Source organism: Amblyomma maculatum, chromosome 2 (assembly GCF_055883805.1).
Source record: "Amblyomma maculatum isolate TAMU_Amacu chromosome 2, ASM5588380v1, whole genome shotgun sequence".
In the NCBI taxonomy this organism is placed as follows: Eukaryota; Metazoa; Arthropoda; class Arachnida; order Ixodida; family Ixodidae; genus Amblyomma; species Amblyomma maculatum.
Window position 1 is genome coordinate 171476739 of NC_139345.1, and position 72089 is coordinate 171548827.

General features: G+C 44.9%; 2 protein-coding genes across 2 annotated transcripts; one reads left to right on the top strand and one right to left on the bottom strand.

Moving 5' to 3' along the window:
• The first annotated feature begins 4410 nt into the window (after positions 1 to 4410).
• On the top strand, positions 4411 to 42688 carry LOC146200436 (uncharacterized). The gene is made up of 6 exons (XM_084592365.1): positions 4411 to 4456; positions 6925 to 7091; positions 15896 to 16062; positions 17364 to 17446; positions 34217 to 34300; positions 42552 to 42688. Exons 1-6 carry the CDS (start codon positions 4435 to 4437, stop codon positions 42686 to 42688), a joined length of 660 nt encoding a protein of 219 aa, XP_084448491.1. The 5' UTR covers positions 4411 to 4434.
• LOC146200437 (uncharacterized) lies at positions 23631 to 27685 on the bottom strand. The gene is made up of 2 exons (XM_084595896.1): positions 27573 to 27685; positions 23631 to 24324 (listed from the first exon to the last, which is right to left on the bottom strand). Exons 1-2 carry the CDS (start codon positions 27683 to 27685, stop codon positions 23631 to 23633), a joined length of 807 nt encoding a protein of 268 aa, XP_084452022.1.
• Positions 42689 to 72089: the final 29401 nt, after the last annotated feature.

Below are 72089 nucleotides of genomic sequence, written 5' to 3' on the forward strand. Positions count from 1 at the left end.
GCTTGTGTTGTTGCATGTTTGTAGTCGCTTTTCTCAGTTGCACAAAATGGGAAAGCAGTGGTTTCATAGAAAAAAAAATATTTTTCGTGTTTAAATCTTGAATTGCGAAGAAAAATACTGTATCACACACTTTATAAAATGCATCATATTACAGAGAGCAAGAAGGAAGAAGGTATGGTAAAGCACGTGGCAGAGTATCAGAAACAAAAATTGTGCATACCCGCTGCGCCTTGTTCCTCTAAAACATCACCCATAAGATCAACACAAAAGGAGTTGTCAACGGCTGGACATAAGTAGGGAGAAAAAAATTCAAGTACAGACCGTGCAGAATTCCTATACAACATCAGCCTTGAGCAATAGTCTATTCGGCAATTTAAGCACACCACATTGAATAAATAATAGTATCACAATAGTAAGCGTATGCTCATGATCGCAATCAAAACTTCAGCTGGCCGTGTGACAAAGGTTACAAGGAGCCTAGCTGCCAGTCGTACGCGCCTAATAGATGTTGATATCAAACGTGCACGCTACGAACGGGCAGCAGCATTTTTCAGACCCAGAAAAGTATGTTTTAGCCAAGACAAGGAATACGGTATGAAAAAATGGGTCATATGAATCGGCAAAAGATCATGCATTGTCTATATAGGTGAGGTAAACACAATTCACGAAACGATAACAAATGCGCAATAAACTGTTCTTGTCGTGCCAAATAAAAGTTTTTGTTACAATAACACTGTGCAATTGAATAATTATGGGTTTTAAACCATATGTGTTCGATTGACTTTTAGAAAATTACGCATCGAAAGAAATATACTTTTCTTCAGAAAACGACGATTCAAAAACAAACACTGGTTGCATGGTAAAAAGTGCCTCATGGATGATATTCCATGTCAAATGTGCAAAGGGCGCTAAACCAGCTAACAAAATACTTTTTAAAAATGTTCTTGCCCCAAGAAACATCAAAATGAATTCTCCAGGCAAAAGGAAACAAGTTACTGGCAAAACGAGGAGACGCTTTGAAAAGCGCGGTGAGGGCCCGTATCATGGAGCACATGACCGGCAGAGCACCAGCCTTTTTATGAAACAGAGATGCTTAGATAGAACCCGGTGTATGTATGGTAAACTATCTACCTTTCATGTGAAGTGGAAGCGCACATCGCTACGCCGCCTCACGGAGAGTCAGAGCTGTTTTGCTCGGCTACGAAACGGCTCGAGTGTCCACTCTTTACCTAAGTATTTTCCTCTATGACCTAGTCGGATAGCTGATGTGCTGATCCGGAGGCGATTTTGATAGCTGTCCAGGTTCCAACACCAGCGTACGCTGAACGCAAGAGTTTTGCAAGAATGTATTTAGTTACATCTGAACATTAAGTTGAGCCGCCAAAAAAGGACTTTACCTTATTGCCTCCACGTGGTTTCTAAAACAGGAAGAATTTATATTAATAAACCACACTAAAACAAGAAGCATTTATATTAATAAACCACACTCACCTTATTTTGGTTTTAAAACCGAATACAGCAATGAGGTGTGTGTATATAGCACTCGCTCCAAGATTACCCCGGAAGGAGACTGCAGCCAAGAAATTAGGAGACGCCTGCTTCTGGGAAAGACAGCCATGGCTAGCCTTGACCGCCTAGTAAAGAACAGAGACATTAGACTGTCAACCTTGATCCATATAATTCGTGCTATGGTCTTTCCAGCTGTGATTTATGGATGCGAGAGTTGCACTGTGAAAAAGGGTGACCGCCGAAGAATTGACGCGTTTGAATTGTGATGCTGGTGGAGACTGCTGAGAGTTCCTTGGACGGCCAGAAGATCAAATCAGTCGATATTGTCAACCATAAACCCTGACTGCTCATTGAAGGGTCAAATTATAAAATTAAAGCTCAGCTATTTTGATCATCTGATGAGAAGAGAGGAGTTGCTGGAGAAAGATTTGAAGTTGGGAAAGGTTGAGGGTCATCGGAGAAGGGGTAGGCAGTGAACGCGATGGTTAGCTGGCATCCTCGAGGCGCTGCAGATGACGTTATGTGATGCTGGAAGATAGTGAAAGACCGGAAAGCATGGACTGATCTGGTCCATAAGGTCACGAAGAGTCGGACACGACTGAATGACTGAACTTATCTGAAAAAAAGGGCTGGAGGGAGCGTGGGAATGGGCCCGGATGCAGCACTAACATAATTTCGTGGATGTTCTAACACCAAAAACACCACTCTCCACCTCCCCTGCTTCACTTGTCCGTGCAGGTAAAAGGCCTCCTCTGCCTATGAATTTCGTCTGTGTTACTCTCTTGCGCGGGCTGAGAGATTGATTCTATTGCACATTGCATAGTGCTGCTTTTTTTTTCTAAATGGCATCTGTTAAAAATGTGGTATACTTGCAGTACACTGAATCTCAGGCTCCTTGAGCCCTACTAAAGCTGCAATGAGTGCTAAGGCGGCTTTCTGACGCTGCGAAATTAGAACATTTGTGATAACATGTTGAAGCGCGCATACGCTAGTCGCGTTTTCATATCAAGCCTTGACGGCATCTCTAGTTTTGTACATGATTTGTCAAGTTTAGCGTTCGGGGCTTTTGCTTATGTTGAAATAACACTGCCAAAATGGCAGCGCGCTTTCTAGCAGGCCATCTCCCTTTGCAGTAAACTCGTCGCTGTTTATGAGTTTTTGAGCATGTTGATTGGTCAGAATCAGGGCAATATGGCGGTCGCTTGATTTATCACGCCTACAGTAGCATCTATGAGTGTTAAATTATTTTTATTATTTTCTTTTTGGTAAGAAGAAAAGCGGTCTGTTCAAAACTGGTTTGAGTCAGAGAAACCAGATGATGGCGACACTACAGTTGAAGCTGCCACGGTGGCTTTGCAAGCGCGTGGTGTTTCAAAATTATTGACGTAACCAGCAGCATAACGTCCTTGAAAACGGTGTTGTAGAATTGTTAGTGTCTTTTCAAGGTTGCTTGCATAGACGGCGTCTGTTTGTACTTTTGAGGTCATATCTGCATCAGGAGCAAGAAGACGGGGTGGATACGATACGGCGCGGACGAGCACGTTTTTCACTCTCGTAATTGGCGAATAGGGCTCCCAGCTTCCTTCCTGGTGCATGAAAGTGACGCGATACAGTGAGCGAGAGGTAGGCGAGGAAAAATGGTTTCGGCCTGACAGTTGCTTTCTTACGTGAACTGTTGATCTCTTCACCTAGTACAATAATTTTAATTTTTGCATAATAAGTACAAGTTTTCTGATACGCCGTTCAAAATTTCGGAAATTCTGCTCTGCTGTTCGGTCTTGGTAGTAAATAATAATATAGTTAACAATTTCATAATAACTGCAGAATCGTGTCTGGAACAACCTGCGGATAATTTTTATTATCAGGATTACTTTTTCTAGATGGAGATGGAAAATCTATACGGGTGACTCTGAGTGAGAAGATGCTTACTAAAAAAGATTTGCACATGATAAGACTTCCATTTAGCAATCATCATACCCAAACATCATTCCTCTGAATTCTTGTAGTTTTCTGTGATTTCTGTCAAAAACGCACCCATTTCGTTATTTATGGTAGCATCAAATACTCGCTAAGAGCACAGGACAAATCTTAAAAGCAACATTTTGCTTTGAAATCAGATATTAGACAACTACCATCAAAATGTTAATTACAGCACCTTGAAATATTCCACAGGTGCTTCAAAGTTAAAGTAATTCCCAGCAGTGCTGTACTTGTACAACTACGAGGCATCAGGGTTTTGCCGAATATGCGCAGATACTCAATCAAGCACACTGCGTTTCTCTCAGCTCCTGAAGGAAAACGTTGTAACGTCTTTGCGCATGCTTAGTTTCCACTATCACTGAGTATTCGGCTGGGGGCTTCCTATTGTAGAAAACGAAAGCTAGGTTACGTGTTCCTGGATGGTTTTGTGCATAAGAAAAGAAAGATACATGTCGCAATGGGTCAGGAGGCTTGTAAACTAATGCTTGCGCGTTGCGTGTTCTTTAATTGTGAGTCTTTACTTACACACGCCTTTCTTTATACGCACTTGCCAGTCCTTGTATCAAGCGAAGGGTTCTATTGGCAGAAAAAAAGGCGAATAGCTGTACATCAGAAAGACAACAAGCAGACTCGGAGGCATACATAAGCGCGGAGCTTGACAGAAGCTTGCTGCCCCATCGATTGTCAGCGCGGTGACGCTAGTCTGAAAGGTGGTAGATATGCGCGCTTAGCGACGAAGGTTTGACTTTGAGGAATGAACAGACATTGACAAAGAGTCACAAGCGTCTGCCATGTTTTCCGCCTCAGACATGCCATCCTGACGCGGTCGAGGATGCATTGAAGCAAAGTTGTTTCGCAATGATGGCTAATCCACCTATGACGCCGTTGTGGGTACACACAACGACGCTCTTGCAATGGCTCAGTCCTGACTCTGAACGAGGAATCATGGTCACGCCGTCAAAGTCATGTGAGTACAATTTCGAACTTTCAAACTTTTCTGCTCTTAGGTCCAGTGCCGTAAGCCCCAAACAGCGGATTTCTATAGCTGCCCTGTTTTGGTTGACACATAACATCGGCTTTAGGTTTGATAATGTTTTTGGAAATTTAGTGGTCTCCGCTAATGCATTCGTTGCTAAGCCTTCGAGTACCTAGCCGGAAATTGAGAGTGCGAGAAATATGTTCCTACCTATATGAAATCATGGTACTGTAATTCCAGTCACGTGCGCAAAGTTCCAAATGCTTATCAATGTTGTCGAACTTGTGTTTGAGATACTCCTTTTCTTAAATTTTAATGTCTTCCCCTTAAACTCATCTGATAAGCAATAGAGTAGCAATATTTAAAATGAAATGGAAAGTGTGCGAAATATGACCCTACAAAGTTGAAATCATGGTCACACCCTACCTGTGATATGTTTAAAATATCGAACGTTATGCAGGGCTACCGTTACCTGCATTACGTACAAGGGGGTTTTTTCACAGCTCTTATCAAATTTATAAGTGAGGAGTCCCTTTGAAATTCAGTTTCTTCCGCCTAAAAGCGTTTCTTGTTAATCCTCACAGTAGTAATACCTAGCCTGAAATTGGAAATGTGATGAATATGATCTTACCTTGCAGAATTCATGGTAATCCCGTCCCAATAATGTGTGCAAAATCACGAACATTCCGCACTGCATTTTTTTTCTCAGGCTCAACACTGACAGTCTCATACAACAGATTTCTTTAACTGCAGTCTGTGGTGGATTTGTAGATACACCGTATCAATTATAGATTTGTGAACTTCCCCCAACAATTAGCGGCTTCACCTTGAAAGCATCCGTTGTTAAGTCATTAAGTAAAAGTACCTAACGCGGAACAGACAATGTGAGACATATGAGCTTAGCTCCCAGCTGGGTGTGGGCTTCCTTTTTATTTTTTTTTGCTGCGCTTGTACAACAAAACTTCAAGCGCGTACAGCAAAATTCCAAGCAACACCACTTTCAATAAAACGTAAATAGCCTTTTTTTTTCCCTAGCGTTCGCAGCCAGACAAGTGGATTGCAGTGATCGATAAGCTATTGTTCCTCTAAAAGGAGTGTACCCTTTAAGACATGCAAAAGAGGACGCAGCAATGTTATATATGGACGACAATAAAGAAAAAAAAGCTGTGATCGGACCCTATCGATAAACAGATCTCGCAATAAGCCGCATATGCGCAGTCTTCGAGACTTATGTCGCAAGTAATCTGTCGCCAGTGACTTCGACCTACTAACTATGTCAGCTCTGAGACTCTGTTTGCATTGCACTTTCATTTCCTGAAAATTAGCGCCAACATTGAACCTTAGGTATCCCTCCATTCATTATATGCTATTAAGTGCACTACACTCTGGCCTGGATATATCGAACTAGACAAAAATCGCTAAATAGTTCAACATAATAATAATTCGATATGCAAAGTATGACAAGATTTGAGCTCTTCTGTAACATTGAAGCGTCGATGTGGTGTACATAAGCTAGCGACACGCTTCCTGTAGCAATGTTCTGTACGCCAGCGCACTGGCAGCTAGCCGCTCGTCTCGGGAGTGACGACCCTGTGGCGCAAGTACGCGCTCCCGCGCAACGAGCGTCACCTCGCGGCAGTCGCAAAAAGAGCAAAAATCTCTTAGGGCCGCGTCATGAACGCGAATATTTGGTAGGGTCAGATCTGTGCATAAAAGCTAGCGGTGCTCGCACCTAGTGACGCGTTGCGCATGAGCGGGGTTCGGGATCACATCAAACTTCTGCGCATAGTGCTTTGGGAAACACTACCGCCAACTATCAGAGGGGCAATTTCACTATTGGCATATTATAAACGCTATAATAACTTAGCTTGAATAGGGTACAGTTACATCCATCTCCTTCAGCAGTGAAGCAGGCCACGTGACAACCGCCACAAGCCTTAGGTTTGCTAGGTTGGCCTAACCGCACGACACCTGCTCTACAGAGCTCTGGCTTTCTCGCATGACAGCAGTATCGCGCTGGGAAAAAAAAACCGCGCCAAACTGAAGGCCACTTTCAATCGGACTCGACGTTCAACTCATCAGCTGAATGGCATTATAGAGTTAGGAGGCGCCCAAGGTTGCGCAGTCGACCCTGCTCAGCGCGCAAAAAAAAATAAAATTATAGGAACGCAATCAGGAGAGGCGCACCTTGCCATACGTGGCGCTACACGCAATTCTATATATCGAAAGTTCCGCTGAGCGGGAGCCGGATCAACGTTAGCAAGGCTCCTGTATGTTTGCATGGGATTTTTGAGACGATATTAATCGCGCAAAGTATCCGTGATCCTGTACTGCTGTCGTCCAGCTTGTGTTTAGATCAATAATTGTGTGCTATCTGCCAGTACAATGAGACCACCAGAAAGTAGCGACCGGAAAAAGGCTTTAACTTGCTTGTTTTTATTTCTGTTTCCTTTATGCAGCTCGATGCACCACTCGCTGCCTACAGAAGAGAAATATGGTACCCACAATCAATGTTCAGCTTCCTCTGTTTTTCATGCTGATCGTCATCACCTGCTGGCCCTCTACGGCGGGCAACAAGCTGCCTGAGTTAAAACCCTACCTGTGGGAACATCAACACTCCTTTAAGGTATAGCCGTTATATAGCAAGCGTCTTCACGCCTCAAGCATGCTCTGTGCATTTCCGCGACAAAATAGGATCATTGTGCCGTGTGTAGCCTTCAAGAGCACTAATAATATCCATTGGTATCTACACACAGGCACTATCACTTCGTCAACAGTGCTAACCTCTTTTGTCAGAAAAGGCAGTATGCTGCTGTGGTTAAGGTGAGTGCACAAAAAAAAAAACGCGTCTTCGATGATGCTCACTGTTAAAACTCTTGGAGAGTGCGAATACTCGAGAAAAAAATTGTTACTCTTAAAAACTGCAATTTGTGAAAATGACGTAAATTATATACCTATTTTTGACGCCAAACAAGAAACGGGTAAAGAGATACATGGAAGGAACGGAACCCGCTCCAAACCATGCCATATACAAAAGTTCTCTAGAGCCAAGTAAGACGTTCTTACTCAAGACGTCAATGGCTGCGTTGCCAATTACATAATAAGACAAGTATACTTTATATATATGGATGCCCAAAGTCCTAGCACATAATAATATGTGTCATGAGCGCATCCTGCAAGGGCGCCGCTGAAATATTCTCCTCGGCAGGTTAGGAATATTGCGAAGGGGCCTGCTTCGGGGGACGGGGCGCATTCCGGCGTTATCACGTGTCTTCCGTGTGCGCTGCCGCCTTGTCACAGCCACTGGCCTCAGGTTAGCAGGAGATATTTACATGTACTGATTTGCAGTGAACCATATTTTCAGCGTTGAAGAGGCAAAGGCTACAGATAGGTGGCGCTATACAAGGAGGGCTGTGCCTTCTCGCTGGAGCATGACGGGCGTAAATGCTAAAAGCAACGAGGAGTAGGATGTGACAGTTGATTTTAGGTATTGGTTTCATGGACTTTATAAAGATGAACGTATCTTGTCGATGATGCGAAGCCCACACAAGTTATGTACCCTCGAAGCTCACGTCGGTCGTATAGACCATCTACCGCATGCCCACATGGCGCGCTACTGATGTCAGTTGAACGTCATGTCAGTAGATTACCGAGCCAGTGGAGAATTTGATCTTTGTTTGTAGTTACTCAAAAGATTTCACGGCACAGGCGGATGCTTGACAAAATTATATTCGGTGCCACCACCATAACACTGTCATTATTTAGGCTTCAGCCGGCTCAAGATTTGGGCTGGATGAGCAGGATCGACTTTTAATCCCTATTTCGGGAAGCAGCAGCGAAAGCACCAGAAGGTTTTATTTGCAAACTCGGAAAAGACAAATGAGATTTACTTGATGTCTGAGAGAATCACTGCGCAACACTTTGCGAAGCAGCTGGAGCTTGATTTCATTTAGTTACCACTATATCAATAAGATCCTATGTCACACAACTCACTTTAATATGGTTCCTTAAGCTCAAGATGTAAACGTTTTGATTTCCTAGCTGTTTCACAACCGGCAGTATTGTAGGAAGAATGTTTTTGGAGAATTTCCCATAGTTTTTGGTCGAGGAAAGACTACCAACTGCTCCTAGTGGTTGATTTTCACCTGACATTTGTCAGCGATTTGCTTTTTCAGGGCATTTGCCTACGTAGTCGAAATGCTATCTTAAGACTACAAGCTTTGTTTTTATGCAATTACGCAAAGGTTAGATGGCATTTTCGAAGCACTACAGCTGAATTTGTGATATTCGAAAGGTAGTGGGAAACCGGACAACTTGCCGTGCTGTTCATACTTAACCAGCCAAAAGACGAGACACAGAATTAAAGAGGGGCCGTACTGTAGTTTATAGGGTCACAGAGTCAGACATGACTGATCGAGTGAACTGAACACTTTTGAGGGTCTATAAATCCTGAAATAGTTACCCTCTGTGTTATGGTAAACGTCCCGTATCATGCACTTAGCTTTCGTTTAGACGGTAGCGGAACGCAAGCGCATTCCTGTTTAAACAATTCAGTGCATGTTGAGGAAACTCGAATAGACCGAAAATATTCCAGATCTGCCTAGTGCACTATCCTTCGCAGCCTGGATGACATTACGGGATGTGTAAAACTATAGCCTCCTTTATACTCTGTGCCTGTCAACGAGCGCCGCGCGAACAATACAGCAGCGCCTTCGGGTAGAGTTGCGCGGCGCTGCCGCTCTCGTCGCTGAGGGCGCCACTGGCGTAGGTGTCGAGGCGCACGGGTACGAACGTCGGTGCGAGGGCGGGGGTGCTGTTATTCGCTCGCGGAAAAACTGCCCCCTTATCATGAACCATGCATATTCAGCATATTTACTTGTAAAGCAGACGTTTTCTATGCATAACAAGTGATCATACTTGCACTGACTCCAATGCTATGACATTTTATGTGAGGCAGTATCAAGAAATTGCGAATGGCTCGAAAACCTGCATGACTGCTCCGCTAGCGCCAAAGGTAATAAAAAATTTACAATGCTAGTCTACGCTGCGGTAAAACAAAATTTAAGAAGAAAGGCAGCAGCATTTATCGGCACATTTCACAACAGCAGTTGCGCTACAAGAGTACCAGAAGTGGCGTGATGAATACTTGCCAAAGTAGGGACAAATTTTCACGGTGACTGCTGTCACTGATAGGGTACTTCAGAAGCCAGCTTGATTTACAGATGATAGGAACAACTGCATCGCAGTAAGCCATTGAGGTGAGATCTGCAAGGAGAACAATTTCGGTACCAGCTGTTACTTTCAATGATTCAGTGCGTCGTACAAACGTTTTGTTGTTTTTTTTTAACTTGAAGACCAAGGAAGACAAATATACGCGTTGTATCTTTCTGTTTTGCTCACTTTAAATTAATCGTCACAATAGGCAAAGCTTGTGTTTTTATTTTATCACAGAAGTACGCAGTTAGCGAAACAAAAAATACTGCGCTGGAGCACTGGTAATATACCACACAGACGAGCTAACCAGGGAGGAAGTTAGCACCGCAGTCCAGAAAATACACGTGCACATTTAATATTATTATTACCTTATTGACGCGTAATAAACACATTTTCTGGTGCGGTCATTATTTTTCACGGGCCTCAATGCGGTTGAGTACGAGTTTTGCAGTTTCCGATGCTAGAAGGGACACAGTGATTTAGTTGACAAGGGAAACTAATACAGGCTTTGCACAATTCGGTTTAACTCAATTCAAAGTAATCATGTTCACAATAAGTAAAGCTTGTGTTTCTATTTTATCACAAAATTTTGTAATTAGCGTATAGTGCAAAAACAAAATTGCGCAGGAGCACTACGCAGACGAGCTAAGCAGGAAAGCAATTAGCATTTCAGTCCAGCACATTGAATAATAATATTACCTTATTGACGCGTAATAAACACATTTTCTGGTGCTGTCAATATTTTTCAAAGGCTTCAATGCGGTTGAGTACGAGTTTTACGGTTTCCGATGCTAAAGAGGGACGCATTGATTTAATTGACAAGGGAAACTAATACAGCTAGGCTTTGCACGATTTGGTTTAACTCAATTTAAAGTAGTCATCTTCACAATAGGTAAGGCTTGTGTTTCGATTTTATCACAAAATTTCGTAATTAGCGTATACTGCAAAAAAAAATTGCGCACGAGCACTACGCAGACGAGCTAAGCAGGGAAGCAATTAGCATTTCAGACCAGAAAGCACACGTGCACCTCTAACATTACTATTGCAGTATTGATGCGTAATAAACACAGTTTTTGCTGCGGTCATTATTTTTCACAAGCCTCAAAGCAGCTGAACACTACGCGGCGATCGACGGAAGGATAAAGCAAAGCTGGCACTTACCAGTTGTTGCACTGCTGTATTCCTGCAGCACACGAATGCAGAGAAAAGTAGTAGCATGACCTCGCACACTGCAAAACTGTCCAAGAAACAACGAGAGAGCTACAGGGCGACAGCACATGGCTATCTGGAACACTTTGCAACACGGCGCACACGGCACATACCCGACACTCGCCTGGCGAGGGTGACCCTACGTCGCTGTCGCCATCTCTCGGCAGCCAGCGGCGTAAATTCTCAACGGAGGAGCGGGGACGACGGCCGCGGAGCGCGGAGTTGCCAGGCGCAGAGAGTATAAAGGAGGCTATTGTAAAACATCCCTTATTGCTCTCTCCGACTACAAAGTCGAAACAATTACGGCTGTCAGAAAGAGCAGTCCAATTACTTGGTCCTGAGACTAGTTTATGTCTATGCAATCAGAAGTGTGAATTTTTGTATTTCACTTGATTTAATTTTTCGCTTCAAGAGCAGCGTCCGGCACCTTTGCAATAATCTTTTGAAGCTGTTCAATGATGTTTGTGCAAGCAAAGTCAGAATGGCACCTAAATAGCCTAAAGGTTTATCGGCCTTTCAATAGAGCCCGCACAAAGAGGCCTACGGTGCAACATGACGCGATCAATACCATACCCACTTCGAGTTATGGATCAATTCACACTTTGTTTACCATCTTATCTGCTGACCGTCCTGGTTGGCTCGTTGGTAGAGCGACTGTCCAGGAAAGGCTCTGGTCCGGAGTTGGCTCCACGGACCACGAAGAATTTTTCTTTAACTACGATGCTCTTGAGAAAACTGTGTAGCTTTCATTTGTAGCCGTATGACTGCGTTTGCGTGGATGTGAATGAGTAATTACCCTTGTATTAGGAATCTACTTCACCCAGAGAGATTCCCGTAAATATTAGAACGTTATACTACAAAGTTCAGTGGGGGAAGCCCTGCCAAGTCAGCGCCATATAATGCTAGGCCCTGTGTTTATGTTATGAGTCCTGTGCGCATGCGCTGCTAAAACAAAGAGGTGCCCGCCCGTTGACTGTCGGTCTCGTTCCCGCTCGGTTCTTGCGCTTCACGCCGACAAGGCCGCGCGGAATGTTGTAAGAGCGGCCGGAAAAGCTACGCATTTTTCAAAAATTGAGAGGCTGCACGATAATGATGTGCAACTGCATGATATCGGGAAATCGAGCGTTTCAAAAGTAAGTACAATTATAACGGCTAATCGTGCGTTTCAAAACACGCACCAGGTGAAGAGTGCCAAGTTGGCTGATCTGAACAGGCGTAAAATGCGTCGTCTCTCGCAGCTAAATACGTAGACACTGGACACAGTGCTTTCTTTCCTTCCGCAATCATTAAACTCGTGAAGCACCGCGCCATGGCAACGCTCTGGCCACCATTATAGCCATGGTGCACGAAATCAATGAGCGTGTATCCAGCTGTTTTTCCCGCGCATGCTCACGGGACGTATCACTCAAACCTAGAACCACAAGTTAAATGGCGCTGACTTGCTCTATAGAGTAGAGCTCCGGAATGTGCTCCAGAATGGAGCAGAGTTGCGCGATTATTTCACCCTTGCCGCTCGTCAAACTTTCAAATGGAGGCGGCGTAGCAAAGTTCACAAAAATGGCGCTGCTGCTTCGCATGAGCAGATTTTCCTGACACACAGCGTGACTTCACTTTGGATGGATGGATGGATGGATGGATGGATGGATGGATGGATGGATGGATGGATGGATGGATGGATGGATGGATGGATGGATGGATGGATGGATGGATGGATGGATGGATGGATGGATGGATGGACGGACGGACGGACGGACGGACGGACGGATGGATCGATGGATGGATGGATGGATGGATGGATGGATGGATGGATGGATGGATGGATGGATGGATGGATGGATGGATGGATGGATGGATGGATGGATGGATGGATGGATGGAATATAGGAGCGTCCCCTTTGAAACGGGGTGGTAGCAGTAGCTATCATGCTCATTTTTCTCCCTAAATCTTAATTATTGATTTAGAATGGTTAACTAAGCCATCATTCTATTTATTAAATTTTGTTCCTACATTACTAACATTATGTCACTTCTCTGCTTTTAAGCCACCAATCTTCCAGTTGATTTTTGCTAGTTTCCACCGCCGATTTATTCACCCGGCCACTGTTATCTCTAAACCCCAGAGCTTCAAGAACAGTGATTGCGCCTGCACCAACTTCCGGATGGATACCATTGCATTCGAGTATAATATGATAAATTGTTTAACTGGAGTTTCCACATACAGCACATGCGTCATCTCCATTGTTAAATTTCTTTTTGTAGCTGCGTGTTCTAAGGCACCCTGATCTAGCTTCAAAAAGTAGGGCACTGCCTCTTGAGTTATCAAAGAAATATTCCTTCCTGATCTGCATTTTCCACTTTCGGTATAATTCCACACTCTGTTTCTTTTCCATCACATTTATCCATTTTTTACCTTCTGTGTTTTTCACCTGTTGCTTAATGCTCTTTATTTCTCCGTCCTTGTTACTAGCATACTTACTAGTTAGTTTCCTAGTTCTTTTCCTCCATTGTGAGCCAACGCTTTTTAGGTACAGGTGTTTAAATACTTTAGCTGCCCATCTGTTACTGTCCAATTTCCTCAGGCGTTCCTCATATATTTTACTCTGAGCTTCCCGTACTTCGAAAGATGCCCAGCCCATATTTCCCTGTACCGCCTCATTTATAGTTTTGCCGTGGGCACCTAGTGCTTATCGTCCAACCGATCTCTGATTTGTTTCGAATGTCGACTGTACCTCTGATTTTAGGCACAAAACCGCATTTCCGAAAGTAAGTCCGGGCACCATAATTCATTTCCAAATTCCCCTCAAAACCTCATACCTATTGTATCCCCACGAAATGCCTTATGCTTCATTATCCCGGCATTCCTTCGCCCTTTGGCCTTAAGTGATTGCTCATGCTTTCCAATGTATCCCAATCCTTCGTTTACCCATTCCCCCAGGTATTTATATTCTGCTACTCTAGGTATTTCAAGGCCTTGTATTTTAAGACCCTGATCAGTTGAGCCACAGGGCACATGACGCCCTCTCCACGTGACCTCTGGTACTGGCGCTGTTACCCGTCATTGTTGTCGAGCGGTGCATGGTTGTGATTGCGGTACACGCTATGTAAACTCATAATTTGTCATTGCTTGTGTTCTGAAATAGTTACCGGAGTACCGAATACAACTGACCACGCTCGATATTTAGTGGAGGCGATCACGGTGCCGAAATGCAAAAACCGACCACTTGAACCATGACTGGAGTAAATTTGCAGGCTTCTACGAGCCGAAGTTTCGGCGCATTGTTTTTTTTATTTAAAGGCTACATTGCTACACTAGCGGCTGTTCGTTTAAACAAGAAAAGCGCGTTGTTTCCCTCTTAATTTGCAAGCTATGGGGAAACATGCAAAACACTTAACACTAGGCAGCCGTATCATGGCTCCTGGCTTAATAGCGTATCATGGCTTAATAGCCAAAGGTATAAGCGATACGGTGCACACACTGACACCCTGGTATACGCGTTTCGCGCGGGAGTTCAACCGTAAATAGTGCCCCGTGGGCGTCTCGATGAAACAAATAATACGTTTACGAGGTTTGTAAAAGAGAGGCAAGTATGTGTATGTGTTAAATACTGTTATTAAGAAGAGCACTGTCAGAAATTCCCATTCCCCTCCGCTCGCCCAACCGCACTGAGTGGATCCTTCCATTATTCCTCCACTGTGCGGTCATCACAATGCCCTGGGCTAAGCTCGAATGTTTTGTTGATGCATGTCACTGAGCCCCCCCTTTACAGCAGTCGACACGAAAGAACACAGGGCTTACCTCAGCGGCTGTGACTGTATTGGGAGCAGATGACCGCTTAGGTGACTACATCAAAGTACATGGTTAGGGATTTATATAAAACTTGTGTTTCAAACAGGTCAGGCATTGCTGCCGAAACTAGATTTAATGCTTTGTTGATTTAAGAAGCCCATACGTTGATGCCAAACACATGAGCTGGATGCAACCAGCGTTAAAACACCGCACATAAGATGGCGAAATTCATATTAAGCCTCGACTGCTGTCCAAAACCTCCGAGCAATGTCAAACTATCAAGATACTTTTTGTCTCGGTAGTCGTCTTCTGGCGCGGAATTTTATAAGATATGCCAACGCTCTCAAGTGCTGTCCCAGTGAAATGAAAGATTACCGAACAGCCTTTAATTGGTGTGCGAGCACTTCCGTATTACGCCTTGAATCGATACATGTATCAGATTGTCACTCTGGATCCTGGAAGGCCGCCCAGTGATGCTGCTGCGATGCCGATTTTGTGAAGTGGATGACTACTGGAAAGCGGGTCAAATCCAATACAATTGTTTTCAGACATAGTACCGTTTCACCAATACAATTGAATGGCTAAATGTGCTATCGTCCTCCAAGGACTCATTTGGCCCGACGCATCCATTTTGGAAAATAAAAAGACAAGAGCCTGTATTTAGGCCCTATGAAGGGTACGCAATGTACTTAAGCATCCAATCCGTAAAAGCCAAATTCTATCTATAGGCTTGGCAGCCTACTTATGGCTTCACAAAGTGTGTGCAATGCGGTAGTGAAGCTGAGGCCGACCTTTTCTTTATTCACAACATTTCGACGGTCGCTTTGAGGCAGCAAATGAAGCACAGCTTAATTTGATGCCATTTGGAGAGAAATCCTCTATTGACCTCCTGCGATCTTTTTTGTTTTCTTTTTCTTTGCATATAGTCTCATGTGAGGCTTCATACACCTTACATGGTGTCATCATTACAACCTGCCACAACCATATTCAGTTTGCCTTCAACAAGGCGGTGACAATCTCACTAGCTAGGTAGAGAGCCGCATGGGCCATTTAGCTCTCGCTGTCCGCCGTCCAAATTGTGTTCCAAACATTTATCGTGGCTATTATTACAATTAGATCAACGTTCACACTTTCTGAGACGATGAAGAACCCGAGTATGCTTTCATTTCCTCTGTTGTCATTACGTACTCTTGCTAAAAAGCGTCTCTTCTTCCACCACAGGCTCTATTGCAACCTCGCTACTTTGTGATGTTGCAACGATCCTTTAAGCACGACCCTGGATTCCTTTGGGACGGACGCTGTATCTACGGCCGCATGTTCGAGTTTTATCCCGAAGAAAAATGCTCTATGGGCTTCGTTCTTGCCTGGAGCCCTTCGTCGAACATATTGTAAGTCCCCCTTAATTATGACAACTAACATCATGCATAGATTTTCTGTTCCAAATGTATGCAATGCACGCTGAGAACGCGCGCCTGGCTTCTTGAGCTCGTTGAGCAATTTTGTCTTGTCTGGTACTGGGATTGCTGCTCGTCAGCATATCATGCTGACATTGCTTTCTAAGCGCACTGTCAGGCCGAGGAATTCGGCGTAGGAAAAAATGTAGGAAAGCTCTAAAGTTTATACGCGCCTTGTGAAAGTTATGAAAGTTATCTATGCATTCAGCTAAGGTGACCGATGATGTTGCATGGCGAAAAAAATACATTGGTCATAAGGTAAAAAACAATGCATAGTAAAATGCTTCGCTCAGCATTTACTAGAATTTATATCCATGCATAAAATGGCGAAGTACTCCTACACCACTCTGCGTTAGCAGTGGACGGTGGAAGAGGAAAATGTGGCGATCTGTTTGTGATTTTACAAATGTATATAAGGTACAAAACATGTTAAATGCTCATCACGCTTTTTAACATGCATTCGGTGAAAAATCACTTTTTAAGGGTCCCATGAGATGTCTTTGACGGGATATATTGCTGTTGATGAATGAATAATGTTTGTCTAATAGTTTGTCTAACTGAATTCAGCAGTGGTAAAAGACACGCTAGATGATTCTGTTGCATGTAAGTTTGATTATTATCTTTCCAACTCGCATATAAATTCGATCGTTCAATTATCTATTGTCAAGAAAACTCGTGAGAGTTGTTTGTCGCAAGAAAAACGAAGCTACTTAACTCCTAAGAGATCGCACAAAATGTGGGATCGAGACAACCAATAAAAACATATTTTTTCCTCACTTCTATAATGGCAATATCGCAACAAGTGTTGCAAAATATTTTGTCGGAGGAAGCAGATGTTTTTATTTTTTTGCACTAGCCCGTTAGATACTTAGCGAGAATACATGTATATTACTTCGTAACTGCAAATTTTCCGGCTGATCGTCTCGCCGCTTTGTCAGTCCAGCTGTCCGTTTTGAGGACATGTGTTGTAGCGAGAGAGCAATGCCTTTCACCAGCTTTAGAGTAAATGTGGGGCTCATAGGCGGCAAAGAAAACAATTGCAAAGATAAAATGGCGTTCAAATTGCAGCCTTTGTGTCGTGAGAAGATTTGACTTTCGTACAATTATCAGTAATACATTTCACTAACAGGCCCAGAATATGCAGCCTGCACCGCGAATTTTATAATGAAGCACGCCGGTGCATTTGCGTTTTGAGCATGTCTGAATTTAACGACGACAATGGTGCTTTGTTACAGAGTCAACAGGACAGTGTACACAAGAGTGGAAGCCACCGATGGCTACCCGGTCGGCAACGCTTACACGTCATCTCCAGTTAGCGGTGAGTAAAGGAAATCGAGTGGACGTTGGCACCAGGGGTAAATACTTCCCGTAAAACAGAAACAGCCGACTTGAGCAAGCAAGGTTTGTCATGTAAAGTACTTAAGCTCGTGTTTACTTGTGCTCGCGTTGTAACTGCTAAAAATAGGTCTCGCCGTCACAACCTAGTGTTTTAAGTTTGGACGGCCAGTCCAACTGAACCTTTGTTAGAAAGCGAGAAGCTAATCATTGACCGCTTCCATCGGTTTCTTGATGTTTACTTGCATCCACATGAAAGCAATCACAGGTGGGGTACTTACTAACGTGGTAAAATTGATCTAATCATTGTCGAATTTGGGCACTACAACGAGAATTATCACGCACTTTCTTTATCCAAAGACTTTAAAAGAACGAATCAGTGTCAGCGAGGACTTCTCGCCTGAAACACATCTTGCACGGAAATACCTGCATCAGTTCGCAAGAAATGTGACTTCAAAAAAGAATTATGAAATGGCAAACTGATCGCAAACCGCAGGATTAATATTGATTACCACGTCGCACAAAATGTGCACAAAAAATCTGACTGCGATGCAAAAGTACAACGCATATTCTACGTTATTTATTCACCGGTACATTTCCTTTGCACTAATATCATTGATATTATAGGAAGACATGATTAGCTTTGCAGCCGCATCAATTGTTATTTTCGGAATTTGGTACTTGGTACTTCCTACAGATAAGCGGTTAGATTCAATAGCTTTTCTCGAGAGTTTGCCTTCACTCCCTCACTTCAATTTTCTTTTCGCGAATATAGAGCTGGGAATACCTTTGTTGGCAGTACTCTTAACCCAGGATAACAGATCGTTGAATTGCGCAATTCTCAATATTCGTATCCCGCTAGAGTGATTTGAATTCGTTCGATGGCGAATTTTCCGCGTTTGCTACTTAGTGCTTGTTGCCAACACCCATTTAATGACACCTGCTACATATCTTTTTTTTTATGACTCGTGGAAATTTTTTAACAGCTATGTACCATAATGCCCCCTTGGTTCTGTTTAGGGATTTTAATCATCCTTCAATAAACTGTACCAATCATGCTTCTACCTTCTAAACGTGTGACGCTGCAGATGAATTCTTGAACACGTGCCTGATTTTCGGTCTATCTCATTTAGTCACTGAGCACACTCGTAGTATCGACCACTGATCAAATACTTTTGACTTCAATTTTCAATGCATGCCCATATCTTCCTGCGCTTACCTTTCTTACTTTCCATAGTGATTAAGCTGTTATATGCTGCTTTCTCCACTCCAGCTCGCTTAGAAGAAAAAATAGACAACACTCTGAGATAATGATGGTTATACAGGAGTGAAGGCTGAGTGTTAATCTTTTTATGACACTTTTGCAGTGAGTTAACAGAGCGTACTGTTGCAATTTGCTGACAATATTTTAAAACCAAAATTCTACGTGTAATCACAAAGCGCGTAGAAATATCACAATAACAGAGCGCGCACAGTTGTCATGACTTAACGTAGCACGAAAACGTGCAATCATATAAACAAAAAAGGCTTTTTCGATCTACTGAGCACTCAGGCAATGACTCTTCACGGGATAAGTATTTTTGTGCTGCTAGCGAGTAATAAATGTTATCACAAACCTCTAAATGAAACGTTTCCAATAACAATCTGCTTTCCATGATGAATAAAAGCCCTAAAAGTTTTGGAAAACAATAAATTCTTTTATCTCAGCTAATACTTGCTTCATAGGGAGGGCTCCAACGTACATGATTACGAAATTGCTGACGTGCTAAATGATGCATTTTTTGCTCTCTTCACTAATCCGACCTTTAAAACTTCAAATTTCTATCGTAAGACTCATTCGCAAGTGTATTCCACAAGTGTATCCTATATTATTTCACGCAAAAGTATTGTTACGATGTGGGTTTGACGTCGGAGCGCTGCACAGGTAGAGGAGCCAGAGAACTCAGCTGGTGAACGGCTGCGAGTCCGGCACGGGCATGTGAGTCTCCTAGTCTTTCTCAACGTCCTCTTCCCTTGATTCTTCTATGTGTTTCCTCAACTTCAGGATAGCTACATTTGCCCCCGAGACAGCCGAACCCCCCCCCCCCCCCCCCTGGGCGAGGGAGTTAGACGTTCCGACGGGATTGGCACAGTGTCATCCGGGCGACAGGAGCGAGGTCCGTTCTAGCTGAGCAACGACCAGTTGCGGTCATGCTTGCGATTTCGTAATTCAGGTCACTGACGCGGTCTAGGACAACGTAACGGCCAGCGTAAAGCGCCAACATTTTCTGGGCTAAACGACGTTTCCGGAGAGGTCGCCAAAGCCACACTAAGTCTCCAGGTGCGTACGACACATGGCGATGCTGCCTGTCGTAACGAACTTTGGAACACTCTTACGAAGCCAGAATCCGCAAACGGGCAAGACGGTGAGCTTCTTCGGCCCGACAAAGAGTTTTGGCGATGCAAGGTTGGTCATGGACGGATTAGGGAAAAATGGTGTCGAAGGACCGGGGATCACGGGCATAGAGAAGAAAAAACGAGCTGTATGCGGTCGTCGCATGTGTCGCAGTATTGAATGCGAACGGATACAACATGCCGTTTATACGGCATGTTGTATCCCAGTTCTTGGGGTCTCATGCAAAGTATATAGAGAGCATGTTGACGAGTGTGTGGTTGGTGCGCTCCTTCAAACCGTTGATTTGAGGGTGGTATGGTGAGGAGTGTCTAAAATGTGACGAGCACAAACGGAGAAGCTCTTCCACAACATCTGCCGTAAACTACCGACCTCGATCAGTGATGATAAGTCGCGGAGGTCCATGGCGCAGGATGACGGAACGGGGCAAGAACATGGACACGTGGTGAGCGGTGGCTGAAGGAAGAGCGGCCGTTTCGCAGTAGCGGGTGAGGTAGTCGGCATAAACCGCGATCCAGCGATTTCCATCGGAAGATTTCGGGAAGGGACCCATAATGTCGATTCCAACTTTCTCAATTGTACCATGTGGTGGCGTCACAGTATGCAGCAGGCGCTGTCTCGTGGACGTAGGACGTTTGTGCCGTTAGCACTCAGTGCGGCTCGTCACATATTGCCCAGTCGTCTGGCGCATCTTCGGCCAATAAAACCGGTCGCGGGCACGGCTGAGGGTTCGTGCAGAGCACAGGTGACCGGAAGTGGGGTCGTCGTGCATTGCACGCAGGATGCACGAGCGGTAAATCTCGGGAACCACAAGTAGAAAATTCGTGCCGGTGCTGGAATAAGCCTTTTTTTACAGAAAGCCATCACGGAGACAGAATGGGCGGGGAGCTGTGGAACCCCGCCCCGCCGCAATCAGTGGCTCGAGGCCTATGTCTGTCTCTTGCGCAGTCCGCAGAGCCAAGGCGTCAGCAAACTCGGGAACAACGGAGGAAATGTAGTGATCGAAGTCAGCAGAGTCACATTCGGTCGTAGGAAGGGGGAGACTTGAAAGGCAGTCTGCATCGGCATGTTTGCGGCCACTCTTGTAAGAAACAGTTAAGTCGTATTCCTGCAGACGAAGGCCCCAGCGTTCCAGACGACCAAATGGATCACGAAGGTTGACGAGCCAACGTAGGGAATAATACTCCGTCACAACCGTGAAATGGCGTTCATATAGGTAGCACCAAAACCGCTCAATAGGGCAAGCTACAGCTAGGCACTCTTGCTCCGTAACAGTGTAGTTACGCTCAGGTTTGCTGAGGGAACGACTTGCATATGCAATGACATGCTCGCCGGTTTCCAAACGTTGCAAAAGCAAAGCACCAGCACCAATCTCACTTGCATCAGTGTAACTTCCGTCGGAGCGGAGGGGTTGAAGTGACGTAGTATGGGATGTGACATAAGCAGAAACTTTAGCTGGTGGAAAGACGCCTCACAATCTGAGGTCAAGTCGAAAGGGATGGTCTTTTGTAGAAGGGACGTCAGCAGGTAAGCGACGTCAGCAAGTCTTGGGTTGAATCGTCGAAAGTGGGAGCACAGCCTCAGAAAATTGCGGAGCTCATTTTGATTCTCGGGTCTTTCAAATGCTGCAACTGCTGCTGACTTCTGTGGATCTGGCCGAACTCCATTGCGGCCGACGAGATGTTCGAGTACCAGCGTTTGACACTCGCCAAAACGGCACTTTTTAGAATTCAAGACAAGGCCAGCCTTCTGCAGGCAATCTAAAACAACAGCGAGTCGCGTGTTATGTTTAGTAAAGGTCCGACCAAAAATAACAACATCGTCTAATAGCACATGCAGATTTCCCACTTGAGGCCACGTAGTACTGTGTCCATAAAAGTGGCCCGCGCATTACAGAGGCCGGAGGGCATCACATCGAATTCAAAAAGGCGTCCGTCGTAACGAATGCTGTTTTTTCTTTGTTAGCGGTGTCCATCGGAAACTGCCAATAATCCCGATCGCAAATCAACCGAAGAGAAATGAGATGCTGAGAAAAGGCAATCTAAGGTATCGGCGATGCACGGGAGAGGATACACATACTTTTTAGTGATGTAATTGAGGCGATGGTAGTTGATGCCGAACCTCCATGTTCCGTCCTTTTTTTTACCAATATCAAGGGAGCATCCCAACGACTGGATAGCTCCTGAATTACGCCCCTTTTCAACATGTATAACTTGCTATGTGATCACCTTGCGCTCTGACGGCGACACGCGGTACTACTTTTGGCGGATCGGATGGGCCGATCCCGTGTTAAACCTGGGGCGTGCGCGCGACCGCGGAAAACGTTGAGAGCCGTCGGATTGCGCTAAATCAAAGACGGACACGTGCTGGGACAAAAGGTTCTTCAACATTTGTCGTTGTGAGGTTTTCAACGATGCGCTGATCATCGGAAGAAGCTTCTCTTAGCAGGTCAGCTAGTAGTGTCGTTATCAAAGGAAGGAGTAACGAGGGTCACATAATTCGGCAGAGCTACGCTACATGAAACCAGTTTATAGCCCGCTGGAAAAACAGCCGGTTCCGTTGAGCAATTTATGGTCCACAGTCAGGTACTGCCCTCTTTCACGCAAACAAAACAATGCAGCACTAATAAATTTTTCTTTATGCACTATAAATTAAGAGGTGCCACAGTAACCTCAAAAGAGTCAATAATAGGACGAGAGCAGGCATCTGAACGCACACTGCAGAATGTGGTGGTACGACGACTTTATCACACACACACACAAACATCATAATTTAACGTCTTTTCCAAACGTTCACGAGGAAGAGAACCACTAACACTTTACTCTACCGATCAACAATCAACTGTAGCGCCACACATACGCAGGAAATCAATTCCCAAGATTACATCGTGTGTAGGTTGGGGCAGTACTGCAAACTCCGCCGGAAATGCTGTGCCCCCAAAGAAACTTTAACGTTGTGCACCCCAACCTGATACATAACTCTCCACGTACTTCATAAAAACAACCAGTTTTGTCCCAAACAAACAAAACAGTGTTCTTCAAAAGGTTCTTGAAATCTAAACTCATTACTGAAGGACTAGAACCAGTGTTTACCAACGCCTTCGTAGGTAAACCATCAACAAGTACATTAACCTTGTTCTTTAACATGCACACAAACGGAGGAATAATAGGTAGCAGCGCAGATTGTCCAGCGACCTCGCCTGCATTGGCCGCACTGGCTAGTTTTCCTGCGTTGGTGGTGGAGATCGGCGCCGTGGTGACGGGGAACGTCGAACACGAAATGACGGAGGCGCTGTCACACTACGCTCAGTCGCTGGAGAATGGTTGCGGAGCCCTTGGTTTTGAAAACGGTCCCTCCAGGAAGGATGTTCTGGCCGATAGCTGTCGATGTAGGGCTGGGCGGCGCGTCGGTTTAATGCCGTCGGAGGATTCCTGAACGATGCGCGCCGATTGCAGTAGCGGGAAATGTGAGCCGCGACACCACACCGGCAGCACACGGGAATAGGCCGAATAAACAGCTACGCTTCATTGAACTCTTGCAAGTTAGGACGCGACGAGTATTGAAATGTAGGTTACGGGTCGACGTAGCATTCCCGCTTTAGGCGCGGTGTACGGTTGCAGTAGGACAGAGGATCTCTGCGCTGATAAGAAAACTGCTGGTAAATCTGGTTCGGCCTTTATCGCGGGGTGTCCAGGTCTTTACGGAAGGCGACGTCGGTGTCATTCGCTGGTGTATAGGTGGGCACGTACTTGCATGAGCTGGAAAAGCGTATGCCTCATCCGGAGGGCGGCCCAGCAAGCAGCTCACGTCGTGAAATTTCATCCCTAACGATTTCACGAATGGCGCACAGGAGACTTGGGGATAGATATTCTTCGACGCTGGCCACGGTAGTGACATTTGCCATTTGCCCAATCTTCGGTGCAATGCGGCGTGTCTTGAGGACCTCGAATGTCCGGCAGTGTCGAATAACGTCGGTGAGCGAATTCAAGTTATCTTTGGCAATGAAGAAGTGGTAGACGTCTTCCGCAATGCCCTTGAGCAGATGGTCTACCTTGTCTTCCTCGGTCATCCGACTGTCGATGGTCTTGCATAATTTCAGTACTGCCTCGATGTATGTGGAGCAAGTCTCACCTGCTGTCTGAGCTCTCTGAGCAAGTGTCTGCTCAGCTTGATTCCTCTTTGTAGTCAGATCGCTAAAACATTCTTTGATCGCTTCTACAAAGCCCTCCCAGGTAGTCAGAGAGTCTTCGTGGTTCTCGTACCATATAAATGCGGTATGCGCCAAGAAGAATAACACATTCGCGAGTTTCGCCACCGAATCCCAGCGGTTGAAGCGGCTCACACGTTCAATATGAGTGAGCCACTCATCAACATCTTCCCCTGCTTGACCGGCAAAAGAACGAGGCTCTCGAAGCGGTAGCGTCGTGTTTGAGGCAGCGGGTGGTACATCACCAGGCGGGGACAGAATGCTTCACGTTAATGTTCGGGACTGCTTAGTTGTCTGCTGCATTCTCAGAGGAATGGGAGGAAGACCAGCGCGGCGACGATTCCGGCGAGGCTCTAGCGGTTGAGGATGCGTCGTGAGGGTATTCGTACCGAGCGCCTGCCACCAAGATGTTACGATGGGGGTTTGACGTCGGAGCGCTGCACAGGTTGAGGAGGCAGAGTACTCAGCTGGTGAACGGCTGCGAGTCCGGCGCGTATTGCCATTCCCCAAAAACTGCAACAACGAAAGTGCCGGGTGCGGTACTGAAAAATAAAACACAACCTTACGTTCTGTTTGAGCATGAAGCGCAGTACGGAAACTTAAATGAAATGTTAATAAAATCGTTTTATGGCCTAAAATTACTTACTGTGAAGAGCGTAATCCATCGGTGGCGTCCGTCGCGCCATCTTTTCGACATTGAATAAGTAATTTGAAAAATTGTCGTGGCGTAAATTCGTTAAAGAGAGTTTAAAGCAATTTAAAAGCCGATTGTTGCTGAGAGCTGTGTCTGAACGCGACCTAAACGTAACATTCACTTACTGAAGACAGGAGTTGATTACGGTGAAGGTAACTGTACAGTGTGACCGTTGTCATACCGTCATGTCCTGTCTGCGTTCGCCTGCTGGTTTTGCTGCCGTTAAGAACAAAAACCACGGTATTATGAAACCTAAATGGGAACATACCCCAGGAAATATGGTCATAATTCATTTGAATGTTGTGAATAAAAAAATAAATAAAAAAAATTGTACCTACAGGAATTAAACACATGTCTTTCAATCAGGTACGTGGTGTGAATTCATTGCGCCAAAGAAGCGACGGGTAGTGCGGTCTTTAAATGCGCTCTTGTTCGTTTTCATTCAACGTACTAAAGATTGCGCGACGGACGCAACTAGCATAATCAAAGGATTTCTGGAAGCAATTTTGCTCCAGCAAACTATTTCATTGCGTATGCATTTTAGTTTATGCACTTCAATGTATACTGACAAAACATATAGCTTTATTGATTTCCTTTTCATTCTGTTTTATTTTTTAGTGACGTCACCTGGCATTTCCGTTGCTGCAGTTTTCAGGGATTGGCAATACGCGAAACCGGCTCGGGCACGAGTCTCCTCGTCTTTCTCAACGTCATTTTCCCTTTCTTCTTCTATGTGCTTTCCTCTTCTTCAGGCTTGCTACAATATATTGTAAGGAAGATGATTCGAAGGTGATACCCGGGAAGAATTCCGGCAAAGCATCCCACACTCACGCCTACAGCATAAGGGCGGTAGTCGATAGCTCTAATCAACCGTCTCGTACGACTCACACCCGGCTCACTACTCGCAGCACTAAGAGCCCCGCTTTGATTACCGTCTGCAACCACCTCCTGCCCGCTTTTTCCGGCGTCCAGCCCGATGGCCTGCAGGTGTGCCTTGGCGGAACGATATTCCCTGCGGAGTTTTCAGTGCTTTCGCGAAGCACGCATGACATGATTCTTGGCATTGAAGTTTTGCGAATATATGCAGCGGCAGTAGACTGTCTCTCCAGAGAACTCTGCATTGACGATTCCCTTCCGTATTGGCAAAGAAACTCATTCTGGTGCCTCAGTGAATGCTGTCGGTGGTCAAGGGCGGCTCACTGCTGTGGGCCATCAATAGTTCTTTGCAACCGGTGGTTTTGCCCGTGAATATGAAGATTGCCACATGTAGCCAAAATTATGCTTCTCCGTCGGCGGCTTTAATAACGGGCGCGTCTAACGGAGTTACTGCTGCTCCAACGCCTGACTCACAACTGTGCAAAATGATTAGTAAATCTCTAGTCGGTGAACAACCTGAGGCTTTGGAGATATTACTGCTCAAGTACTCGTCCATCTTTGACTTTTTGATACATGTGATTGAAGGTGCATTCCCCTGACACGTACCCGCCATCGCATTTGCACAGGCTACTCACATTCAGTTCAACAGAATCCGTATAAAGTGTCGCCAACAGAACGGCAGGTCATCAGTGAACAGGTTCGGGGTATGCTGGACAAAGGTATTATTCAAGAATCATGCAGTCTTAGGGTTGCTCCTGTCATTCTGGTCAAGACGAAAGTGGTACATGGCACTTTCGCGTGGACTATCGCCTCCTGAATGCTGTAACTAAGAAAGACGTTTATCCTCTTTCCGAATTGATGACGCCATAGGCTACTTGTACTCCGCCTTATACTTTTCATCCGTTGATCTGCTTTCGGGATATTGGCAGATACCTATACGCCCCCAGGACAAGGAGAAGACCGCTTTTGTCACCCTCGACGGCGTGTTCACATTTAATGTAATGCCGTTCAGGTTGTGGAATGCTCTCGCAACTTTCGAGAGATTTATGGATGCATCCTACGTTGCCTAAAATAGCATATATGTATGTTCTGCCTCGGTGATGTCATTTTTGTCCGGAAATTTCACGATCACAATGAACGCCTCGCGCTTGTACTGGACTGCCTGCAAAACGCTGGTATGATACTGAACGCAAAAAATTGCCGCTTTGGTGAACGGCAAACTTCGGTTCTTGGGCATCCTGTTGATCGTGAGGGCGTCAGACCTTACCCACAGAAGACCGCGGCCATTGCGTCATGTCAGACTCCTAAGAACATAAAGCAACCTCGCAGTTTTCTCGGACTTTACCCATATATTCACCGCTTCTCTCCTCGTTTTGCAGACCTCGCTCAGCCACTCACGTGCCCTTTCCGTAAAGACACTGCTTACGAGTGGTCTTCCGATTGCGACTCTTCTCTCAACCAGCTTAAGCGTTTACTAACATCACGTCCGATTCTCAGGGATTTCAACCCTTCTGCCTCCACGGAAGTGCGGACTGGGGCCAGTGGTATTAGCATCGGTGCTGTGCTGATCCAGCGTTATGACGACAACGAACATGCTATTGCTTACGCCAGTCGTTCCTTAAGCAGACCTGAGCGCAATTACGCAATAACTGAGCAAGAGTGACTCGCCGTTGCCTTCGCCGTTTAGCGGTTCCGCTGCTATTTGTACGGAAGTCCCTTCACAGTGGCTACTGACCATCATTCCCTGTGTTGGCTGATCAACCTCCGCGATCAGTCTGGCCGTCTTGCGCGGTGGAAAATCGGTTTTTAAGAATTTGTTTATACAGTGCTATACAAGAGCGGGCGCCGGCACGCTGATGCAGACTGCCTCTCACGTTTGCTGCTTCCGAATACAGAATGCGACGCCGATAACTTTCATGACTACATTGCCTCAGCCTTACCGCTGTTCCCTGATGCCCGTATATTCCGCACTGAGCAGGAGCAGGACGAGAATCAGAAGCCATTTGTTACCGCTGCACAGGACTCCACAGCTTCCCATCCTTTTTGTGTACATGGCGGGATTTTGTAACAGAGGGACTATTGGGACACTGGCCTCCACTACCTTCTGGGGATACCTGACAGATTACAATCCTCTGTTTTGCGCGTTATGCATGACCATCCTACGTCTGGACAATTGGGATCTGCGAGGACACTCCATCGCGCCAAAGGACGTTTCTATTGACCGCGGATGCAGGAAACAACCGAGATGTATGTGGCTAGCGTGCCCAGTGTGCGAGTCACAAACGTCCCACTGGGCCTATTCTCGGTCTCCTACTTCCTGTGAAGCCGCTCAGATTTCCTATTGATCAGGTCGTGTTAAAGCTATTGGGGCCTGTTTCCAAGTCTCATGACTGCAACTGCTGGATCGTTATCTGCATTGATTATCACACTGGATATTGTGAAGCGGCAGCTGTTCCTTCGGTTATAGCACACTTTGTTATACTTCGCCATTGACCACCACGAGTGACGATAAACAACCGAGGTCCCCAGTTAACCTCGGAAGAGGTGGAAGAACTGGTTCGTGTGCGCAACGCATTTTCGACACTCAATTCCTTACCATCCTCAAACAAATGGATTGACCGAGCGAATGAACCGGACAATAACCAATATACTTTCCGTGTAGATCGCCGCCGACCATAAGAATCGGGACTCTGTGCTACCATTTATAACTTACGCGTACAATATCGCTTAACAGGAATCAACACATTACAGTTTGTTTTTTCTTCTTTGTGCCCGCTCTCCTCGATACACCCTCAACAGCATCCTCGCATTCTTCACAGACTCCGATCTTGGGGTTTCCGAGATCCTCTTCCGTACTGAAGAAGCTCGCTGGATAGCATGCCTAAGAACTCTTGCCTCAAAACGGCTTTCGAAATCCTGCTACGGCGACGATCATCGCCACGTCGCCTATCTCTCTGGCGAGCTGGTCTGGCTTTGGCGTCCAACGAAGAGTCGTGGTTTAAGGTTCTCGCGCACTATATCGATCCCGACTTGATTTTGGATGATGATGATGAAAATATTTATTGACATTGGCTTAGATTAAGGGAAGGCTGGCCGGGTCCCTAGTTCGGGACACTGTTGGTAAAAGCCGCTGCCCGTGCTCTTTCGACGAGGGCTCGTTGTTTCCCGAGGTCCGAGCTGGACAGGGCCGCCTCCCAGCCTTCCACCTTGGCTGATTTATTATGTCAATACTGGTATTTTGTTGATAAGCCCATACTATATGCTATAAGTTTGCCTTCTGGCCACAACATCTCCACTGCACCGAAAAGGATTCGGGCTCAATGGCGTCAAGTGTTGCTGGATTATTAAATGACATAGTTTGTAACCTTCGAAGGTGACACACTTCTGATTTACTAAGACCCTTAGCGGGCTTCGCGAATGTCAGCCTTTCAAGGCACAAATGCTGTAATATCTATGAATATGTTGTTAAAAGGAGAGGGGGAGCCTAAGTCAGCAACGGAGGCCGTAGAAGGATTCCGGGGAGGAAAAGCTCGGGCCGAAGCGTGTGCGCGCTCGTTTCCTTTAACTCCCTAGTGACCTGGCGGGAAAATGATTTATCTTAGCTATCGGGTTAGGCGCCTCACCATAAGTGGGCGACGTTCGACGCGCACTTAAGTAGCTCACGTCGCCAGACGGAAACCTTGCTATCATCCCCCTGATGACAGACTCGTCCAGCAGCTTCGTCTGTGACAGGCGAAGTATTACGGATATGAAGACTCGATCAGGGCGAGAAAAAGGAAGGAAGAAGAGATCGAAGTGTGCACGGCCCGCTTGTGGTGCCTGCGTCACTGTCCGCTGGCTGTGTGAACCTTGCTTGTTTAACTCTTCAGAAGGTCTCCGTGGTCACGTTACGGGCGTGACAATATCCCTAATGTCATTAGACAACTTTATCAGACCGCGTTGCGTGTTGCTGTTGACGTTACTGAAATTGCGGGATCCGTCCCACCGGTAGAGCCCACGCGCATCATTGTTCAGGATGCGTGGCACTTTGCCTTCAGTACGCCATATGGTGCAAGTTGCCTGTCAGCTCTAGGTTACCTCGATAGCACGCCCTTTCCGGAGGGGGCAGGTGCATGCATGCCCACCGCATCAGCCGGTGGGAGGATCTCACACTTCACTAACGCAGACGGCAACACGCGACACGATGTGCTGTAGGTGTTTATTGATGAAGTAAATGGTTTATCGTTGGTGGGAAGAGACGACTTTAATGCTAAGGTACCTAAAAAAACTAAACATATCAGCATTGTTCTCTCCCTCGTACTTCTGCATTCGCCAACCAGTTGTACCATTCCCTTCGACAGGAGGACCCTACAGGTCGTTCCTCTCTTCAGAAAAGGGTGACACTCTTACCCAAGTCCCTTCCGACCGATATCTATAACAAGTGCTTATTAAAAACTTAGGCAGTATATTGTTTATTCCCAGGTTGCAAATTTCCTTTCACCGATCGACTGTTTTCACCCAAATCAGCATTGCTGTCGTCAAGGTTATTATTGTAAATACTAGCTTGCTGTTTTCCTTTACGAGATTCACGCCAACATTGAGCTTAAAACACCTACAGTCGTCTGATTTTTAAATTTTGATAAAGCTTTAGATAAAGCCCTACCCCGTCACCTGCTAGTTAAGATATAAATGTCAGCTTAGACGTTTTGTACGATCCGTTGGATCAGCAATTTCCTAATTAATCGTCTTCAGTATGTTGTTCCTCCGCCTTACGCGTGTCCGGTCATTTCTTCCTCAAGGTACTCTACTAGGCATTTTACGTTCCCTAATTTATAGCAATGACCTACCAAATAACACAAAATTTAAGACAAGCCTTCTTGACGATTGAGTTATATACCACTTCAAATATAGTGCATCTAATGTTAGCGCCATACCGAATTACTGCTCAAAGTGCAAGAATGGTTGGCCACGCGGCTTATGAATTGAATTTACTACATCCTTTCTTGCCGCTTTCCAATGTCGGCCCGATTATTAAGTTGCTACGTACCACTTTTCCGGTTCTCCTAAATCTCGAACCTTTTCTTGAAATTGCCTAGGTATTCATGCCTCCAGTGATATTTCCTAGTCAATTATTATTCCTCATGTTAGTCTGTCAATAGCGTCCTTGGCTACTTAGAGCGCCACATTGCGCTTACACAAATAGCTAAAAGCTTACATATAGCTTTTCAGACCTCGAATTCAAAACTCGAATTCTATATTCAGTTTTCTCCAAACCAAACCGACGTCCAATTTGCCGGAATCTATTCAAGCTCATGATTCATGGTTCATTTTTTACTCCAATCATTTTTTACTCCAATTACTCCAATCTTTCTATCGTAACCCTGCTAAATTAAAAGCTCGAATAAAAAGCTAGCTGTTCAAAACAATTTTTATCGCCTTCATCATGAGTTTTGCATAGCTTGCGATCCGACAGAGTGTTATCCATACTGCTCATCGTTCATATTGTCAACTTCATCCCAACATCCTGTAGTACCCAGCCCGACTGTAAGCCAGTATTCCACAAATCATATTTTCTCCTCTCTGCCCTTGATAGCAACGACCTTCCTGGCCACATCACCTCATTAAATGCACTCAAATTTTCAAGACTGTAACCTGAACTGATATAGATTTTTATTATAAGTGGCGTATTTTTTCGAAGACCTCCTGTAATAGCCCTCAAATTGCAACAAATAAATAAATAAATAATAGCACTTAGTAGAGTCTGGAGATCAAGCTACGTTTTTTTTTTATTGGAGTCACTCATCTAACCAGAAATGTTTGGTTTTCTAATAGGGTGCGACTCCCTCGCGGAAAAGACTCAGTAGTTAATGCGCACAGCTGTTGAGCCCCAGAATTCCAAATCGAATCCTGGTTCTGGTGGTGGCTCTTCAATGGAGGCGCGCATCAAAGCTTGTGCGTGTCTTCTGCGATGTGAGTGCACGTTAAAGATCCCGAAGTGGTCGAAATTTCGGGAGCCCGTGACTACGGCGTCCCTCAAAGCTTGAGTCACTTTGTGACATTAAGCGCCATAAACCATAAAACCAGCACTGTGTAACTGCCTCATTTCTTGACGGGCACCTGAACAGGTTGCGATAGAAGGAAGGACAGTTGAGCAAAAAACAGTTAGCACCAAGAAAACACTGACCGAATTTCAACCTCCTGGGCACCTTTAACGTTAACGGACCTAACACAGCATTTGACGTTTTGCGAGTGACAATTCAAGGGAACGCAGCTGCCGTCCAAAAATTAAACCGCGTTGTCCTGAGAAAAAGCTGATGCCCAGTCTTGCAGCTGGTTTACTGTAAAAAGCATGTTTTGGCCTCACATGGACACTCGGGATTACAAAGGTCCGGGCAATGCATTAGGGTAGAGAAATGAAAAACACTTCATATGATCGGATGACTTACGAAGTGCATTCTTGCATGTTTTCCTCCGAAGAAGGCGGAGCACGCGTGTTTTTTTAATGTATGATATTCCGTTAAAAATAGCTATTAACTCGTCTTCTTTCCCTAAATGAGACTGCATAGAGAAACAGCTTCTCGCTTATCTAGAGATGCCACTGGCAGCTACAGCGCTGGATTGCCGCAGTATGGTTCCCTGTCGACGACTCGAATCGTGATTACCGAGTGAAATTACACGGGTTCTTGACCTCTTCTACAGATAGCTTCAATTTTCCTGAACGTTAACTATTTTATAACATAAAAAGATACTCTTGCGGTCATCAGCCCCTCATGCACGTATTCCCCTTGTTGGCTTTCCAGGAATTAGTAAATATTAATATGAATGTATAATCATCCGACGAAGAGCAGAATCTTGATTCTTAAGTATGCCTTGACCTCCGTCGAGTAGTTGAGACTATCACAATGAGTACATGGGCCGCATTGTTTGACCGTATATCGCAGATAAATAGAAGCTTCCAAGGGGGGGGAGGGGAGAAGGAAACCTTTTTGTGGATAGAGTACTTTATATATTGTATTACGGCATGTACTGCTGCCGTAATACAATATATATATATATATATATATATATATATATATATATATATATATATATATATATATATATATATATATATATATATATATATATATATATATAATTACAGACCAATCCGCTTACTGTCTGTTACGTATAAGGTATTTACTAAGGTAATCGCTAATAGCATCAGGACAACCTTAGACTGCAATCAAGCAAATGATCAAACAGGGTTTCGGAAACGGTACTCTACTATCGATCACATCTCTACCATCAATCAGGTGATAGAAAAATGCTCGGAATATAACCAGCCCTTATACATATATCATTCATTGATTACGAAAAAGCATTTGACTCAGTTGAAACATCGGAGGTGATGCAGGCATTGCGAAATCAGGGGGTAGACGAGCCGTACGTGAAAGTGCTGGAAGATATATATAGTGGCTGCACAGCAACCATAGTTCTGCATAAAGAAAGTAACAAAATTCCCATAAAGGAAGGTGTTAGGCAAGGAGAAACAATCTCCCCAGTACTATTCACAGCTTGTTTAGAGGAAGTGTTCAGAGACTTGGAATGGGATCAGTTAGGGATAAGGGTAGATGGAGAATACCTCAGTAATCTGCGATTTGCTGATGACATTGCCTTGCTAAGCAACTCGGGGGATGAACTGCAAATAATGATTGATGACCTAGACAGAAAAAGTAGAAAGGTAGGCTTGAAAATCAATATGCAGAAGACTAAGGTAATGTTCAACAGCCTCGGGAAGGGACAGCAGTTTACATTAGGTAGCGAAATACTGGAAGTAGTAGGCGAATATGTCTACCTAGGACAGGTAGTAACCGCAGATCCGGACCATGAAAAGGAAATAACAAGAAGAATAAGATTGGGATGGAGCGCATTTGGCAAGCACTCGCAGATTATGACTAGCAGCTTACCGGTATCGCTCAAGAGGAAAGTATACAACAGTTGCATCTTGCCTGTACTCACCTATGGGGCTGAAACGTGGAGGCTAACCAAGAGAGTTCTACTTAAGTTGAGGACAACGCAGAGGGCTATAGAACGAAAAATGGTAGGGGTAACATTAAGAGATAGAAAGCGTGCAGAGTGGGTCAGAGAAATAACGCAAGTTACCGACATTCTAGGGGAAATTAAGAAGAAGCAATGGACATGGGCAGGACATGTAGTGCGAAGAGAAGATAACCGATGGTCGCTGAGGGTAACAAACTGGATTCCAAGGGAAGGAATGCGTAGCAGGCGGCGGCAGAAAGTTAGGTGGGCGGATGAGATTAAGAAGTTCGCAGGGGTCAAGTGGATGCAGCTAGCACAGAACCGGGTTAAGTGGAGAAATATGGGAGAGCCCTTCGCCCTGCAGTAAGTATAATCAGGCTGATGATGATATATATATATATATATATATATATATATATATATATATATATATATATATATATATATATATATATATATATATCTTCTGCGCACATTGTCTAACTTACAATTTAATTATGGCTGAAAAATGTTGGATATTTAGACTGGAGTGGTTGGAGTATTCGAGGCTTTTATAAACATGCATCATTACGTTTTATTGCAGTCAAGACCTTGGCACTTCAATATATCTTCTCGGCATCTGAGTACGACAACTGCGACATACAGCGTGTTCCGCATCGCAACAATGGTAAGGCCATAATACCTTTTTGTCGCGATTAGGGCTCTAAGTAACAAAAGGCTTCCTTTATCAGTCTACATTTCATTCTGACGTTGAGCGACCGCACCTTGACAGAACTATTTGTTGTAATTTCATTTCCGTTCTAAAGGAATCATAAAATATCGCGGCAGATCTTGCTGTACAGGCTCTGTAGATGTATTCATGAAATTAAAAGAACGGAAGGCATATCTTGCTCAAGGGCCTCTATTATGTGCAGCGGCATGTATCCCCTTTGAAGGTGCTTTTATGGTGTGCTGTGTAGTGATGCAGAGCTATCGACAGTACTGTAGACACTAATAATGGTATAGCCACAATCGAATTAAAAATAGCAAAATGAAATGTATCTATAGTTCTGTCGAAAGCCTAGCCGATGCGCTGGGGGCGGCGGAATGATCAGGGCACTCGACTACTGTTCCCAAGGATGCGCGGTCGAATCCAGGCCTCGGCGGCCAGCCTGGACGGCCACGCGAAAAGCCTTGCACCCGTGTGCTGTACGATATCAGTGCGCGTAAAAAAATCCCAGGTGGTCGAAATTTTTAGAGCTTTCCACTACGTCATCTCTCATTGTCTGAGTCGCTTTGTGGCGTTAAACCCACCCCCCCCCCCCCAAAAAAAAAATAAAATCAATATAGAGTTTTTTTTGATAGCATGTAAATTGTCAGTGCTATCGATAGCACCATCGATCGCGGGATGGGCGAGTAGTGGCAACTGCGACAGGGCTCTCTGTTGTCTCTGTCTACACATCATCGAGCTCTGCAGGCGCAACCTACGTAGTTAATGCATGAGAGTCAGTGTCAGGAATGCTGGGCTACCAACAGCAGCCGGAGACGCACACACGCGCGCCTGCTTCTGAGTCGAAATCTAGTGGCATTATTACTTCAGTGAGTACCTCGCTAATATCTCTACTCTTGATAGCTTAGCTGGTGCTTTCAGGAAATTATAAGCATCCGGTGGCTGCAGGTATCATTGCACGAAATGTTCGGCATCAAGAAGCAGATGACGTATGCCACGCTGATTGAATAGTTGCCAACGCTTCGGGAACTAGTTAGGAGAGCATTGTTCAAAATATTTATAGTTTCTTACGATAGCGTTTTCACCTCCATACAGTCTGGGGTGTTGCTATTTAATTCATGATTCCGCAAAAGAAGGAATCTATCTTTCGAAGGCTGTTAAAAATACCTTCCTCGCTCAATATGGCTGGCGGCAAGCTAAGACATATTACTCGGGCCCGGGATGAGCAGGAAAATAAAAACGTATGTTCGTAAGAAAGATTTGGCACAATACAGTAGTAGTGCGACGTGCAGCGTCGGTACCAGCATAGCACGTATTTTCAGCGATTGGGAAAATTGTTTCAGGTTTGAGGAGTAGATTGCATAGCAAAACGATCGAAATTCTCGTGTTTCTTTAGTAAAATGTATTTCTGGCACTCAATAAATAGTTTGAATTAATAAGTTGCGGTGGAAAGGAAGCAGCTTCAAGCACGAGGAACTGCACTGCCGCAAAGCTAACTGTATTTTGCGATTTAAAAGTATAATGAGAGATATTTACTGGCTTGTTGATACTAGGTACTTTAGTTTGAATATATTGACAGTGAAATTTCAATTCTATACCAGCAAAATTGATTTACTTATTGAATTTGTCCAAAAATATCCTTCATAATCTACGTCAACTCAGTTGTTGATAGTCGGCTATTGTAAACATTTTGCCAATATTGCCGACCAACAACTGCATTTTATGGCACGCACAGTACAAATATAATACGCAATACTGTCGGTCGTACTTTCACCAATACTATCAACAGTATGCCAATCGCAGTACTATTGATAGTAATTTTACAAGTAGTTTTGCGTTACTAGTCCACAGTCCAAAGAGAAAATATATGGGTTTGTGCCTTCAAAGGTTTGCAGAAAACTCGTTTATGCTCGCTTCGTGGTGCAAAATAGACGGCAGGTTAGGGAGGATATAAGGTAAGGATTAAAACCAGCGAAAAGACGCAGACAAAGAGAGAAGCACAAAACACAACGCTGGCAGCGTTGTGTTGTGTGCTTCTCTCTTTGTCTGCGTCTTTCCGCTGGTTTTAATCCTTACCAATGTGTACCAACTGGCCCAGCTCTCCACTCTACTTAGGGAGGCGAATATTTGGGTCTGATCGCTAGTCTAGAAAACCAGCGGTTGTCAGGGCATTCTTTGCTCATGTTACGGGGACTAATTCGGCCTTGAGTCTTCAGCTGTAGAGGGCAGCCGCCCACGTTTTTCAGATGTAGCTCCAGTGATGGTACACCCCTCAACAATTCCACGAAAAGAATGGCTTTAGGGACAAATGCCACTTTTGCGCGTCTTCTAGCCAGGAAAAGCGTGAAGTCATGATTAATTTTGATCGAGCACACACTAATTTTATTTTAAGAACGTTTTGTTGACGAATCAGCAGATGTGCTATCAGCGTAAAGTAAAAAAAGCAGGATTGCTGTAGCATAAACATCACAACAAAATGGGAGGCTCCGAGCTATAAGTTAATAATTTTACTTTACGTGAAGGCTGCCGTTAGAAGTATCGATGAACCTCGCTTTTTTATCTTTTCAATGTGGTTTTCATTGTGATGCTCGCGTTTCACTTGTGTTGTTCATGTACCCTGTCATGATATTATTCACTATGCAGCACGCTTCACAAAGCAAGCATACAATTAAGGAAGCCGCAGACTAATCTCATTTTATGCCAGGTCGTCTGCAAACCGTGCTCCTCCGCGCTACATTGGTTCAAAATTTCAGCCATTGAAACTAGACAGCCCTACACAAAAACTAGTTGTCGAACGCCATGATATGCGGAACAAAGCAGACTACTCTAAACGACGACTAAGACGTCACCACTGCGACTTGCTGTATCCCCAAGACGTCCTATGCTTGTGAACGGCGTGAGTTTTGGCCAATGTGCGCGCGAGAGATTGTTTCGGGCTAAAAACTTCACTGAATGCATTTAGCTTTTTGAATCCATCCATGTATACGTCGTTCGAATGAAGAGGACGAGGAAACACATTTATTATTTTCTATTTTGCTCGCATTCTTGACTATAACCCTTAGTCCAGGGCTGCATGAGCTGCCAGGATCGGGTAGGCCCGCCAGAGCATCTGCGGCTGGTCTTGCTGGGTGTTGCTGGTCAGAGGGGTCTGAAGAACAGTTATAAACACTTAGTTCATAGCCCCGGTGACCACAGCGATTCGCCCGGCCCGCTCGAGCAGCCGGCGTGGGTCATTCAGCTCTGTGCGGGACAAGGAATATTCCCAAAAGGAGGAAGTGGGTGGAGTTATGGGTCGAACAGCACCGGATATTTTGAGGTGTCCCTATGAGCCCCTACGCTTATAGAGTGAGAGAACTTGTCCCTTAGGATCGGGCTGTATTGAAATGGAAATAGACTTGGTCCAGTCTTTAGAAGCATTTCCAAAATGAAATAAATGTGAAATAAAGAAGATTTTACTCGTTATTATCTGCTGAAGATCAGCCATACAATTCTCAGTTTTTGATTAGTTTGCTGTCACCCTGTCATATAATCTATTGGTTGCCCTGTTCAGCTCAGTTTTTTAGCAGCTTCTCTCTTCAGGAGGTGGTTGCGGGTTCGCTATCCTGGCCAGGAAGAATTTTTCCTTAATTACAATGTTTCTTCGAAGACTGTAGACCATCTTTGTTGCTGTGGCTGCATCGGGATGCGTATGCTTTAACCAGTATTTACTCCATTATGCTTATCTATTGTAGGTTTAAGACAGCCCTAAATATTCGCCTGCCGGGGTGGCGCATTGGTTACGGTGCTCGACTATTGTTCCCAAGGACGCGAGATCGAATCCCGGCCTCGGAGACCGCTTTTCTATGAAGGCGAAAAGCAAGTCGCCCCTGTACTGTGCGATGTCAGTGCACGTTAAGAACCCCAGGTGGTCAAAATGTCCGGAGTCCTACACAATGGCGTCTCTCATAGCCTGAGTCGCTTTGGGACGTTAAACCCCACAAACCAACCAACCAACCTAAATATTGGACTAACGTTAGCTGTATACAAGTGTTTTGAATTCATAAATGTGTAACAGCTGCGACGCAAAATTATACTGTGAGATTCTAGCAGCACACTTGTCTCACGCCACTGAAGTGTTCTGGGCGTTGCGAGACAACTGTCACACAATTTCCTTACACATCTTTTCTCTGCGGTCTCCGAAATGAGGTGCCTTAATTGTGTGTAATCTCACAAGTTCTTCTGTTTACCTTCATTCGTATCATGCAAACGTTGCTTGCTGCTCATCCCTGAGAAAAAAAAAAACATGTTGAAACCGCAGTGACAATGCCTATAAGTTTCATCATCATCATCATCATCATCATCAGCCTGATTATACCCACTGCAGGGCGAAGGCCTCTCCCATATCTCTCCACTTAACTCGGTTCTGTGCTAGTTGCATCCACTTGACCCCTGCGAACTTCTTAATCTCATCCGCTCACCTAACTTTCTGCCGCCCCCTGCTACGCTTTCCTTCCCTTGGAATCCAGTTTGTTACCCTCAGCGACCATCGGTTATCCTCTCTTCGCACTACATGTCCTGCCCATGTCCATTTCTTCTTCTTAATTTCCACTAGAATGTCGTTAACTTGCGTTATTTCTCTGACCCACTCTGCACGCTTTCTATCTCTTAATGTTACCCCTACCATTTTTCGTTCCATAGCCCTCTGGGTTGTCCTTAACTTAAGTAGAACTCTCTTGGTTAGCCTCCACGTTTCAGCCCCATAGGTGAGTACAGGCAAGATGCTACTGTTGTATACTTTCCTCTTGAGCGATACCGGTAAGCTGCTAGTCATAATCTGCGAGTGCTTGCCAAATGCGCTCCATCCCAATCTTATTCTTCTTGTTATTTCCTTTTCATGGTCCGGATCTGCGGTTACTACCTGTCCTAAGTAGTTATATTCGCCTACTACTTCCAGTATTTCGCTACCTAATGTAAACTCCTGTTCCTTCCCGAGGCTGTTGAACATTACCTTAGTCTTCTGCATATTGATTTTCAAGCCTACCTTTCTACTTTTCCTGTCTAGGTCATCAATCATTATTTGCAGTTCAACTCCCGAGTTGCTTAGCAAGGCAATGTCATCAGCAAATCGCAGATTACTGAGGTATTCTCCATCTACCCTTATCCCTAACTGCTCCCATTCCAAGTCTCTGAATAATTCCTCTAAACAAGCTGTGAATAGTACTGGGGAGATTGTGTCTCCTTGCCTAACACCTTTCTTTATGGGAATTTTGTTACTTTCTTTATGCAGAACTATGGTTGCTGTGCAGCCACTATATATATCTTCCAGCACTTTCACGTACGGCTCGTCTACCCCGTGATTTCGCAATGCCTGCATCACCGCCGAGGTTTCAACTGAGTCAAATGCTTTTTCGTAATCAATGAATGCTATGTATAAGGGCTGATTATATTCCGAGCATTTTTCTATCACCTGATTGATGGCATGGATATGATCGATAGTAGAGTACCGTTTCCGAAACCCTGCTTGATCCTTTGCTTGATTGCAGTCTAAGGTTGTCCTGATTCTATTAGCGATTACCTTAGTAAATACCTTATACGTAACAGACAGTAAGCTGATTGGTGTGTAATTTTTAAGGTCCTTAGAGTCCCCTTTCTTGTGAATGAGGATAATGTTTGCATTCTTCCATGCTTCCGGTACCGTCGATGACACCAGGCACTGCGTATACAGGGTGGCCAGTTTTTCTAGCACGATATCCCCCCCCCCCCCCCCGTCCTTCAGCAAATCTGTAGTTATCCGATCCTCTCCAGCTGATTTCCCCCTTTTCATAGTTTCTAGTGCTTTCTTGACCTCGTCCTTCGTCACTGGTGGAACGTCTGACGGTTTTTCCCTATCGCCAATCTCATTACGGTCCTGACTACTTTGGCTACTGTAGAGATCTGTATAGAACTCCTCGGCTACTTTGACTATCTTTTCCATATTAGTGATGACGTTGCCCGCCTTGTCCCTTATCGCATACATCTGGTTTTTGCCTATGCCCAATTTCTTCTTTACCGCTTTAAGGCTTCCCCCGTTCTTTACAGCATGCTCAATTTTCTCCATGTTATACTTCCTTATATCGCCCACCTTGCGCTTATTGATTAGCTTTGATATCTCGGCCAATTCGATCTGGTCTGTTGGATTGGAAGCTTTCATACTCTGCCGTTTCTTAATCAAATCTTTCGTCTCCTTAGACAGCTTACCGGTATCCTCTCTAACTATCCTACCGCCTACTTCTACCGCGCACTCAGTAATGATATCTCTGAAATTATTATTCCTTGCCTCTAGGGTAATGTCGCCATCCTCAGTTAGAGCTGAATACCCATTCTGTAGCGAGATCCTGAACTCTTCTGCCCTCCCCCTCACCGCTAATTCGTTGATGGGTTTCTTTCTTACTAATCTATTGCGTTCCTTCTTCAGATTTAGGCTAATTCGGGACCTCACCATCCTGTGGTCACTACATCGAACTTTCCCGATTACCTCTACATCCTGCACAATGGCGGGGGTTGAACACATTGTGAAGTCGATTTCATTTTTAGTCTCTCCGTTAGGACTTTTCCATGTCCATTTTCGGTTCTTCCGTTTGCTGAAGAAGGTATTCATGATTCGTAAGTTATTGCGCTCTGCAAACTCAACTAGTAACTCCCCCCTGCTATTCCTAGAACCAATGCCATAGTCACCTACTGCCTTGCCTCCTGCCTGTTTTTTCCCTACCTTGGCATTGAAGTCGCCCATTAGTACAGTATACTGTGTCTTTATTTTTCGCATTGCCGATTCTACATCTTCATAGAAGCTTTCAACTGCCTGGTCATCATAACTACATGTAGGTGCATAGGCCTGTACAACCTTCAGTTTATACCGCTTATTAAGCCTAATTACGATGCCTGCAACCCTCTCATTAATACTATAAAATTCATCTATATTACCCGCTATATACTTATTGACAAGGAAACCTACTCCTAGTTGTCGCCTCTCAGGTAAACCTCGATAACACAGTACATGCCCTTCCTTCAGTACAGTATATGCCTCATTCGGCCTCCTAACCTCACTAAGCCCTATGAAATCCCATTTCATGCCCTCTAGTTCCTCTAACAGCACTGCTAAACTAGCTTCACTAGCTAGGGTTCTAGCATTAAACGTTGCCAGGGTCAGTTTCCAATGGCGGCCTGTCCAGCGGAGCCAGGCTTTCTTAGCACCCCCTGCTGCGTCACAGGTCTGACCGCCGCCGTGGTCAGTTGTTCCGCAGCCGCTGGTGACTGAGGGCCGGGGTTTTATGGAGCTTATCATAAGAGGTTGTGGCCAATTACTGCACCAGGGTGGCCAACTCCTGTTCTGGTAAGGGAGTGCGTTGCCGGAGGTGTTCATCGGCATCAGGTCGCACCCCAAACCTGTATATGCAATTCCATCGACACGCGGATTTTTTTATTTTTTTCATCCGGTGGAGAATTGCGCGGCACCGGGATTTGAACCCCGGTCCTCTTGCATGCGAGGCCTATAAGTTTACGTCGCCAGAAACCAGAGCTGCCTTGTTTGATTTTTTTTTTTTCAGATTTATAAAAGTAACCTATTTTAAATAATTTAAATCACATACGTTCCTGCCAAAGTTAACGACGAGGCGGCTGTTATCTGCGTCATCATTCACATAAGAAGGCCCTCAGCTCACCCATCTTCGTTTTTACAGCGGTATATGGTGACGCCTGTCAAATCACTTCGATCAGAGGCTCAAGATGTAAGATGAATTCGGTCATGGTTATTGAATGTTGAGGCATGGAGATAACAGGGATGAATTTGGGGCGGAGACTAACAGTTCCTATTTCAGCTGAATCGAATTACTCAAGAATAATCACACCGACATTTGTCGCTACAAAGCGTTCACACTTAAGAAGTAAGAAACTTCCTACAATGTGTTTCTGCCTTGGTCATATATATTTGAGCACATTTCGATCGCAGCATGAGAAATAGCTTTTCGATGTGTGAAAGTCTCCACCCTCGTATTTTAACATTTGTACTCGTTCAAGAAGTTCGGCTGCAGCGGTGACTAAAACCAATGTTATAGGTAAAATGAACAGATGCGGGGACCAGATTCCACTCTAACAATAAACATGGTATTAACTTTAAATGTAGTGCGATATTGAATCCAACGTAAACAAATGCTACTGCAGACATTGCTTCAAATCTTTTTCTTTAAAAATGCAGGTTGTGAAATGTACGTCCTCCTTGACAAGATTAACGAAGTGAGCAGCCTGTGCTTTTTCATCTACGATCTGCTGTGTGGTCCCCAGAGGTTCATCATGTACGACCAAGAAGAGTGTGGGAACAAAACTATTATTTAATAATAAAGATACCATGCAGAAACAAACCAAGCGTATTTGCATGCTACATGCAAAGATTTTATACTTTTATACAACACTGTATCCATGGCGAACTGTAGCATGTAAATACTATATGTGTTCCTTTAGTTTCCGTTTCAAACTACGACGGTAAGTAGGCAGTCTTTTCTTCTTGGCTGGTGGCTTCCATTTGCCATCATGAAGGTGCGTAATTATGTTGAGCTCATGAGTAGCTAGTAGTAAACCTTAACGCGGGTGCAATAAAGGCCCGGTTGTGCAATTGTGTAAAACATCTGGCATCAGCGTTGTGGTTGGGAGATCGCAGGCATACCGCTGACAAGTAGTATCTGGCAGATGAGGAGTCGGGGCACTTATTAGTCGGCTAGTTGTCCAACATTACGGGACCACAAAGCGTGGTCGAGGTAACAGGAGCAGCCAACTCGAGTAGATCGAGACGAGATCAATAGATATGATTCTAGCACTTCGGGACAATTGGATCCGGAGTGAGAGAAGAGTTTAGATCGCGTTTTGCGCATGGTGAATACCGCTGTATAGTGCACTTTTCTTGGCGGGCAAGCGGCAGTGTGCGCGAACATTGTTCCTGTTTGCTTTAGCAGTACAGTTGTCATATTGGGTGAAGAAGAAGAGAATATTGAAACTAGGCCAAAAGGAACGCGAGCAGGGTGAAGCCTTTATTTCAGTATCTGCGCAGATGTCCAGGGCATGCATCTTCGCCGGGCTCTCCATCACGTGTCCGCGTGTTTGAAGGCGCAGTCAGTTTAACAACTGATTCTGCATGTTTGCAAAAATATGATAAAAAATTGTTCTGAAAACTTATAAATTTGAATAATTGCTGACGGTTCTTGGAAGGCGACGTTAATGCTATAATGCTCACACTAATTCGACGGTCTTTACTAAAAGTAACCTGGATGTACACACTGCTAGTAGCAAGACTATTAGTGCTTGAATTTAATACATAAGTATGCTGTAAGTGTTTGCAAGGCGAAACAATGCATTTTTCTGATTATTAAACAGCTTTTCCTCGCTCGTAGAATTTAACAGATACGCTTTTTATGAGGAGGACAATGTTTTGAGATGAGACAAAAGGCTTTGCGTTGAAACAGGGTATAGCCATGCGTTAAATGCAAGCACTATGTATATTCCTACACAAGTCAGAGGCCATGTATACATCCCTGTCACAACCTACGGCAAATAGTCAGCGTAAGACCACTCCGAACAATTCTTTTCTCAAGGCCTGAAGATTGTTGCGCCTCGTTTAAACCTCGCGGCCTGCAGGAATGCTACTAACAAGGCAGGTCTCTATTATTTATTAAATCCTGTTTTCATGGCCTAGTTGAAAGCATCCAACAACCAGACATCTCCATCTACGAATGTCTCTTGGAAAGTAATACAGAGCTTGAAGACCTAATGTAAACAAGCGCGTACGAAATACTCATACATCTGCAATTTACAAAAAAATCTGTAAAGGATGCAAACCCTCAGCAAAGTTTCCAGACATGTGGTGTTTCTACACCACAATATGATGTGAATCTTTGCTTCTTTCAAAAAGTAACCAGAGAACAAACTACAAATGATCTGTCTTTGTGAGTAACATAGGGTGCCACGAGATCTCTGCCTCACCAAACGGTGGCAGTTCTTCGTTTTGTTCACACATTCTAGTTTCTTGCATGAACGTAAAGAGACCCTTCTGGTCATCCTATCGCCATGCAGTACACATGTATATTTCGAGTGTTTAGTAAAGCTAAAACTGTGCTCAAGATGTCGGCGTTCAGCGCGAAGACGACATAAAATCAATTAATGACGCGCTCATGATGTATTCGGTTCTCTGCTAGTTTAAACTATGCTTACATATGGCATTCTTTACAGCTTGTTAACTCTCTCAGATATCTCGTTGCTGGCTTGTGCTGCGCTCATGTTTTCTCTCGCTGCCATGAATTCTTTTACGGCTCAATACACAGCAAAGGTTTGTGCTATATATTTGTGACCATTCTTATTATTATGCATTTGTAGTCTTCCTTAAGATGAAGGTTGCGTTCACGGAGCGTTGTTTTGTGAGTAAACTGAGTTAATAAGTGAAGGTAGCTCCAATTTATATGCATCAAAAACAATGATCTTGGTCAACGAGCTGCTGAGGCGAATAACGCAATTTCGCCAAATCACTGTAGTTATGAAAACATCTAGCATCCTGTACACTGAAATACAAACTGGTAAGGTAGAACTCCATAATGTGGGCGACAAGAAGGATATCAAATGTACATGTTTCGACACCTGAAAGTAATTAGATCTGATTTTATATGACAACATATGTAGGGTTTATTCTCCTCGAGCCACTCACGATGACGCTGTGGGCATATTGCAGACAGAGTCTATTTTTGTCTCACCTCCATTGAAATGGCCACCGCGTCAGTGGTAATGAGTCGCTGAAAAGTGGCACCTAAATTTGGGTTCGAATTTCCTTCTCAAAAACAATGCATCGCACCTGCGTGTATATAATCACCACGTGGAATTTTCCAATGGCCACTACTGAATCTGCAGGTGATATTCTCCTCGCCTGGTTTTTTAGTTTGAACAACTTAAGAAGGGTGTTGACACCAGGGTGCTTAGGTTAAGCGAAGTAAAAAGAAGCCAGAACAAAGCTGCTCACATATTTATTGTCATTTCATATCTTCCAGCAGGCTTGTTTAGTCAATACAGTGAATAAAAACAGCATTGAAAATATTGGAGGCTTTTCCATGCATGTGACATAAAATTATCTATAATGTCGCAACCATTACCTGATGCTTGTAGCTGGAACGTCGCAGAAAAATTAAGTTGTAAATTATTCAACGATCATATAAAAACACGAGATAATCCCTGCGCACTATAGAGGAAAATAATTTAAAAAGAGTAGCTACTAATTACAGGCAATAACAGGCAGTGTGTGTATAACTCTGACGAATGGTAAACAAAATTGATTTTGACACTTTAATGTTTTGACAAACTATTCTGCGGTCACTTCGAAATATGACAAAGCCCTCGGCACGTGTAATACTTTACTCTACTCAAAAATAAAATGCACGAGCGAAACGTTGGTTACTGCACTATTTTCAAAGGGGGTATATCGATATTTATAGTCACATGGCATAAGTCAACTAAAAAGAAATGAAATCCACATCTTGAACTGCATTTCGATTTTACCATATCTTTATTATTTTTAGGAAGACTTTTCCAGTCATTCTCTTTGACTTCCCTTCGACGCATGGACATAGATTTTCGGGCAGTGGACAAACTTCATTTTCGCACCAGTGATTCATCCCAACTGACCAACATGTACGTATACAGCAGGCCCAATGTGCATCTAAAGATATAAAGTATATAGACTCGTGAGCAAGAGTGGTATACACCTCCCAGAGCTCTGGAAAAGTGCATTGCAATTTCATATAGCAAAAGCTATGACGGATTTATAGAACAGTGGCTGCGCCCTATTTTTCCTTATACGTGTGTCGCTGTCACTGTAGCTAGATGGCATTTCGATGCAGTTATCCCGTGTTCTCTCACCGACTGAGTGCTGTATACCACTTTTTGTTCACGACTGTATGTGTAGGAGATATTCTCAAGTGATAAAAAATATGTGCCCCATTAAGTTGAGTGATCACATTGGCAGTAGCAAAAAGTGTTGGATAGACGACTTAACGAATGACAGAAATTACATGTATTTACGAAAGAATGCCTACGGCGAATGTTCAGCATCTATATGAATAGAAAACAAAATAAGTCCCATTATAAATGGGTGCTGGTAGCAGTTACTGTAATGCAGTTGCATATCATTTTTCATTGCATTGGTTCCGATAAATATTATGGTAATTGCTCTGTACTTCAAACACCTACATTGACGGCGCCATTCAAGAAACCGAGCAGCTATGACATCTTCGCAGTTGGTATTGGAAAGATAGGCCTTCCTATGACTCCAAGCATATTTCGATCTATTTGTACACCTTTACTGAAAACGTACTTCGACAGTGGCTATGATAAGATGTCGAGTGCCCCTAGGAATAAGCAACAAAATTAAGTTTTGGCTTATAGAAACCGATGTAGAAAAATGAGCAATAATGTCTGTAATAAGATGGACTGCCTCTTCACCAACAGATGTAAGCAACTTAGCACAGGGAGTGTCGGATACTTGGATGAAGTGGCCGATGACGTTGCTTGAACTTGAATTTTTTTTCCAATCACGAACTTCAAAACTTCTCAGACAATACTGCACTGTCATATCCACTCAAGCACCCATTTATGCAAATAGTGCATTGAAGGAGCATAGGAAGCTGATTTCAATCGGCGTTTTCTATTCCCAAATGAGAATACATGGCGCGCTCCTTGATATTGGCCTAAGGCGGCTAAAGACTTTCCATTTTAATATAATTTATTCGTAGCCGATTTCTAGGTTTACAAATTTGAACGATGGATATGACGTGTAGCCGGAGAAGCAACTCCGAGACCCAGTAGCAACGACAAGAGAGGAATGAATCGCTTTAATATTATATTATTGCCGATACGTCGTTTGTACTTACTTCAAGACATATTGCTGGTGACTTCAAGGGCTGCGATGAAACCAAACACCATATCTATAGGTATATTCCCATTTTGTTCCGCCTCACTTGGCCTACTTACCAACTACAACTTACAGCCGTAATTTTATTGACAGAACTGTAATCAAAACTAGATATAAATTGCGCAATAGTCTTAGGTGAATGCCACGGAATGAATTCTGTATACTCGCGAATGATTTTAAGGACGTGAGACAAAATTACGTTTGTTACATTAAGAAAAACTATACCTTATTGTGCCAAGTCTAATTCATTATGTGCTTTGGTTACCTTGAATTATGTCTGGCCCCCAAATATATATACGTGGCAAGGTTAGTCCACGAAGGTTAGTCCAGGCTGGCACAGCACACAAAACACAGAAACACAGCAGCGTCGACATTATTTTAGCATCAATCGTTGCTACCACTTTGTCTTCTTCTGTGTAACTGTTGCTGATCGTTGTCATCTTCAACTTCCAGCGATGCAGGGCATATATGTCACATTACCCCCCCACGAAAAGCACAGTCCCAGTGCGCACTAGGACGAACTACTACAGGGGTAGTATGGCTTCCTTCGGGCGACATGAACAATCTCGGTGCGTGGCATAGAGGACTGTTGTGGCGGATGTACAGGGTGATCTCGTATGTCACAGGAGTGATTGGCCGTAAAACAGGGTAAGGTCCTGCGTAGCGTAGCAAGAGCTTCTCACACAGCCCTACTTTACGAGCTGGAGTCCAAAGCAACACGAGAGAGCCCGGAGAGTAGTGGACATCCCGGTGGCGAGAATCATGGCGCCGTTTTTGAGAACTTTGGGAGGAAGCTAGTCGGCGGAGAGCGATAACACGGGCGGCGTCAGCTCGGGAGATGGCGTCACGAATGTAGGAACTGACGTTAGCGGTGGGAGTTAGTACGCTGTCAAACGGAAGGGGAGGGTCACGGCCGTTTAGAAGATAAAAGGGTGAGTAGCCTATTGTGTCCTGACGAGAAGAATTGTGCGCAAACGTTACAAACGGCAAAGTAATAACCCAGTCACGATGATCATCCGAGACATACATTGACAGCATGCCCGTGAGCGTGCGGTTGAGGCGTTCGGTGAGGCCGTTCGTTTGTGGATGGTAAGCGGTGGTAAAATAGTGCTTGATGGAGCAATACCGAAGAATTTCATCGCCTACTCGAGCGAGAAAGCAACGGCCACGGTCAGTGAGCAGCTGGCGTGAAGCACCATGCAGCAGGATGACGTCGTGGAGAAGAAACGCAGCCACGTCAGTTGCACAGCTGGTGGGTATCGCTCGGATGACAGCGTAGCGCGTAGTATAATCCGTGGCCACCGCAATCTATTTATTCCCCGACGCAGAAAGTGGAAAAGGCCTGAGGAGATCAAGACCAACTCGGGAAAACGGGTCTACTGGGATGTCGATCGGCTGCAGAGATCCAGCAGGCATAACCCAGGGCTTCCTCCGTCGCTGACACCGGTCACAAGAAGCCACGTAACGACGAACAGAGCGATAGAGGCCTGGCCAAAAGAAGCGGCGGTGGACGCTGTCGTACGTACGAGATACGCCAAGTTGACCCGCTGTAGGTGGGTCGAGCAGCTGTGGAAGAACAGTGGTACGCAGGTGTTCGGGGACTACGAGCAGAAGCTCGGGGCCATCTGGTCGCATATTCCTTCGGTATAAGCTGCCGTTGTGGAGCACAAACAGAGCTAGGGTAGCGTCAAAGTGATCAGTGCTGAGGCGATTGATAACGCTGCTAAGCTTCGGATCTAAGCGCTGCTGATGGCGAATGTTTGAAAGGTCAGAGATGGCCAACACATATGTGTCATTGTCACACTCGCTCGCAAGTGGCGGATCTACCGGTTTGAGGAACAGGCAATCGGCGTCAGCGTGCAGCCGGCCAGACTTGTGGACGACAGAAAAAGTGTATTCCTGAAGGCGGAGGGCCCAACGGCCCAGGCGACCAGTAGGGTCCTTCAGCGTAGAAAGCTAGCATAAGGAATGGCGGTCTGTGATGACGGAGAACGGGCGGCCAAACAAGTAAGGGCGAAACTTTGTAATGGCCCACACGAGGGCTAAGCACTCACGTTCTGTGATCGAATAATTCACCCGCAGAAAGGAGGCGACTGGCATAAGCAATGACGCGAGTGCGACCCATCTGCTGTTGGGCGAGTATGGCAACAATACCGTGACCACTGGCGATGGTGCGTACCTCCGTTGGTGCCGAGGGATTGAAGTGTGTCAGGACGGGCGGGTTGGTGAGCGCTGCAATGAGCGCAGAAAAGGCTTGGGATTGTTCTTGGTCCCAGCAAAATGGAGTGTCGGTCTTCAAAAGATTATTGAGTGGACGAGCAGTCTCCGCGAAGTTGGGTACAAACCGCCGAAAATAGGAGCAAAGCCCAAGAAAACTACGTACGTCACTGGTACAACGGGGTCTAGGAAATGCACTTACAGCACGTATTTTGTCTGGATCGGGTTAAACGCCACGGGCGTCGACCACGTGACCGAGCATCTTGAGTTCACTTCGGCCGAAGCTACATTTCTTCCAGTTCAGGTGGAGGCCAGCTCTTCGGAAGGCGCCAAGAATGACATCAAGGCGATGGGGATGGCTCTCGAATGTAGAGGAAAATACAATGACGTCATTGAGATAGCACAGGCACGTCGTCCATTTCAAGCCGCGCAGGAGAGAGTCCATCATGCGCTCGAAGGTTGCGGGCGCATTACACAAGCCAAAAGGCATCACCTTGAATTGATACAGGCCACCAGGAGTGACGAAGGCGGTCTTCTCTCGGTCTCGTTCGTCGACTGCGATCTGCCAATAACCCGAACGAAGATCAATGGAAGAGAAATAGCTGGCACTGTGCAAGCAGTCGAGGGCATCATCCATCCTGGGGAGCGGGTAAACGTCCTTCTTTGTAATTTTGTTCAGGTGTCGGTAATCAACGCAGAACCTCCAGGTATTGTCCTTTTTAACAAGCATGACAGGCGACGCCCAGGGACTGCTCGAACGCTCTATAATGTTTTTTGCTAACATCTTGTCCACTTCATCTTGTATGACGCGAAGTTCAGAAATGGCGATTTGATAAGGCCTTCTGTGAACTGGGCTGGCGTCACCGGTATCGATGCGATGTGTAACGAGAGACGTTTGTCCTAAGGGGCGGTCACCAAAATCGAAAATATCGCTGTACGAAGTCAGAAGGCTCGTAACTGCTGTAGCACGCTCAGGGCGCAAGTTAGGTGCGACCATTCCTGATATGCGGGCCTCCAGAGATGGGGACGGTGCAAGTCGTGTCGACACTTTAGCAGCCGGGTCAGGTAAGAGAGCGGCCACAGTGACGTCAGACAGAGGGGTCAGTTCGGCGAGAGTAATGCCCTCAGGAAGAACGTGCACAAAAAGGGCGAAGTTCAAGACTGGAATATAAGCGTTGTTATTTTCTACGTGCACGATGGTATGAGGGAGAGCGATTCTACGCTGCAGTGTGACGTCGGTTATGGGGCAAACAACGTAGTCGCCATCAGGAACGGAGGGGAAAGGCGACATGAGCACATACACTGCAGCTTCCGGTGGCAGACGAGTAATGTAAAGGAGCGGAGACGGAGCGTTGATGTATCAGAGGCCTGTTTGTCAGGACAGAGTGGGAGGTCAAGATGAAGCAGTCCAGAAGAACAGTCATTGAGCGCGGAATGTGCAGATAAAAAGTCGAGTCCTAATATAACGTCGTGAGGGCAACTGGTGAGGTCTGTAAATAGCACAGGGATATGGCAGTCGGCAATTGTAATTCTCGCAGTACACATACCAATCACAGTAGCTGTGTTGCCATCAGCACCACGAACAGTAGATGAGGGAGCGGGTGTGAGGACTTTGTTGAGGCTTTGACGGAGCGAGGAACTAAGGACGGAAATGTGGGCTCCAGTGTCAATAAGGGCAGAAACTGAGACTCCGTCCACAAGAATGTCAGCGAGATTACGTCTGGGTGCGAGGGTCAGTTCCGAGTTGACAGTCCGGGTCGGTAATGCAGCGTCACTTCCGGGCGCTGCATTCGCTAGTTTCCCGAGTAGGTGCCGGTGAATGATTGGAGGGAGCCGCGACGAGGTACCGGTGAACGGGATCGATGAGCCCGGGGAGATGGAGATCTGCTGTAGCGACGAGCAGTTGGGACGGTTTCGGTGCGAGGTTCATCTGGTTGAGGAGGAGAGCGTGCAGGTCGATCAATAGGCGGAGCGGGGCTCCTCTGGTGGGGCGACAAAGCGTCGAGGTCCATAGTAATACCGACGGTCAGCGTTGTAATAGAAGCGAGGGGTGGTGAAATTACGGCTACGGCAATACCGCGAAGTGTGGCCGGCTCGACAGCAAATGAAGCAGATGGGCCTGTCGTCTGAGGTGCGCCACTTTGCAGGGTTGTGACCAAGGTAGCGACGTGTGGAGGCTGTGCTGGTGGTTGTAGCAGCCACTAAAGGAATAGGGTGCGATGTTGGCGGGGGCGGCACGCAGCTAGAGGAGAGGCCGACGTTTTCAACTTCCTGGCTGTATCATGGCAACGGTGTCGGGCAGCGGAGACGAGAGTGGGGGAGGAGTTAGGGCCTCAAGTTCTCTGCGGACGATCCGAGTCACGGTCGTGGGATGGGAGGGTTGGTGCAAAGGGGCCAGGTCATCGCAGGATGAGGTAGCCGCCGTGTTCGGAAGATGCTCAAAGCGATGTACGAGACGTCTTTGTTTAGCCTGCTCGAATGTTCGGCAGACTTGGAGCACAGAGTCGATGGTAGAGCAATCCATGCAGAATAGGATGTGGAACGCATCATCCGCGATACCCTTGAGGATATGCCCTACCTTGTCACTTTCCGGCATGGAGGTGTTAATCGTGCGACACAACGCAAGCACATCCTGAATGTAGGTAAGGTAGGACTCCGTGGGGGATTGAACACGAGAAGAAAGTTCCGTTTTTGCAGCCAGAGCGCGTCCAATTGGTTTCCCGAACAAGTCCTTAAGCTTGCGCTTGCAAATATCCCAGGTAACGAGCTCTTGTTCGTGGTTTTGAAACCATGTTCGAGCTGTTCCCGCCAAATAAAAGATGATGTTAGCGAGCATGATGGTGGAGTCCCAGTGGTTGTTCCGGCTGCAGCGCTCATACTCATCAAGCCAATCGTCAACGTCTGGTTTGTTGCGAATTTTCGTTAGAACAATTGGCTGAGCCGATGTTCCCGCGGTGGTAGGGGCTGCTTCGGAGGTCATCGTGGCTGTTTGAGACGTGGTTGTGATCTCAGATCCGATAGATAGGTGGTGGCCGCTTCGTAAATCCAGCTTTTGGCAGCGTAAATGGGCTTATCGGCGCGTACGGGAATCTTGATTCACCTCCACCAAGATGATACATGGCAAGGTTAGTCCACGAAGGTTAGTCCAGGCTGGCACAGCACACAAAACACAGAAACAGAGCAGCGTCGACCTTATTCTAGCATCAATCGTTGCTACCACTTTGTCTTCTTCTGTGTCACTGTTGCTGATCATTGTCATCTTCAACTTCCAGCGATGCAGGGTATATATGTCACAATATTATTCAATGAAGTTTAAGCATAAAACATTTGCACCAGTTCATTCGAACTAATTACGTGCACGCAAAAAGAATGGGCCGCCGCCATGGTACTAATAAAAATAGTCTATGTACTTAAACGGAAGCGCGTATGATCCGCTATGTCTGCGTAGATTTTTATAGTCAGCCACAGACTCACACTGGAATGTCTGTAGCAACTATAAAAAATTCTACAGCACTTTAGCTGTATAGCTTCTAAACCATACAAAATCTTCTTAGATAGCTATATAAAACTTCATGTCCATGAAGCTATAGCTGAGTAGCCATACTGTTATGTGTAGCTGCCTGTAGGGATGAAAATAGCTCTAATGCTACAGAGTGAAAGTCATGTAAGCAGCCTTAGTTAGCTATAAAAAACTTATGTTTCTGAAGTTGTAGGCCATGCCATACATAAGCTACCTTTAGCTGTCTACAGAAACGTAAACGCCACGAAAGCGGCAGACCAGAGTAGAAGCCATATAAGCTGCTTTAAGTGGCTATAAAAAAGTATATGCTCTGGATCCTATAGACTAGTAGTCCCACGGGTATCTTTAGCTGTCTATTCGGTCGTTCCAGCTCCTATAAGTGGCGCGTCAGTAATGTCAGTAACTCGAGTTACTGACATTTTAGTGGAAATCAAGAAGAAGAAGTGGGCATGGGCAGGACATGTAGTGTGAAGACAGGATAACCGATGGTCGCTTAGGATAACAAACTGGATTCCAAGGGAAGGAAAGCGTAGCAGGGGGCGGCAGAAAGTTAGGTAGGCGGATGAGGTTAGGAATTTCACAGGGGTGAAGTGGATGCAGCTGGCTCAGAACAGGGTTAATTAGAGAAATATGGGAGAGGCCTTCGCCCTGCAGTGGGTATAGTCAGGCTGATGATGAAGTGGCGCGGCGGCAGCACTTGTCGGCTGAGTCGGTGATAGCGCCGCTGTTATACAGAGCACGTTTTCAAGCGGGCCTGCCACTTGATGTTGTGGCATTGTTCGTGAGAGATTTGGCGTTTAGATAAGCATCAGTATGTCATATCAGTCATAGATACGAAGTTATATCTATGAGTTTGGCAATGCTATTCTAAAAATAAATGTTCGTTGATACGAGTGCGCATGGATTCGCTAGTTCGGAAGTTAAAATTCTGTCAGTATTGCCGCATGTTATAAACATGCCGCACTAAAGGGCGACAAACTCTTTAAGCGAAAGTTTTTCAGAAATTCACATTTTATTCTATGGCATGTCTCATCCCATCCATTGAGTGTATATATTGTTCACGTGCTCAGAACCGAGTATATAACAGCTTGTTTGTCTTCAGCGTATATCATGAGGCTTACTGAGGCAAATGTGTGCTACTGTTTGAAATTGTAGCGAAAAGGCCATTTGAGCTTAATGAAACAGCCTAAATTAACACCTCAGTCATGTTCTTTGCATTACCTGGAGAAACGGGCATGATAAAGTAGGTAGCAGACATCTGTAAAGCAATGATTTCGTTTGTTCAGATCCATTGCTCACCCCGTCCGAAAAATTAAAATGCAACTAAAAAGTTAGCGCATTTCACATATATCGCTCCTATTCACCCCATCGAAAAATGAAAATAAATCTGAAGAATATGCGCATTTCATATCGTTATGTCGACGCGGTATGGCGGCCAGGAAGTCATCCTTACAAATCTTATCCTTCATTTTTATATTTGTTTTCAATTCCCCTCGTGGTGATGAATCAAAATAAATTGTGCATCATTACAGAGAACAAATTAATCTAAGGCGAGATGGCTACAGTCGCCAAATTATTCATTATGATAATAGTGCATTGAGGCCCTTGAAAACAAACCACCTAGCTTTAGTGAAAAATCATTTCTCGAGAATCACAGAAACCTTACAAAAGTTGTCAATAATTTGGACACAGTGGCAGTAATGGCCTCGGCTTCCCGGAAAACATGGCTTACCCAAATTTAGTGTTCTCAATATATTCCAAAATTACACTTTATTTGAATTTGTGAACTGCTGTTGTTTAAAATAATAAATATGTTGTTCACACCTTGCGCATTAAAATTTATGGGACATGAAGAAAGGGCTCAAGTTCTGGCAGTTTATGAGCTCCGATGCAGGAAGCATGCTAAACAACCTGGCCCCTCATTCACCTAGGCAAGCCGACTGTAAAAGACTGTTCTTTGTTGTGAGCAGTGCTGTAACAGGTCGAGTGCCTCTGCCATCATGTCACAGACAGCTGATTTCAAAAGTGCCTGTAAAAAAAGGCGAAAGTAGAGATAACATCGTACCATATCATTTAAATTAATGCGTCAGCATGGTCTTCAATGCTTCAACAGGTTCTGGTTAACTGCCTCGAAAAAACTGCTTGAGTTCAATAATCGTTAGGGGAGAATATGATGAAGCCACGCTCTTGTTTTATGCTCTGGTGCCGTGAAATAAGGCAACACGTGCTCTTCACACAAGGACGAGATGCACTATAACAGCGGCGGAAGCGTTTAAATGGAGGCGACTGGGAAAATGAGCTTATGCGGTGAGATGCCAGTGAATGGCACGTGAATCCTTCCCCCCCCCCCCCCCCCGGCTCAAAACGAAAACGCCTTTGTAGCTGCGCAAATGCACAACGACAGCAACAATGTGCTATAATCCTATTTGTTCCCAGCCTATGCTTTTTTTTATTTCGCTAACTTGCGATCAGGCACACTATAGAATGTCATGTAACTCGTTTTCTGCCAGGTAGAACGATATGAAGAAAGTGACTTACACGTTATGAAAGACCACTGAACAATGGTAGATGGGTGAGGCCTCCGTTCTAAATCAGGCCAGCGTTTAGACATCTGGACTTTTCTTCATCAGGGAAAAGCGATCATCATTGGCAGGGGTTTAACTACGATTTTGCTTCCAAGGAAGAAAAGCTCGGGAGGGGGAGAGTGGGTGAAAGGAAAGTAGCTCAAGGAGAAGGGTAGGAGAGCATGGGTGAGAAAAAATAGATCAAAGAGTGAAAAGATATAGAACAAATGTTTCTTCAGTATGCCTTTCTCTGACTGAAACCGGTGATCCTGTGGTCTAAAAAAAAATGAAAGCGGCAGTACCAGGAAAAACTACAATGCAGGGTGAATGATTAGTCACCAAATAAAGCAGGTTAGATGCAGACACACCTTTCCTAAAAAGGGACAGGCATTGCAAGGGGCCCTGAAAATTCCTTACTATGATAATTCAGATATATTCCTTATCATGACCCTTTGGAATGTATGTTCCTTTTTATGAAAAGTGTGTCTGCACCGAACCTGCTTTGGTTGGTTACGAATAATCCACTCCGCATTGTAATTTTTCCTGGTGCTGGCGCTTTCACTTCTTTTCGAGGCCACAGGCCATCTCTTCCAGGCTGAGAAATACATACTCAAGCAACATTTTTTTACATTTTTCTACTCCTTGATCTACTTTCTTCACAACCGCCTGCCCCCTCCACTTTCTTTGAGCTACTTTCTTCTCACCAATTTTCCCCTATAGTGTAGTATAGTATAGTATAGTATAGGGACTATAGTGTGCGTCTCTTTTCCTTGCATAGCAACTTTAAATCTGCACCTCAAGTAACTATGACCTCGCAAAGCAGGACACAGGCCATGTCATGAATCACATGTTCATATATATGTGCCCAGTAATCTAGCCTTTGCATGTCAAGGCGGTGGCAGCCCTAGGGTTTGATTTTAGGTTTATCAAAAGGGCTTCCTTGACGAAAAAAGAATACGAACAATTTCCTTCTTTAATTTCATTTGTGAAACAGTACCATGTGCTTTGTTGTTGAACAAGAAATGACAAATAATTTAAATGTTTTACATTATCACATTCTTTGCACGCAACGTTTATGTGATCAATATTCATATAATAATTTTTATATTTTTCTTAAAGTATTCTAGCTTCAATAATGGTGTGCTGCTTCCTAGGTCTTTATATCTTGATTTTCTAAATGACTAGAGGAAACGTTTACTTGCTAGAGGGCTTCTGGGGTAGCAGTGGCTCTGACTCATTACTTGAGATCACCGCTGCGTCACGACTCTTTACTTGAAGGTGACCCCAAGAGGTCAGTTATGCCAGCAAACTATGCAAACCAAGAATCCCGGCGAAAGTTCATAAGACTTTAAATAGGTAGAGGTGTCTATGCTAGTGAAACCAACCGATAATTGTTCACAGTTGCCTGTCTAAGTCTTTAGTGGCTTTTCATTTGCCATAATTGTTTTGCAGTTAGTGAAAACTAATCAGCTGACTTCTTTAATTAAGGCCCAAGGAGCAAAGCATCAATTCCAAATTGCAAATAGCCTTGAAAAAACTGCGACTCGCAATGTTTACATCAGGGCATGATTTCCATAACTTTATTCATTGATTCCAAACCGAGCTAACATGTTGCTAGCTGTTCACCCATATCTGTCATCCACATCATGCAAAGATACACTATGGAGAGCACTTTTGAAAAAAAGCCGATTTCTTTCTCTCAGCCACGTGTGTGGACAATGCTGTGGAATTGCTGTCATGCAGACGCTTTCTTTATTGGACTTTTTGGCATTTAGGATTGTGCAAAAAATTATGCAAAATAGATGACACCTTGGTGCGAACATTTCTGTCAGCTGTTTTCAAAAACGGTTTACTACATTTTTATTGATACGAATCGTTCTTGAAGCCAATAATTTAAATGTTAACTATGCAGACTTAATCATTATAAAGATCTATACCGAAATTCCAGAATAGTACAGGCATCTCTCAACGACAGCCCACAGCTGGATTAATTTGCTAGACTAAGGTGCATCAACTCTTTAAAAGTTAGGACATCTGTTATATACCATGATCCATCTTTTATTTGTTGTGTTAATGTGAGAGCCACCTTCAGTTTTAAGAGCATCACACAATATGCTTGGATTTGGTTTCGGCAAATCTATAATTAAAAGAATGTGTTTTATTACATAACCATTTATCAGAAGGTAATAAATTGCATTCACCTAACATCACCAGCACAAAGAGAGCCTTGTGGAACAAACATGTAGTAACAACAGGACAAACTGCAGCTGATATAAATACCCTAATTGACCGCCTGGACAATATCTACCCTGCCTCTATTCCCACATAGCAATAGATATACATGTTTCATGCTGGAATGCTCATATTTTGCTTGCATATTCAAGAAGCGAACTGCATTTAAGGAATAAATCATTTGGCAATGAGCTGTTTTCTCTTTAAGTAATGCCAATGTGTCTGTCCATCTCCTTTTGGGGGTCGAGAGAGCTTGCATGTTCCCAATTGAGGCTATTCATCCTTAGACCCTCTTCCAGAATTGCTACCTTTGCAGGGTTGTACTGGTTCAGTCTTCATTACATTTTTTAGCCCTTTTCTGTATACATTTCCGAACCATCATATAATTTATATATGAATGCTTGTTTCAACGTTCGTGGTTCTAAAGCCTTGTGCATGTCGCTATTGCAGACTCGTCTTTTATCTTTACTGCGCACATATGTTTTGGCATCAACGGCACCCGGTGCCTACTGCTTCTGCAACTATAACTCATTATTGGACGGAATTGTGACCACAAAACAGTCAACCAACTCGGCTGCGTCAATGGCAGCAATCATGTTCGCCGGTTGTCAAACTATGAATGCCCGTTCCATTCAGCAGTTATCCCTTCAAATTCGGCACAGAGACATGTAGATAAATCAGCGAAAGCATACTGGAAATCTCAGGAAAGTGGACAGACCGAACAATTACAGTGGCAGATACGAAGAGTGCCAGCAAAAGCCAATTAAAAGTTACGGTTGTGGCATGTAAGCACTCGAGAACTCTACTGAAGCGCTACTCATTTGGCAGCTGACGAGAACCCACGACTACAGCAAACACCGCGTCATTGCGATCCCGACACAAGCGAACTGCGCCGAGATGCCGAAATCGGCAGAACCCCGCTGCGCGGGCTGCGCGCCCGCTTTGAATGTCATCTGAGGGAGCATGCTGTTGTACAGAAGGCGATGGCCGGGCACACCAATCGGGATGCTGGAACCGTCCGGCTGGTTGGCAGTTGGCAAAACGATCGTACAAAGCCCCTCCCGCTCCACGTCCGCATGTGGACCCCAAACGGGCGGACCGCACGCTTACGGAACCGGTCGAAAAGCGAACGTACAACGGACCTAAAGGGAGATGCTTTTGGATAGGACCGACAAGCGGTAGCAAAGCTTTATATTTAGCAATGATAGTGGTCTGGGTTAAAAAGGCCTCACAGTACCTGCAATCTGTGGGACAGATGACTATTATTTCGGCGTGACTGGCTTTATGTTTTTGGCGTGTTCGCGTAGTTTATTATTAACGCACCGTCTAGTCTCCCCAATGTAAAATCAGCCGCATGAGAGCAGAATGTTGTGAACAACACCACAACAACAGTTCATAAATTGCTTTCGGTGTTTCTTTTCACATGCCTTCTTTTTAATTTTTTGATTGACTTTCTTGCACATCCTCCTAACTTATTCCTGAAGGAAAAAAGAAACTTCACACCGGCTTTGCTGACAATCTTTTTCAGGTTGTGCGAGACGTTATGCACATGCGGTATGCACTCCATGTTATTATTATTTGAATCGGTGAAACCTTCTGAATCCTGCTTTTTGATAGTATTACACTCTGCTACGCTTGAAAGGATCTTCGTCGGGTAGCCTGCAGTGGTGAGCCTAGTGATCTGTGCGTCAAACCTGGTTTGAGTTTTTTGTACGCGTGGCCTATACAAGGCTGCTTTAATGCAGGTTTTCGCTATCCCGCGCTTAACAATCTTTGAGTGAGCCGATTGGAAGGGCAGAACGCTCTTCCGGGAGCACGGAGAGTACATCCAACAAACATGGTCGTCCTATAGCACAAGTTCTAGATCTAAAAACCTAAGTTTGTTTTAAGTAGAAACTTCTGTGGTCAATTGTAAGTCATTAAGTGCAGTGCTGAACATGTCAAAAATCTGAGAAACAGGTTCTTGGGCGTCATCTTTAGGATAATAAAATACTAAGACATCTAAGAATACTAAGAATACGTAACGCATAACTTTATTAACGGCGTCATAGTCAAGCTTGGCTTGAAGTCGTCTATCGCACGAGGCCAAAAACAGGTCACTAAGAACGGGAGTGAGGCTGGATCCTATGCAAATCCCTTGTTTTTGTATGAAAGGCCTGCTATCCACACTAGCGAACGTGGACTGTAAATAAAAGCTAAGCGTTTCTAAAAAGAATGCAACATTTTACCACAAGAATTTTGGAACTTTGTGACACCGTGGCGATCAATGCAATCCCTTATTTCGGAGAGCACAGCTCTTTGCGGTAGGGAATATTACAAGTCTACCGAAAAAGCGTTAACAGGGCTGGACACTCACGTTGTAGGAACTCAGACACTGATTCAGACTTCCTGATGAGGGAAGGGTCTACAAGGTCTAGAAGCGACAGGCACGTCTGCAGGAACACCGCTGCCTCGCGCTGCGAAGTCCTTCGTTCGAACACAATCACACAGAAAGGACAGGCTTCTTTGTGTGTCTTGACACTGAAGAAGATGGTTAGGCTAGATGCCTTCGAAGCCTTGACAGAAGAGGCTAGTCTTGATAGACCAGCGTGTTCACAAAGTTACACTGCCTGCTCCTGCACTTTCGATGGCCTCACTGATTTCATTTTCTTGGCGTTGGCTTGGACAGCGGCTTGAGCCTTATTCTTGTAGACGTCTTTAGCCACGACGACAAAACCGCCGTCCTTGTCAGACTGTAGGAGCTTGACGCCAGCGTCTGTGAGGGCCGATACTGCAGCAGTGAAACGGCGGTGGCTTTCTTTCTTCAACTCCTTGGGGATGAATTCCACTTCTTTCTTTATGCATCTGGCAGCTTCATCCGTCCTTGCTCTTTGGAAGCGTTCATAACTAGAGAGAGGAGTTGCGTTTTGTCAAGTCGCGGATGCTCACAGTACTTTGTGCCCAGCATGAGCAGGCTTTCCGCCTTCGGGGGGACACTTGCGTTCCTCAACATGATCATATTTTGTTGATGTCCGGCAAGATGTCCTCTTGTGCGAAGTTGCAAAGGAACAATCTTTCGGCACAAGAAATCCGTCGTTTGCGAGGCTACACACAGGTCTGGATAAAATCTCCTATTCCCTAGTTCAGCAGGGACGTTGCTTCCACATCCTATGTTCAGGCACTCGGTGTACAGCCGTAGTTACCTGCACGTTTCGGAGGGTAAGATGCGGCACATTCGCTTGGCGTGGCCTTCCGATGGCATGAGTACTCCGAATAGACAAAGAACGTCATGAAGCAGATAGGAATTCTTAAAGGCGAGCATGAGAAGATGTGCCCCGCAAGTTGTTGTGGCGAAGAGGGTGATACAACAGATGAGCGGAGGCAGAGAGTGGAAAGGAAAGTGCCCGATGTACGAGAAATGAATTCAAGAGGAGGGCTTCGTCGGGCTAATTGGTTCATGTGCATAAAGTCTCGTACAGCCTGAAAAAGATTGTCAGCAAAGCCGGCGTGAAGCTTCTTTTTTCCTCCAGGAATAAGTTAGGAGGGTTGTGCAAGAAAGTCAATCAAGAAATTAGAAAGAAGGCATCTGAAAAAAAAAAACATCGAAAGAAATTGGTGAATGGTTATTGTGGTGTTGTTTACAAGATTCCGCTCTAATACGGCCAATTTAACATCGGGCAAACTGGACGGTGTGTTAATGATAGAGTATGCGAACACGCCAGACACAGAAAACCAGTCACGCCGAAATAATAGTCATCCATTCCACTGATTGCAAGGACTGGAAGGCGTTTTTAAACCAGACCACTATCATAACTAAATACAAAGATTGGACCTCACGCCTCATATCTGAGGCTTTTCACATTCACGAATTTGGTAACACATGTGTCAGCCAACCGTCCGTTCCTCTATTCCCACAAGAGCTCACCTATTTCAATCGGGGACGGTTTTGATAATTGCTGTGTGTATTTTAGAACTATGATTCTGTCGCTATTAATTTTTGCTATGGGCTTTGACTGTCTGCTTTACATTGCTCCTTGTGTCGCAATAAACCACTTGGTTGCTAGCCAGCTCACGTGTCTGTCTCGCCTTTCTACGCGTCCCGTCGGTTTTACCTGTTTCTTCCTTTCGTTTCTTCCTTTCGTTCGGTCCGCGATGTGCAAGTCGCAGAACCGGAAGCCAACAATGGGGGAAACAAAAATTGGATGTTGGATGGGGAGGCTTTCTATTTTTTTACAAATTATCCCCAGCTGCGCGGTACACATCTGTGCTGCCTCCTCCGTAAACGTTCAATTCAGAGTTGATTGAAGAAGACCTATGACCGCTTCGGCTTAGGCCTTTCGTTTATTTCTTCTTTCGTTAATTTTCTTTTGCATTGTACTGTGTATAATTTAGTTCTCTTGCGTAAATATATATATCATATGTGCTCCGGTTTGTGCTTGCTACATATTTGTGAATACCAGAGCTGTGAAACGTCGCTGGAGAACGGAGTACAGCAACGGCGAGTAACCATCGGCATGGTCGGACTCAGTGAACGTCGTCATCTTACACCGTGAGTATATATATCCTTGCGGCATGCCTTTGCCCATAAGTGGTTTTATATAATCGCCTACCAAAAGCAAATTTTCTCTTTTCGTATCCTTCTCGAAAAACTGCGCGAAGCCTGGCTTTCAGAACTAAGCGAATTTTAGTCAGGGTTACATGCAAGCGAGTCCATGAACTTATTTACTGGCTGCGATATGGACAACAGCATTTGCGCCGAAAATTGAGCAGTCGTGCACAATAGGCGTTCGTGCCTTCAATGCGTGACGAAACGCTGTCGGAAAGCAATTGCGCAAATTTTCTTGACTCCGCGGCGCGCCGCAATCAATCGGTAACAAGATACTACGCGCCTGGCTTTGAACATATATTTCGGACATCGCCTGTTCTTCGCGATGAAACCCATGTTCGCTAAGTTTATTTTTATTTTGTTTTCCCATGTACAAACGATATTTTGAGAACTGCCCATGTGGTCAGTGCAAGCGAATTTTACAGTGGGGCGGAAATTATGTGCATGATGCCATTTGATGATTAGGCTATAATTTAGTAATAATGAACCCCTATTGATTGAATGGGTAATATCATATTGAGGAATATAAAGCCGCGAACAGGGCAAGTGAGCCCCGTTTTAAGATTTTCTTAATAGACACCCACCTTGCCCCCCCCCCCCCCCTTTTTTTGAGCATGCGTCTTCGGGAGAGGGCATTGTAAGGAAGCGGCGACAATACGACTGCGAGAGAGCGTAGGGGGGGGAAGGGGGCACGGGCTGTTCTGACCGGTTTCGCCACCGCGGGCAGCTGCGTTTCCAAGGCGGAACAAAAATAATAAAACAAGCAAAATGCTCACAACCTATGTGTGCACGGCGTCCGTATCACTGCAAAGTAAACAACGCGCACGCGGGACACAATGCACAAAAACTTGACGGCCGGTGTGAGGCGACCATATCGTCCGAGATATATAGCTCGCGAAGCGCTCGATCACGTTGCGCACTCTGGCGAAATGGGACAGCACGTCAGGCTCGCCTGTTTGGCAATTAAAGTTCTTTGAGCCTCACGTTCCGCATGTATGAAGTGCATGTCATCCACTGTAGAAATGTTGAAACCGAAGCAGCGATCCACATATTCTAATTCTAAGAAATCACTTGGGAGTCGAAGACCTCAACTCAATGAGATGTGCATGATTGTTTAACGAACGATATGTATAAATAGACTGTTGTACAGTCATAGTATTGCAGGCATATTTGCTCCTTTTTGAACGTCTGTTTCTATCATGCAAAGCTCAATTTTGTTCCCTATTCCTAGGGACGCTGCACCTCATCCAATACCAACTGTTCAGTCGCTTTCAGTCAAGATACAAAAGAAGGAAATGTGCATGCACTTATAGCACAGCCCGTCTTCCCAGTAACAGCTGCAAAGAACACGCCACTGGTGCTCGGTTCCTTGAATGGGGCTGTCAATAAGGGTACCAGAGATGCCGAGCAGTTGCCGTAATATTTATAGTAACTACTGCAGTGAAAAAAAAATGGCAACAGTGCATCACTATAAATGCTGCGTGCACCTTTAAATGGGTCCTAAATTTAGAGCCTACTCTTATAGACGCTGGACCTCTTGCCATAGGCTTTGTTCAGTAACCGCCTTTCATTGCTTCAATTCCTATCTCTCCACCACTTTCTTGTTGCTCCGAGCATGATCATTTTATTGTATTGTCCACATCATTTTTTTTTGTCGTGTGTGAATGATTTCGCCTACACATACATGCTTTAATTGTTTTTATGCGCTTCGGGAGAGTTGTCTACGTAGAAATGGATCAAATAAATTGAATAATTGGCGCGAAAACTGACAGTTGGCACCCCAGAAGATCTGTGTCGTGTTGATGGAAGAGAAATTAAAGACGAGGATAATCTGTGGAAAAGCCTGCCTAAAAAACTTACAAAGATGGTGCAAAAGCGAAATGCAGATCAGGGCGAGTGTTTGATTTCTTTGGTTCTCCCACTTCACTTGCTAGGTGATGTGACTAAATGTGAAGCACCTCAGTGTAATGTTGTGGTATACTCACTGAAAATTGTGTAAACGCTAAATTTTCCACGTTCCGTTTTTTTAGTGACGCGCGCATTGGAATAAAACGAAGTCATCCACACATCTAATGTCATTAGGCAGTGAATGCGTGGATGACCTCAATAATTCTGTTCCTATGTGAACATGCAATAATGTGTCAAATATAGACGCCGGTCGCCAAGCCCACGTCGGGAAAACCGAAGGCGGTGACCTCAGGGGGACAGGTTGCTGATGAGCAGAATCTATGTCCCAAAGACCTCCCCGTGACGACGCAGCCCGATGCTGTGACAACGATGCCGCCGCCGCCACATGAACCCGAAACTCCGAATCCACCTCATGCCAATCAAGTTGTTAGCGCCGGCCTTCCCGGTCTCGTTGACGGACACCCAGTGGCCGCTTTGTTAGACACCGGAGCAGAATTCTCGATAATAAGCAAGAATTTCGCGGATAGGCTCTCCAAGGTGAAAATTGAACGGCTGGGGCCGCAAATTCTTACTGCTGGCGGTCAGCTTATGACACCGATCGGATGGTGCACTGCCCAAGTAACCATTGCCGGTTCAGCCTTTGTAGCCGTTTTTGTTATCCTGCCGCACTGCTGTAAATACCTCATACTTGGCATGGACTTTTTACGTGAGCATGGGGTCATTATTAATGTTCCTCGTGGTACTGTAGCGTTTTCTACACCTGAGACGACGACCGCTGACTCCGAACGACGCCACGCACCTTCGTGCATCCTTTACGCGGATGTATCCATGCCGCCACGTTCGTCTGCTCTCGTCACAGTCAGGTGCGACGACCAGTCCTGTGCTGCCGGCGTTGCCGAATAGAACACAGAGTTTCGATTACATCATGGCGTCTGTGTTGCACGCGGTACAGTTCATCTGACCAACGGTCTAGCGCACGTATTGAATACGATCTTCGGGAACGAACGCCAACGCATCGCTAAAGGCACCACGGTAGCCTACTTCGAAGGTGTTGCAGAAACAGCTCACGACTGCTTTGTTCTTGATACCAAAGAATTTGCCAGCCAAGCGCCCAACTTCAACCTTGATGTGAATCCCGCTCTAACGCCGGCAGAGAAAGACAGACTTGTCGGGCTACTCCTTCAGTTTCAAGACTGCTTCTCGTCGGCCTTAGCGGTTAAACATACGCCCCTGACCAAGCACCGCATAATAACCGACGACCGTACCCGACCAGTCCGACAGAACTCCTATCGTGTGTCACCGCGGGAACGCGAAGTCATTGCACAACAGGTAGACGAGATTTTAAATAATGGTGCCATACAGCCATCGAGGAGTCCCTGGGCTTCACCTGTTAATCTCGTTAAAAAACACTGAAGTTTAAGGTTTAGTGGGGACTACCTTAAGCTCAATCAGGTAAAAAAAAAAAGACGTTTAACCGCCGCCACGCATTGATGACTCATTAGACCGGCTGTGCCACGCGCGTTACTTTTCATCGCTTGATCTTAAGAGCGGTTACTGGCAGATCGAAATCGATGAACGTGATCGCGAGAAGACAGCGTTTATCACGCCCGATGGACTTTATGAATTCAAGGTCACCTTTCGGATTGTGCTCAGCTCCAGTAACATTTCAGTGAATGATTGACGCAGTTCTATCTGGTCTTGAATGGCCGATGTGTCTAGCCTACCTGGACGATGTTGTGTTTTCGCCAACGTTCGAGGAATACCTCCAACGTCTCTCCGCTGTGCTACGGGCTATCAGATATGCCGGCCTCATGTTAAAACCCCAAAAGTGTCACTGGATATGAAGAGCTCATGTTCTTGGGCCACGTCGTCAGCCATTAAGGTGTTCGGCCCCATCCCGCTAAAACATCAGTGGTCACCAAATTCTCTACTCTGAGTGACAAGAAGACAGTTCGCCGTTTCTTGGGCGTCTGTGCCTATTACCGCAGGTTTATTTAATTTTTTTCGCGCATTGTTGCTCCGTTGACACGTCTCATCCGGTATGATGTCACCTTCACCTGGACAGACGAACAACAAAAGGCATTCGATGAGTTACGGCAGCGCTTGCAGACAACACCTGTGCTTGCTCATTTTGATTCGAGTGCCGAGACTCTGATCCACACAGATGCCAGCAACGTGGGTCTCGGTGCAGTACTTGTCCAGTGGCAAGACGGTGCCGAGCGAGTTATCGCATACGCCAGTCGGACTTTGTCCCGTGCCGAATCAAACTATTCCACCACCGAAAAAGAATGTCTGGCTGTTGCATTGGCGGTGATTAAATTTCGATCCTATCTTTATGGCCTGCACTTTCGGGTTGTGAGTGCCCACCACTCTCTGTGCTGGTTAACGAACTTGCGAGATCCCTCCGAACGCCTTGCAAGATGGAGTTTACGACTACAGGAGTTCGACATGACCATCGTGTATAAGTCTGGACGTCAGCACTACGACGCCAACTGCCTGTCCCGTTCACCTGTCGAGGCTGCGCATGAAGACGAAGAACCAGAATTTCCCCTTATCGCAGCCGTCGACGCGCTCACCGTTTCGCAGCAGCAACATGACGATCCGGATCTCGCATCACTTATCGATTTTCTGGAAGCGCGTACTACAGAAGTTCCCCGTCTCTTCACCAGAGCGCAGTTATCGTTTTGTATGCGAAACAATGTTTTATACAAGATCAACTTCACTCCGACAGGAAGAGATTATCTTCTCGTCGTGCCAGAGTCTCTTCAGGAAGAAATCTTGCAGAATCTTGAAAAAATATGTTAAAGGTCGATTTTACTTACTGTTAAGCGGAGTAATGCACATGCTCCATATTATAGTTTTAATTTGCCTATATTTTGTAACCGCCCTTTTTTTAATGGTATTCTACTATAATATACGTGTGTCATCTCATACGGCTATTACTCTTGTGAACAATTTGCAATCAAATTCCTTTTGTGATGTTTTTCAGCTACTAACAAATGGGGACAGTTGTGACAATATAGGTGGCTTTAGGTATACCATAAGGCGCGAAAAATAATATCTGCGATGATAGTTTTATTCACCGCATTGCCTAAAACAGCCTGTTTGAACAGAAGAAATGAAAAATAAATATGGATGTCTTCAGACACGAACAGTGATCGAGGTGCCATGACCCTTTTTTTTCAATTATATTTTTATATCTGGTTGGCTAATGTCTCGACACAAAGGAATGACCGCTGATTTACTAAAAAAGATCGCAAACTTTGCTTCAGGAGCAACGCGCTACAAAAATGTCCATTTTCATTTTTCAGCCTTGCATACTGGCACGATGCGTTATGTTTGCACAAAAGAATTTTGTGTTTATTATGCAGGTTACATTGGCAATTTAAGGAACAGTTTGGTGGTCCAAGCCGCTAGGTGTGTTCTCCACGACGCCATCAAAACTAACATGTTGCGAAGCGATTTGCTATGAATTTACTTAAATGCGCATTTAAACAACCCTCTTCAAAAATATAGTATTGTTAAGTATTGTCAAAGCTGAAAAATGGAATAATATAATTAAGATACTAGATTGAATACCACTGCACACCGCGAAAAAAAAAAGAAAACAGGATAGAGAAAAAGTCCTGCCTTCACTTGCGTTCTGCCATGAAATTGGCAGAAATAACGAATAATTACCAATTTAGGCTATATTCAATGCTTGCCAACAAGCATAAAAGGGCTTTATAAGTATTGAGAAGGCTTTAGATATTACATAAAATAAAATGTAACTAAATTCAGCAAATACTAAGTCGACGGTTTGAAGCCTACTCCATACGGGGAAGCCATATAAGCACAGCTATGGAATAAGAGCACGCATTTTAATATTTCTGATATTATTTTGCAGAATTCAATTTATTTAGTGACTGATAGTAACAAAGTACGTGGCAGTGTTTCCAGAGATTACGATAAAAATCAAAGTAGCGGTAGTTTTTAAGCTTCTAACCAGATTTCGATTGTTCCCATTTTTTTTTAACTTTGGCCGATTTCAAAATAATATCCAGAACAAAAACAGACAAATCTAGAGCTTCAAATTTTTTCAGGAATAAAGAACGAAACTTTGATAATGTAGAGAAATAGCTTTGGTGCCAAATATTATTTAATCTTGCCAGAATGCAGGCTGCATTTGGCATTTATCAGGACAAGCACTCTGTTTTATATTAAGTGTTATATTTTTAAACAATATAATGCGACATGTTTTAGCCCATGAACCTTTTTAGGTACTGAGGATTCTTGAGAGAGATTTGAATAAAGATTGAAGATAATCATTTCTTTTTTTTAATTGCAGCAAGTTTGCCCTTTACTGCCGTTTTCGAAATTTGGGCGATTTTAATGCGTTGTGCAGAACACACCTGGTGGTCTGGAGCTACAAATATTGCCTGAAATTAAGAAAACATACGTAAGGAAGCGAAAAAAGATTTAGTGCAACCAACGCGTATCATGCCAGTATGTAAGGTTAAAAATGGATATTTTTGCAGCGTGTCGATTCTAAAGCAAAAATTGCGATTTTTTTATTAACTCAACATCAAAAACAAAATGGGTTTCTAGTAGGGTATGTAAATGTAAAACCTGCATATATTTAATGAGTAAGAAATAGTAGATGTCAGAATCATGGTCTCCAAACTTGCAACATATTGAAATGGTAAAAACAGCGTTTTCTACCTGTAATAATGCGCAATTTTTTTTTCAATGCAACTACACCGTATCTTTCAAAACTAAGGCTCATTCCTTTGTGTCGAGATATTTGCCTTCCCCATATAAACATTTCTTTGCAAACAAAAAATGGACATGGGATCTCGATTACGTTTTTTATCGAGACACCTCCATATATACGCTTATTCTGCGTGATCTAGATACCGGAACTGTTCCCAGCCCATTCGCGCACCGGATTGTGCTGCTCTCAACGTGATTTTGAGCGGACGGAAAAACCTGCCGCCATGATGGGGGGTCCCTTACTGAGTAAGGGTGATATTCCTTCGATAGTTACTTCGATTCAGCCCTTTGGCGTGCATGAAGGCGCCACTTACAGTGAGCGCACCGCACTTTGCAATGCGGATAAGGACTGCAAAGCGTTAAGGATATAGATGAAGGGATTCTTTACTTGTAACAAAAAAAAAAAAAAGGAAATACAATCATGTTAAACGGTTGTACTGGCGCAAAGAAGCCATTGCTAACTTGTAGGTCTACCGCTGCACTGATCTGTCGAGCCAAGCCAAGCCGCAATTGTATTCTCCGGCCAACTGATTTTTGTATTTCCGGGGTTCCCTACTCTATCTGGGAAAAAAACTGCAGACGTGAGGGTTCTTTATCCCAAATAATGAAGCGTGCTTTTTGCAGGTGCTCTTCAACATAACAAATACCATTTATTATGTAAGGCAATACTCAATAATTTAGGTAGATAATGTGAATTAAAAATTTCAAACAAAGCATTTTGTGGCGCCCAAGGTAGCTGCCAGCAATGTGTAACTGATTTCCTTCGCCTGCGTCTGAAATGTCTTTTTAGCCCTTGGATAAAATTAGGTGGGACAAGCAGCGTATGTGTAAACATGGTGTACCCATATTTCAGTTGACTTCAGATATCATCCGATAGCTACAACACCGAACCGCACCACTGATCTAACTGAAGGTCCTTATGGTAAGTGTGTGAGTGACAGCCAGTATCAGTTTACCAGGCTAGAAAATTATTCATATCAGTACGGAATGAAGGTTGATTTTTCTTTCGTATTGTTTCTCGGATGTTTGAGGAGGGACGTGTACCTGAGTAACGTCCTGTCCGGGGAGGCCGCGGCAGCAGTCACGCGATGGCTCGTAACAGTGAAGTAATGGGACGGTGGGCACAACGAGCAGGGAATAGTGGTATATTCAACTCATCCTAAAAAGATAAAAGCCTGAACAAATTGCTATGAAGCCTCACAAACCTAATAACCTGTAAGGTTATTATTAGGATTATTATTAGGATTGTTTATTACGAGAGTTTTGAGCCTGTTTCGGTAAACAAAAAACAATAAAAAGTCCTTTTTAAATCTACCTTTGTAGATGTTCAAGACTTTTAAAGCTACATACGTATGGTTGCTTTTCACCTCCCCGGAGAATATCACCGTTGTTGATGTCACAAAGTTAGAGCCCACTTGGAGGAAAAGATGAGCATCTAAAAATACTGCCGCAGCAGCAATGTCCATTCACAATCAAACTGGCGACGTTTTAATGAGTATACCACTGACAACATATGAATAAACCATCTGGCAGCGAGTACCACCGAGGTGTTTGGGCCATGTGTGGGCAAGCCATGGCCCATGCATGATCCTAGAGCGGCAGTAGAAGGCCAAGTCGGCCATACTTGTCGGCTCGAGGCCGATTGTCGAAGATCGGTCGTTCTTAGGCCATTGTCGATCGCCGACATCGGGCCGAGGTGAGTGGTCAAGTTCGGCCCGATGAGTTTTAGTCGGCCATATTGGCAAAGGCCCAGCGCTGGCCGACCATAGGCTTGCCGCTTGGGATGTAACGTCGTGTCGAGCGAAAATTAATAGCTTTCTTGCGTCTGAAAAACGCCTGCTGTAAAGTCAACGGCATACATGCCAGCGGTGACAAGAGAAGCAGAACCGAGTCAAGCTTTAGGCTAGCCCGTGCAACAGCTTGGCTACACTCACAAGGCTACACATTACGGATACCGGAATTCAACGGCTTTACTTGGTTCGGTGTCACGGAGTGCGCCAAGAAAAGAACCTACTTGCTCACAGTGTGCGGGGAGGAGACGAAATATATCATCTACGCCGTGGTCCAGCGAAGCATGCAAGCTGCCGTTATCTGCTAGACTACTACAACATAGTAGCCACACAGAAGAAGCACTTCAACTGCGGCCATTCGAAGTCAGCAGCCGGCCCGCTTCCAATGACGAGACTATTTGAACGGAGAAATGTAAACTAGATCCGAACTGCAACTTTGAAATACTGCCTATACGAACACAGCAGCCACCTAACAGTCAGCCGGAGCAGCGTCATCGATATCGCTCTATTACCCCACTGTACCCAATGGAGGTGATGCTTCTTGCACAAAGCCTTACAGAGCACCCGTTGGCGGGAAAGGACCTCCCGTTCTATTAAGCATGTGGTGACCTATTGAGACAGTACACCAGACAAGCCGTTCACTCAAGAGCCAAAACACGAAGGGAAGTTTGAAAAAACTTACAAAATTTCACCGCTGTTAGCGCTAGCTATGAAGGACAAATTCCACAGACATATAGACGCCCAAACTTTACTTGCTACCAGCCTGGACACATAGAGAAGGCCTGTATCCCTACAAAGATGCAATGTTGAGCAGCTATTTTACTCAGCCAAAGAGCAGAGGCTTCACATTTACGCAATTTGGAACTTAAAAACGTCAGTCAGCCTCGTAAGTTCTGTATGACCTCGACACTGTTGCTAACTTCTGCACACGCGCACACGGTCTAATAACAGCTCACTTGATCATGAAGCGCCATTTGATGGAGTTCGAGATGGAATACGAACCGGAGCGCCGTGCACCCTCATCAGCGAGGACACCTTTCACACAACGTGGCTGGAAGAAGCAATAAAACGACGACACGCACCTCAGCAAGGTCGTGGTCAGCACATGTTGATCCTGTAACCAATGTGTAATGCCGGCGTTGACGTTCCCGACAAAGGGGTGAACTGCAAGCGGCCACTTTTAGTTGTTATATGCAGCGAATCCAGGCTCTTGGGAAGAAGGTGGTT

What these genes read in the sequence shown, in the direction of transcription:
- LOC146200436 (XM_084592365.1), top strand. Translation starts at nt 4,435, where the DNA reads ATGGTCACGCCGTCAAAGTCAT. An exon ending in GGTCACGCCGTCAAAGTCAT is followed by an intron (nt 4,457 to 6,924) that starts GTGAGTACAATT and finishes TCCTTTATGCAG; the next exon opens with CTCGATGCACCACTCGCTGC. An exon ending in TGTTCCGCATCGCAACAATG is followed by an intron (nt 34,301 to 42,551) that starts GTAAGGCCATAA and finishes TTAAAAATGCAG; the next exon opens with GTTGTGAAATGTACGTCCTC.
- LOC146200437 (XM_084595896.1), bottom strand. Translation starts at nt 27,685, where the DNA reads ATGTACACAAAAAGGATGGGAAGCTGTGGAGTCCTGTGCAGCGGTAAC. An exon ending in ACGGGCATCAGGGAACAGCG is followed by an intron (nt 24,325 to 27,572) that starts GTAAGGCTGAGG and finishes ATTAACGTGAAG; the next exon opens with CATTCTGTCCCCGCCTGGTG.